We start from the raw sequence: 72,089 nt of genomic DNA on the forward strand, positions 1-72,089 counted from the left end.
CATGGGTAATAAAGGCTGCTGCTTGCCAGCCTTTGCCAGGGTTCAGCACCAGTGTTAGCTCATGTGGGCTGAGGTGCCGCAGGCACACTCTTTCCCAAGGTTGGACATCTGTGCCCCAGCCCAGCTCCCTCCACGCCCCCAGCCCCCACTCTCTCTCAGTTCCAAGTGAAAGCAGCCCTTGCTCATGTTAATGAGGAAGGTGGAGTGTTCCATTTTCTGTCTTATTTCCTTCAGGGTTGATTATATATTTAGTCAATTTTTTTCTCGATCATACCTTCGTGTTCAGTGTGTGGGACTTCTAGATGTTACATCCCAAGAGACAGACCACAGCAAACCCAAAGTGAATTTTATAAGTTTTATTGCAAACCTGCGCAGGGACTGCAGGCAACTCACGCAAGGGAACACTGCAGCCCCGAGCTTCTAAAATGGCTCCTTTTTATAGGGTGGCTATCTAGGCTGAGCAAGCAAGCAATGTTTACAAGGGTGGGAGAGGTGCAATTAGCTGACCTTGTTCTTAGCTAAGTCTCTAGGATAGGGTTTCCTTGATGTTGGGTACATAGAGTTCTGTGGAAAATATTACTACATTTCTAATGGGTTTTTTTTGTTTTTTGTTTTCCTCCAGCCATGTACTGGATGTACTCAGTTTTCATGGCTGGTGGCCTGCACTGCTTGTCCTAAGATGTTGCATTCCCCCATTTTCTTCTTACTAGTTCAAATCATTGAACTTTGGTATTGCTCATCTGAACCAGGTATAATAACAAATGCCGTGGCGCAACCACAACAAACTGGAACTGGACCCTATACTGATGTAATCAATTTGGGTTTTATACACTGGCTAGTGATTAGCCTACTATGCCTCTCACAATGGTCAGCAATGAGCTCAGGGGAGAGTGGTATTTATAGGTGAAACCTACAAGATTAAAATGTTGTCAGCATGTTTGTACAATGTCTTTGCAAAAGTACAAAAGCACACACTGTTCTAAGATAATAAACTACTTTCCTGCAATATCTTCAGGGCTGATACACAAAGAACATGTCCTGCCTTTGCTAGCAAGATTAGATTTGCTGAGGTTCATGAGAATTTTCTACTTTAGCTGTAGCTATAAGTTAATTGGGTCAAGGGTCCTCCCTAGTATGGGCTGGCACACTGATAGTGTGCCCTTAGTACTACAAGCTTTATGGCTTGAATTCTCTTTTGTACATACTGTGTGAGGCAGTTGATAATATATGGTGACCCCCCTACTATAAGCAAAATGAGGGGTCTGGTAAGAGCAGTAAGTAACGTAGTGAGCTAAAGGGATTAAGAGAATAAATCCTTATACTAATTTCTTTCTGCCTTGTATTTTTCTTCTCTGTACTAACTTCTTACAACTTGCACAAACCTTCTGAAACTTACATAAACCTTCAACTTTCCCTTTCCTTTCAAAAGTACCTCTACACCTCATATCTTTTATCATTAAAACCATACAATTCCTTTCCAACTAATCAGAATTCTTAATTCCTAAAAACCTTAACCTTCAGTGAGGACTAAGTTAGTAATAAGTAATCCTCTTTTAAAGATTGCTTTTTGGAGGTGTCCTTTTCCTAAGTAGCCTATTGGACACATGACTAATATTCGTAGGTTATTCTATACTGGTAGCTATGAGTACATATATAATTTTCATTTACCTTGTATCTTCTCTCTCAGCCAAGGGACCTACACCCCCTTTCTGTATGACTCATAGCAGTACATGCATCAAACCTTAAGATGACTTACTTGGCTTTCCTTTACCTTAGTTTCCCTCCCTCCCCAAAGTCTAATTAAAAGGAAGTCCCTAGTGAGTTTCTCTAGGCATTAGCCATGGGTGGACCAGTTAACTTCTGGTTTGTGGTTGAACCTGGGCATGCTGTCCTTCTCAGGTTCAGCTTACAAGGGTTGGTGGGGTCAGTCTTCACTGTCCAGAAAGGTGTCTCTGCTGGGGCTGCAAGCTTCAGCCGGCTGCGGTGGACCCAGGCAGGTATGCCTTCTACCTTGGCAGTAGTGGGAGTGGTCAGGATCATGGTGTGTGGACCCGTCTACATGGGAGCCAGTCCTTGGGTGGTGTACTGCTAGAAGTGCCTCTTGGACAGTCTTTGAACAGTTCACTGAGTAACCTATAAAACCTGCAAGTGCTTAGGAAAAGGGTATTACATTTCTACACTTTGCAGTTAGAGTTTAAGTCCTAGTGACCACTGCTTCTAGCTGAAATTAGCAGCAGATCCCAGCCTATAATAGGCATGAGGCATTGAGATAAGAGAAATAAAGGAGATACTAAACATTAAATAAAACAATAAAATCAGACTATCAATACTCACAATAGAGATCTTTGAGGGATAAATAAAACTTAAATATCCAAGCAAGGCATACTAGATGGCCCTTGTGTTTACAAGAAATGAGATTAGCTTATCTGCTACTTGGAAGAAATACCTTAGGCTCATGAATGATGTCCTTGGGCCTTCAGTGGCAATTCCCAGCATGCTGGGCAAGGTCAGGTCACAAGTAGCTGGAGCAGGGCTAGAAGAGACTGAACCCTCCCTCCATGGAGTTAAAGGGCAGCTTACCTTCTCATATCCCCCGTTCTACAGCACAGACGTGTCAACCAGTGGGGCTGGGAAGCCTGGCAGGCTTCAGTTTAATGACCTTTCTTTCCACTCTGGAGCAGGGCCTTGATGAAATGCTATGAAGCCCCTTAGGGCACTGGAGCCAAAAGTTGGTATTTCCTGACTTCTTTTGGGCCTTATTTACCTTTTCTGTTACTTCCTTGGTCATTATAGACCTTAAAAGCCATGCTCAGAAGATCTCACTGAGGGGCTTGACTAAGAGAACAAAATTGGGAATCCTGTGTTTAAAGAAGCCTATTAGACTGAGGAAAGAAAAGATTTGATCTGTGGTGGTAGGTGGTTGGAGACTGTGGAGGGTCTGAAATCAGGTGGAAGTTCAGGATTATGTCTCTAGAGTTCCCCTTTCTACCTACTATGTTAAGAATTCTTCTATTAAGCCAATCAATAGTAATATTTGTTACTCTGCGTTTTGTGACCTAACATTGAACAATTAACAATTACTGAATTATTATATATCCCCTAATATTTAAACTAAAATTTTAACATCACAGGCTATGAAATAACAAATGAAAAGGAGAATTAACAAAAGACTGTTGAAATAACATATACAATTCTAACATAGAAAATGTTTTGTTTTGTTTTTTACAACAACAGATCCTTGGTACAAAAAGGAAATCTTTGTATTTGACAGACTATACAATTCCATATGCTTTACTATTAGTACAAATTTAGTACAATTTACAATAAGAGATTATAAACTACTATTCCTAATGAACTACTGATTTTCAGAGAAAAATAAGGAATGGCCAAAATGTAGTTACTATTTTGTGGCTTCCCAGCTGGCAAAGAGATGCTAACCCTCTTTTTGACATATAGAGCTTTACAACATTAAGTCATTATAAGGGTCAGGGTAGTAAACTAAAAAAAAACAAAACAATTTTATAAACTTATTTTCTTAACAGTGGGGTATTCTAGTTTACATAAGGTCCTCAATTTTCTCAGGGACATAGTAACCCTATAATTCCCTAAATCTTCTCCTATAGTCTGGCTCCACATGGAGGTGGAGATTTTCCAGAGCCAAAGCAGAGGAGGGCAGGGGCTGTAGCAAGGTGATGATAACCTCTAGCCTACTTACTGCACTGTTATCTTTTGCCTGACTAAGCAGTGGTGCAGCTCCTTAGCTAAGAAAGAAGTTTCTTTGTTATACAAAAAAGGGAATCAGGGTGCCTGGGATTCCCAGTGCCCAAGGGGGAGGGGCAAGTGCCTGAAACTGTGAGGGGAGCCTGCCGCTTCTTTTTTTTTTCTTCCTTTTCTCTGCCACTTCTCCTGCAGCCAGCTGCAGCCTGGCTGCCTTTTCTTTCTCTACCTCTGCTGCTATACTGGGCTGCATACTGACCGTGCCACCTGCCTGCAGGTGGGTGCTGGTGATAGTACGCTAAACTCTCTATGTTTTCTATGGGTCTAGCAATCTTGGTTTGGCCAGTCTGCTCTTAAGTTGGCCATTCTAGTTCACAAAGGGTCCGCACATGGCGGAATCAACAGGAGTCCCATAGTCTCGTGCCCTGCAAGAGAAATCAGAAAAATTATCAAGCAAGTACTGAAGAGGCGTTAGGGCAGCAGATTGCCCCTGACCCCTGGCCCTTGACTCTCGAAGGAATCCTGTGAGGAAGCAATGGTCGAAGCAGACAAACAAACCAAATATGCACACAAAACAAACAAAACTTCTAAACCAAAACCAAAGGGAGAAGGCAGCGTCCTGCGTTCCCCGACCGACCAGGTGGGGAGAAATCAGGTGGCGTCCTGCCTGCTCCACTACACCCTTTTCTAACTAGAGCTCTGTTTCCAAATATTCAAAGAGGAAGCTTTTTTACCAGTCTCGAGACTCCAAATGTTTCAAATCAGCCAAATTCAGTTTCCAAATGGCAACTGCCAGAGGCTGGCCAGCTACCAACATCTGCTGCAACCCACTCTGTGAGGAGGGGTCTTACACGGCCTATCTCGCTGGGGGCCTCCATGTGTTACATCCCAGGAGACAGACCACAGCAAACCAAAGTGAATTTTATAAGTTTTATTGCAAACCTGCACAGGGACTGCAGGCAACCCACGCAAGGAAACACTGCAGTCCCGAGCTTCTAAAATGGCTCCTTTTTATAGGGTGGCTATATAGGCTGAGCAAGCAAGCAACGTTTACAAGGGTGGGAGAGGTGCGATTAGCTGACCTTGTTTTTAGCTAAGTCTCTAGGGTAGGGCTTCCTTGATGTTGGATACATAGAGTTCTGTGGAAAATATTGCTACATTTCTAATGGTTGTTTTTTGGGGGGTTTTTTCCTCCAGCCATGTACTGGATGTACTCAGTTTTCATGGCTGGTGGCCTGCACCGCTTGTCCTAAGATGTCACACTAGATACTCCAAGGATAGATTTTTCTGCCACTGGTTGTAGAACTTGTTGAAATTTTGGGGAGAGATATCGGGAGCACTCCTCACGGTGCCATTTCTCTGATGTCACTCAGCCCCCTCTAAAGACCATTTTAAAAAGCTGAACAACAACCAAGAAATTTTTTAAAATCTTCTTGAAAGTATCAATCCACTAACAAGACTGTGACTGTTACTCAGTGATGAACCAATAAAGTGCTGGAACCTTAGGAGCTGAGCTCAGTGCTCAAGGTTGCTTTAGTTATGGGCCGTTTGCTAGTCAAGCTGGGGTACCAACCACTGAGCTTCACTTCTGAGGTTTTGTGGAACTAGGTGTGAAAAATTATAATCTGGTGCTTTCCCAGGGAGAAAATCCAGGTAAATTGCCTGCACTTTGAGCAGGAGAGAGGGGAGCAGGAAAATGCTGTTACCTTGTCTTGAGAGTAAAATGGATGTTAACCAAGCTTTTTCACAGACAATGGTCTGGTTTCACATCACATGATGGCCCAGAAAATCTAAATTTAGATTAAATGAATTTAGATTAAGATAGCTCAGAATAAGTCATGCCTCTTTGTGTTTGGTGAAAACAATGGAATTGGTCTGTTGATGTCGAGACAACCATGCTGGACTTTAAGTTATTTCAATAAATACATCTTCATGACAATGGCTAGGATGCCACCAAAGATAACAAGAGATGTATGAAGACAAACCCCATGAGCTAGCAGAAAAAGGTACAAACTTGACCTGATAGAAACAGACATACAAAACACAACACCTAATAACTGAAAAATACTCCACATTGAAAAAGAAAACAATAATAATAAAAGGCAAGCTTGATATGGAAATGTTTCATTTGGAAGAGTAAAGCACTGCTTATTAGAATGTCTCAAGAGGGACCAACCTGGTGATGGCTGATCACACATTGGAAGGATGTTGCTGCTAGAAGCTATAATTCTGAGATGTGTGCTATCCCTCAGTACATCATTAGCTGAAGACATGTAAAGTGGCATGGATGGCACGCTTTCACCCCGAACACTTGCTGATTTATAAGGAAGCTGGTAACATATTTCTGCAGCAGAAAGAATAGAAGCCTGAGAAGATGGAAGAACTGTGCACCTGGCTCCAAGGTCAGGCACTCTCTCCAAGATTCACAGGCCCTCCGCAGTGTGGGCACTGGGGAGTCAGGGCTACAATGACACCTGAACCCTGGGAAGCCCCACCAGTGGAGAAAGAAAGGATAAAACTGGTCTGTCCACACTATTTAACAGACACCATGGAGGGTCTAATGGTAGAGACTAGGGAGATTACCGTGCCTGAGAAGTGAAGGGCCACTATATCTTTGAAGGTCAGAGCAGCCCTGCTTTTCATAAAGGGAAGTTGCAAAGATCACCATGGCAGAAATAATAGTAAACAATAATATAAACAAACCTTGACAGGTTGGCTCAGCAGTAGAGTGTCGACCTGGTGTGTGGATGTCCCGGGTTCAATTCCCAGTCAGGGCACACAGGAGAAGCACCCATCTGTTTCTCCACCCCTCCATTCTGCCCCCTCCCTTTCTCTCTCTCTCTCCCTCTCTCTCTCCCTCTCTCTCTCTCTCTCTCTCTCTCTCTTTCTCTCTCCCCTAGCTCTAATGGTTTGAGCAAATTGGCCCCAGGCACTGACAATAGCTCCTTGGCCTCCACCAAAGGCACTGAAATAGCTCAGTTGCTGGGCAACAGAGCAGCTGCCACAGATTGACAGAGTATTGCCCCATAGGGGGCTTGCTGGTGGATCCCAGTTGGGGTGCACACGGGAATCTGTATCTGCCTCCCTACCTCTCATTTAACAATAATATAAATATAACCACTTTTTTTATAATTTTATTTTTTTAATGGGGTGACATCAATAAGTCAGGATACATATATTCAAAGAAAACATGTCCAGGTTATCTTGTCGTTTAATTATGTTGCATACCCATCACCCAAAGTCAGATTGTCCTCTGTCACCTTCTATCTAGTTTTCTTTGAGCCCCTCCTCCTTCCCTTTTCTTCTCCCTCTCCCCCTTCCCCTCATAAACACCACACTTTTATCAATGTCTCTTAGTCTCACTTTTATGTCCCACCTACGTATGGAATAATGCAGTTCCTGTTTTTTTGTCATTTACTTATTTCACTTCATATAATGAATATAACCACTTTTAAATGGAGCTGGAGTTGCCTTCCCAGAGGGAACTGCCTCCCACAGGTCTTATGCCTCAAACCTTTGAAACGTTATAACAGGGCAAAGTAAACTTTGGACTAAGTCTCTTAAAGTAGCATGTGTCCCACAGAACTGTTTATAAAGGTAACAGGAAAAGCAGCTATTATGACCACCTTGCTGAAAATTACAGACTGAAAATTAAGCATACTGTCTAGAATTAGCATATCTGTGTTTGTTTATCTGCATGAACAGAAATGCCTTTCTTCTGATGTAATTGTTTCCCTTCTCTTTCTCATAAATACCCATTGTCATGGTCTACTAATTGGAACTCAATTTGGACTTCTGCCTTAGTCCATGCTTCACAAATAGGGTTTTTTGTTTTGTTTTGTTTTGTTTTTATTTCAAATAAATAATTGTTGCTTCTCACTCTGGCTTCTTACTCTCAGGGGGACATGTCTTATGTACAAAACTTGTTCTATAAACAGTGTTATCACTATTCATTTTTCTGGTCTTGACTTCACAAAATTAAATGGCTTAGAGTGCAAGAGAACTGAAACTGGAAGCCAACACCTCAGTTTGAAAATTTTAAAAAATAAAAAACGCAAGATTTGGGGAGGTCAAAATCCTAAGGTAAGAATAAGGAACTAGACCTATGCCAGCTCTAAATTCTAAGATCTTCAGCTTTTTATTAACATTCAGGTTAATGACTCCGGCATTAACCTGTAGCCTACATAATCCAGCCCTGCCTCCATCTATGTAACCCTAATGTTATTTACAAAGAGTCTGCAATAATGTGGACTAAGTGGAAAATATTACAATGTATTCTATGCTATATAATCTCAGCTGTGTATGTGTGTGTGTGTGTGTGCGCGCGTGCGCGTGCATGCACACATGTGCAACATATGGTTTTAAAGGAAGACAACATGACTGGAGAAAATAAAGACCCTGTCAGAGGGAGCAGGTGCCCGGGGTCAGGGCAGATCTAAGACATAGCCAGATATGTGTTTGAAGCCCAGCTGTCATTCCACCTGGGATAAATTCTAACAGGTGACTCTCACTGACTCATTGATTTCTTCAGCAGATATTTACCATATACCTACTATGAGGAAAAAAGAGTAATAAACTCTACAGAATTACCTGTTTCATCACTAATCAAAATAAAGACAATAATATCTACTTTGCAGGGTTACTGCACAAATTTAGCTCAGGTGCCTAGGATGTGATCTATTACACATGATTGATAAAAGCTGAAAACCCAAGGTTGGGATCCAAGATAAGAATTCTTATTCAAGAGTTAGAGTGTATTCCTACAACTCAGAAAATGATCAGTAATAAAAACAGGAGTGAGGTGAGTCTCTCCCAACTAACTTGCTGTCCCCCAGGGCCACCCTCATCACTTACACTGGTCACGATCTTATAGCAAATGATCTTCAGGAAATAGTGGGCAGCCAGCAGCTTCCTATAGCTCTAAGCCTCACCGCAGCTGTTCGTGGCAGCAAATTCTCCACGCCAAGCAGCCATTAGCATTCTCTAGATAAACAGCCTTTATTTAGTTTTAAAAAATGAAGGAGAGCCAGGACTTTTTAAAAAGAAAATAAATTGTCAGCAAGAAATATGAGCCTCACCAATGACCAACAATGTCTTGGTGCTAAAACCCAGATTTAGAAGAATATTGCCTTTTGTTTCAAAAATAGGATGTAATCATGTCCTACACAAAGCAAAAGGGAAGGTCCCCAGGAGGAAGGATGTGTGACATCGTTCCTGCACACCCAGGGGTATAAGGCAGCTTGTCTAAACTCTGAGAACCAGCCAGTTGGGATGTCAGAAGTTTGGTTTATGGTGAACAAGGAAAAAAAAGATGTCCCCAGGAAGGAAGAAGCATTCAAGTAGAACTGTAGGCTTTCAGGGCTGGAAAGGTCTTTGACAATCAATCGTCTTCAAAGAGTCAAGACAATTGGGAAAGAGCAGAAAAGTGAAGCTGTTTCCCTAAGGAACCCAGTCAGAGAAGACAGTGTCTTAGCTGGGTCCCCAGAGAGCAGTGCCTGAGACAGAGACTTGGTTGCAGGCTTTGCGAGCAGTGAGCTCAAGAAACAGGGCTTAGGGAGTCTGAGACAGGGAAGGAAGAAAGCCAACCCAAGAGGGCATTGCCAAGGCCACACCAATGGGCAACAGGAGCTCAGATTTCAATAGGACCCCTGAGCAGTGCACAGAATGCCCTTCAGGATTATCTGCTAGAAGGATGAGAGGCAGGAGCATTTGTCTGCCAGAGCCTGTCCCCCTGTGGTAGAGGATTGTCCCTGGAGCTTTTAACTACCCTGTATCTCACACATTACCAAGCAAGGTCCTTCTAACTCTACTATTGAAAAAAACCCAGAGCAGAAAGCCAAGACAAAGGACACCAATGAAAGGCAGACACCATCAGCAGAAAGGGAATCTAAGCTTACTTAAAACTGTCCATGCTGCCGCCTGACCTGTGGTGGCACAGTGGGTAAAAGCATTGACCTGGAACACTGAAGTTGCCGGTTCAAAACCCCAGGCTTCCCTGGTCAAGGCAGGGAGTTGATGCTTTCTGCTCCTCCCTCCCTTCTCTCTCTGTCTCTCTCTCTGTCTCTAAAATGAATAAATAAATAAATAAATCTAAAGAGTACTTGAAAATTAAAAACAAAAACGAAAACAAAAAAAAAACTGTCCATGCTGCCTGACCAGGCAGTGGCGCAGAGGATAGAAAATCAGACTGGGATGCGGAGGACTCAGGTTTGAGACCCCGAGGTCGCCAGCTTGAGCATGGGCTCATCTGGCTTGAGCAAAAAAAAAAAAAAAAAAAAAAAAAAGAAGCTCACCACCTTGGACCCAAGGTCACTGGCTTGAGCAAGGGGTTACTTGGTCTGCTGTAGGCCCCCAGTCAAGGCACATATGAGAAAGCAATCAATGAACTACTAAGGTGTCACAACAAAAAAATGATGATTGATATTTCTCATCTCTCTCCGTTCCTGTCTGTCTGTCCTTATCTGTCCCTCTCTCTGACTCTCTCTCTGTCCCTGTAAATAAAAAGAAAAAACTGTCCATACTGGTCTTGCTGAACTCAGAGAAGAGCTCAGAAGAATGCCCATTGGGCACCAGAGAGATCTATTGCAAACAGCAGAGTCCGAGCTGCTCCAGTCCAAGCTGCTCCCCTGATGCTAAAACATATTCTGTATGTCACATGAGGTGACAATAACCTAGATCTTTACTGAAAAAACTTAGGGAGCCCATGCTCCTATCATCACCATCTAAAGAGAGACTCATTTATATCAATATATTGATATATTGTCTTGAAGGCCAAAAATGTAAAGTTCTGCTTTGTAATATTCCAACACTACCTTGAGGTTGCAAAGCGACCTTGAACCTTGATGTTAAGGGGAAATCTAGGCTCCTTGAAGGCACAGACAATACCATGGCCTAAAAGTATGTTGAGTTAGGAAACTTTCACCTCTAAACAGGCTTGCAGCCAGCTTTGATGTCAATATGTGAGAGAGGTCTGACAATAAATGGAGCAAGTCTAAAAACACATTGAGCGACACCCCCAGAAATCCAGAATCCACACTACCCTGTCCCAGTGAGGCTGCTCCTTACATTCTCAGAGCAAACTTGGTTTAAAAATTAAATGTAGGACCAGTGAAGTGTCCTGGGAATGTGAGAAAGTGACAACATGCCCAAAATCTGTCATACTCATTTGCAAGGTGCACACTAATGACCAAACAAATCCAGTCAGCCAGTGTTCTTGTTCCAGGAAGGCTGCCCAGGGCATCACCATGCCCCGCGCTCTGAGCAGGCAAGTTTCCCAGGGAGCTCAGCTGTGTTCCAGGGCTGCTGCGACACACTCGGTCAGTACGTGAAATCCAGGAGCCTCTGCCCTACTTAAAGGTATCAGGGGAGATATTTTACATGACATGTCATAGAGTAGGATGCCAAGCTGATATTGATTCTTAAAATGAAACCTGTAACAATTTTTATGCTGATATGAGCAATTTAAGCAGTAGCCCTCTGGCCTCCCTGAGAGGGTGAATTTACCCTCCTCTGCCTGTGAGGGGTTCTGAGGGGAAGGTTTAAAAAGCACTGGTGAGGGGGAAAGCTTTCTGGAGTTCAACAGAACCAGGTTCAAAATATGCCCTTAACAGAGTCATTTTGTATGAGTTACTTAACTCTGGAGCTTCCGCTTCCTTCCCTGTTAAAGGTGGGTAATGATGCCTATTTCTTAGGGTTGTTGAAAGAATTAAGTGGTGTGCTATAGTACAATGTCTAAAGTACAGCCTGTACATGATAAACACTTGTTCTCTTCCTCACTTTGTAAGATGAAAGCAAGCAGAAATTCAAGATTCAAGAACAGCTTCCTTCTGTGAGCAAAGGGTCTGTGGAGACTGCACAGTGACCACAGTGTCTGCCTCCTGCCCGCACAGCTCCCCATTGCCATGTGACTCAGCCGTACATGCCTCCTCTCACTCTGGGATGGCCATGCAGCTGGTGTCTCGGTGTGTTCCAGTTTCTGTCACAGAATGGTGTGGAAACAACAGACAATGTTTCTCACAATTCTAAAGGTAGGGAAGTCCAGACACAGGCAGGCTCAGTGTCTTGTGAGAGTCTGCTTTCTTTTTCTTTCTTTTCTTTTCCAAGTGAGAGGAGGGGAGATAGAGAAATAGACTCCCACATGCACTCTGACTGGGATCCACCCAGCGACCCTTCTCTGGGACCGATGCTCTGCCCATCTGGGGCCAAGCTTACAACCAAATTATTTTTAGTACCTGAGGCAGAGGCTCCACAGAGCCATCCTCAGCACCCAGGACAATGCACTTGAACCAATCAAATAATGGCTATAGGAGGGGAAGAGAGAGAAGGGAGAGAAGGAGGGAGGAGGAAAGGTAGAGAAATAGATGGTCACTTCTGTGTGCCTGACTGGGAATTGAACCTGGGACATCCACATGCCAGACTGAAGCTCTACCACTGAGCCAACTGGCCAGGGCTAGGACTACCTTCTTTTTATAGATGGCCATCTCCTCTCTGTGTCCTTGCAAGGCAAAAGGGATGCAGGAGCTCTCCATGGTCTCCTTTATCAGGACGCTGATCCCATGCCTGAGGGCTCCATTCTGGGATTTAATAGCCCCCCTAAAGCTTCATCTCTTAAGACTATGACATTGGGGTTAGGATTTCAATGCATGGACTCAGCATATGGACGTGAGCACTCAGCCCACAGCAACCGGCTTTAAGCAGCAGGATGCCAAGGGCAGTGAGAAACAGAGGCTCAGTGGGTGTCTTCACTATTGACTTGTGCTGCATGTGCCTTCTGCCATCACCTTGAAGAGAACATGGTCAGCCCATTGGCTGGAAAAGACAGCATAGGGCAGTAGAGCCCAGCCTTCTCAGTTGTCCCAGCTGAGGCCACTCCAGATAAACCCACAGCCAACCGACCCCTGAAAATGTGGGCAAGCCAAGTCAGGATCACCTGACCAGCCTGCCGCTGACCTTTGACACAAAAGCAAACTCCAGCAGTGAGCTACCTGTTTATGGATGACTACCACTGTATGGTTTCAGGTGTTTGCTACCCACAGTGTTGTGGTCCTCAACAGCTGACCCAGTGTTACAGGCTATACTTTGTTCCCCCCAAATCCACATGTTGAAATTCTAACCCCCTGTACCTCAAAATGCAACTGTATTTGGATAGAGGACCTTTAAGGAGGTAATTATTTTATAATGAGATCATTAGGGTTGACACTAATCCAACCTGACTGGTGTCCTTATAAAACGGGGAAATTTGGACACATAAAGGGGCACCAACACATGTGTGCATAGTGCAGAGACCATGTACAGTCACAGAGAGACACTGGTTATGCACAAACCAGGCCAAAGAGAAAGGCCTGAAACAGATGCTTCACAATTTCCCCCAGGCCACACCAACGCTGCCAGCACCTTCACTGGTCAGCCTCCAAAACAGTTAGAAAATAAACTTTTGGCTGTTTGAACTAACTAATCTAAGGTATTTTGTTATGGAAGCCCAAGCTGTGTGGTACACAGGATTCCTGAAGCTTAGACAAGATGTTGACACCCTGCTGGACACTCTACACATGTGGCTTATGGAGTCCTGATAATGGTTGTGTGTGATTGGCCTCAGTCCCATGTGTATGTAAGACAGTACAGCATGTATGGTTGGACAGGCACAGTGTTGCAGCTAGAGTATCATTTCCTACGTGCTCACAGGGTCTCCACGGCTGACGTTCATTTCAATGTGCAGAGTCAGGAAGTAAGGAGTAGACAGCACAACCAACATTCTACCCTTGTCCTTTGTCAAAAGGAAATTCTTGTATTTTTGAAATTATAATTTTTATGCCAATAAGTTTTATTTAACTGATCAATGAAGAATCCAGCAGAGAGAGGCAATCCAAAGAGCTTGGTGAATGTGAATTATAGTTATCAGTATTTGCTGTAATAAAGATTAAAACTTACCCTGGTCAGTTGGCTCAGTGCTAGAGCATCAACTCAGCATGTGGATGTTCTGGGTTCGATTCTCAGGGTACACAGAAGTGACCACCTACTTCTCCATCGCTCCCCCTTCTCTGTCTTTCTCTCTTTCTCTTCCCGCAGCCATGGTTCAACTTGTTCAAGCACATAGGCCCCGGGCACTAAGGATGGCTCTGTAGAGCTTCAGGCACTAAAAATAGCTCAGTTGTGAGCATGGCCTCAGATGGGCAGAGCATCAACCCCAGAAGGAGGATACCAGGTGGATCCTGGTGAGGGCACATATGGGAGTCTGTCTCTCTATCTCCCCTGTTCTCACTTGGAAAAGAAAAAAAAAAGTTAGATGTCCAGACTCAGCTATGAAAACTGAAGCTCTAGAGCCTAAGACTTCCTGAGCATGACAGAGAGGGACATCAAAGTTGAGTGGCAGGTTGAGGTAGTTGTCATATGACATTTTGTCCAGGGCACAGGGAGCAAGCACCCCCAATAACTCTGTGTAAATGATACATCAATTTTCATTGTTATGTGAAGGAGATACTGAAATGTAAGGGCTTCACCTATTCTGCCTCTGAAGAAAATAGGTAAACAGCAGGTGCCATTTGAATCTAAGCCTCAATCATTACCACTAATGTCTATGGCAAGTGATCTCTGCATCCCTACCCACAACTCGTCACTTGGAACGACCAGGACAACCCAGGTAATAGAGGCCACAGAGGTACCTAGAAAAATTCTTAGCCCCTATCCTGCTCAGATAAAGACCAGCCTTCATCTGCTCTCCCTGTTCCCAGGAAGTGCCCATGCTGCTCAACCTTGGTCCATAAGGGAGAAGGCGTGCTCTAGGGCAGAAGGCTCAGGCTGAAGCCCACCATCACCATCACCATGGTCTGTGTAGGGGTTTATATTTGTAAAGGACTGGAGGAGGACTGATTCTTAATACTTGAACATCCTATGAAATTCTCCTTTGGTGTCTATAGATAAAGGTTTATTAAAATACAGCCATACTTATATATTATCTATGGGTGCTTTTGGACTCCAAGGGCAGAGCTGAGTAATTGCAACCAAGACTCTATAGTGCATAAATATTTATTATGTGTTTTCTTTAACAGAAAGTCCTTACTCTACCAGGGTAAGCAATGGCCTCACAAAATACCTGAGGAGAAAGAGTTATGCCCAGCACTCCAGCTTCAGTTGAAGTTGGGCACTCTACAGAAAATAACTTCTTTAATGTTCAGGTATTAATAAAATAAAAAAACTTTTTTAGAATTACATTTAATCTTTCTCCTGCTTGCATTTAAGTGAGAGCAATTATAGGCCAGAGGCATCATAAGAACTGTGACTATTCATACCAAATTAATGTCACCAGAGCCAGAAGCAGCTGCATTTATGAAAGTGACCCACAGAGACAGATAGCAGCCCATAGGGAAGGGGAAAACCCAGGACATGTGAGTCCTGGCCAGTATTTCATTTAAATATCACACCTTATGGCAAATTACTTTATACTTTTTCTATCAGGAAAAAAAAGAAAAGAAATTAACTCATTCACAGAAAGGTCTGCTAGAGACAAAAAGTGACAAACTCCCCGAGCAGCCAAGGAAACAGAATTTTAATGAATTATGCTGCCTAATCCAATGGCTAATGAAGGCAAAGCCTTTGTCAATTGTGGTGACTGGGAACTGACTCTCTCACTTTCAAAATCAATAAGAGAATTCAGGGCTCTGTACTACCCAAAAGTGAGACTCCAGGAGAAAGAAAGTTGTCAGAGGTGCCACCCCCACAAAGCTCAACAGCAAAGCCACTAACTGCTTTGTGCACACCCACCCCCCTATTTAAATCCTGACTTTAGACCTAAAACAAGGAGCCAAAGACATTTGGGAGATCAAATGGCACAGTTTCCTAGGCAATGCCAATACAAGAAGACAACAAAAAGGCTCAAATGACTCTAACAATAGCTCTCAATATTTCAGAAGCTGTTTCAAGCTCAATGGTCAGCATGAACCTCTGAGAGATGAATCAAGCCCTTGACATTCATTGTTGCTGATTTATAAAGATAATGGGCTGCTCAGGGACTGCCCTCTGACCTGACACCCCCTGAAATGCTGCTTTTCACAATACCTCTTTTGTCTGCTGGGTTCATCACTCTGGCTCCAAATACATACATTCTTGTTCTGGAAATGCAATTTCATATTATCCATCTCCATTCCTTAGATTTGTCACTGGGCAGATGTAGTTGTTGCTATGGTCCAGAGGCTATGGAACATAAGACATCTCAGGTGGAAAAGCCCCATCTTTTAACAGCAGGTTAACAACATGCATTGAGCTCCTCTACCAGGAGACAATAGAAAGACTTGGGGAGGTGTAAATAAATGCGACCTCAAACCACACCCTTAATTTGCTCTAAGACTACTGGAGGAAATAGATAGTCAGGTCCACTCAATAAATTATTGGGTTATATATATTTTTGTTTGGCCTCACCCTCTCCTGTTCAGGACTCAATTACTATGTTTCAATTAAATGACAAGAAACAATTAAAGATGGCAATGAAGTAGGTGGACAAAACAACTTCCACCTCCCAGAACCAAAGTAGATTACAACCTAATTTTAGGAACAGTCATCTGAAAAAAACAACTTTGGACTAAACTAAAAGGACTCTTTAACCAAGAAACACTGAAGAAGCCACACTGACACTGGGAGGAAAAGCAGAAATGCGGAGAGGGCTGCCCAGCTCCTGGGAGCAAATGGCAGCCCGGAGAGACTCACTTGGTGGGAAGTGAGTTTAGCAGAAAGAGGAGGATCCTGGGCCCCAGGATCAGAGCCTCAATCTGCTGCCCCAGAGACTAGAAGAGGCATATGGACAGTATTTAGTTGAAAAACAAGTCAGGATACTGTTTGTAAGAAAGAGACAAATTTCTCAGATCCAGGATTCTTCTTAAAGGGACCACGCAGAAAACCTCTCTCACAACCACCCACCTGGGGCTCCAGGGGACAGGAGAGAGGAGAGGACAAGAGCAGCAGGAAGAGGGTGTAATCTAGAAGGCACAGGGAGAAACACTTTGAGGGACAGCCACCCTAACCCCTGGACTGAGTCAACCCCCAAATCTAAAGTGAATATTTCCACTGAAACCAGCAATACCAGCAAAGAGAAGCAGGACACAAAACAAACAATTTCTCTTGCGGGACTCTAAGCAGAGTCACTTAGAAGAAGGGAGCCTTCAGGAATATAGTATTGAGTGCTTAGGTCTGAGCTGCAGCACCCCGTCCACACAGCTGAGGGCTCAATGAAGAGCAGTTGGTAGTGGGAAGTGAAGGGCAGTTCCGTCGGCAGGGGTGGAAGCTGGGTGGGCCACAACTGAGGTCCGGCATGAGCTCAGTCTCTCCTGGCGGGAGTGGAAGGGGTGTACAAAAGTGGGCAAGCCAGCTGCAGGGCCGGGTGAGTAAGAGCAGTCCCACCTGCAATCCTACCATCATGGGAAAGGCAAAAGCCAGGAATGGGCAGAGACACACAGCTGAGCATAGGTTCTCAGCCCTGCCCTCAGTGCCAAGGCTTGCAGCCCCAGGCTCAACACACAGCCCCAACCATGGTGGCACGGTGAAGGCTGAGGCCAGACAAGGCTTGTAGACCGGACATGTGAACAGAGCTGCTCGCATGGAGAAGAGGTGAAAACCGTAGCAAAAGCTGCAGCCAGCCAGCACCAGAAACACCCATACACAAACACCCAAGGCAGCAGCAGATGTTTTGGAGGGCCTGCAGACAGACCACACCTAGGAAACACAGAGGTCACAACCAATGGACTTCAGTAGCCACACTTTTTGTATACACAGACAAAATGTGAAGGAAGAGAAATGCAACCCAAATGAATCAAGAAAAATTACCAGAAAAAAACTTGAATGAGTCAGATATAAACAAATTACTGGATGCAGAGTTTAAAATAATGATTGTTAGGATGCTCGAAGATCTTAGAACAATTGATGGACATAACAAAAACATAAATAAAGAGATAGCAAGTATAAGAAAACACATTGAAATAATAAAAAGGAATCAGCCAGAAATAACAAATACAATATTAGAAAGAAGACCACATTGGAAGGAATTAAAAGCATGCTTGATGAAGCAGAAGATCAAATCAGTGAGTTGGATGACAAGATAAATGAAGGCATGGAAACAGAGCAGCAAAAAGAAGAGACTCAAAACATCTGAGGAAACTCTAAGAGAGCTCTGTGACAACATGAAGAAAAATAAAATCCTCATCATAGGTGTTCCTGAAGGAAAAAAGAAAGAACAAGGAATAGAGACTTTGTTCAATCATATCATGGCTAAAAACTTTCCTAAATTAATGCAGGAGAAATTCCCAGAAGTTCAAGAAGCACAGAGAATTCCATTAAAGAGAAACCTAAAAAGACCTATACCAAGAAACATCATAATTAAAATATCAAAGCAAATAGATTAAGAGAACATATTAAAAGGTTCTAGAGAAAAAAAAAAAAGGTTATCACCTACAAAGGAGCCCCCATAAGGATGACACCAGACTTCTAAACCAAAACAGTTGAGGCCAGAAGGGAATGGCAAGAAATATTCAAAGTAATGCAGAACAAGACCCTACAACCAAGACTACTTTATCCAAAAAAGCTATCATTTAAAATTGAAGAACAGAAGCTTCATCTCCACACATGCTGCAGATGGCTTTTCCAGTCTACCTGAATAATTACCAGCTAGAAGCAGCGGTCATTGGGTCTTGGACGTGAGCTGCAAAGTATAGAATTGTGACAACAATTTCAGTACCATGCGGAGTTTTCCTGGAGGTGGATATTTCCTGGACTCCTGCTCCTTGTGACAGCTCCTAACAGACTGAACTGGGGTTGGGTTGCATTTTTCAGGGATTTGGCATGGTGTTGGAGCCAACTTGAACTTGGTGAACATGTTAAGGACACTACTCTTTTATAGATTCTTGCTGTATTGGCCAAGAGTTTGCTTAAAGGCTTTAATCACTGTAAAAAAAAATAGAAGACTGGATAAAGAAGATGTGGCACATATACACCATGGTATACTATTCAGCTATAAGAAATGATGACATCAGATCACTTACAACAAAATGGTGGGATCTTGATAACATTATACAGGGTGAAATAAGCAAATCAGAAAAAAAAAAGAACTGCAGGATTCCATACATTGGTGGGATATAAAAACGAGACTAAGAGACATGGACAAGAGAGTGGTGGTTATAGGGGGTGGGGGGAAGGCAAGGAGGAAAAGAGGGAGGGGAAGGGGAGGGGCACAAAGAAAACTAGATAGAAGGTGACGGAGGACAATCTGACTTTGGGTGATGGGTATGCAACAGAATTGAATGACAAGATAACCTGGACATGTTTTCTTTGAATATATGCACCCTGATTTATTGATTTCACCCCATTAAAATTAATAAAAATTTATTTATTAAAAAAAAACAGGAAAAAAATAACACTATGACTTTGTTTAATAAAATTCTTTAGATGAACGAAAAAAAATTGAAGGAGAAATAAAAAGCTTCCAAAAAAAAAAAAAAAAGGAATTCAATACAACCAAACCAATGCTGCAAGAAATGTTAAGGGGACTATTGTAAATAGATTAAAGGTGGAAAAAATATAGCAAAAGAGAAATACAGCTTTGAAGAATAAAATAGCAATAAACAACTACATATCAATAATAACCATAAATGTAAATGGATTAAATGATCCAATCAAAAGACATAGGTAGTTGCATGGATAAGAAAACAGGACCTATACATATGCTGTCTACAAGAGACACACCTTAAAACAAAAGATGTACATAGACTAAAGGTAAAAGGATGAAAAAATTATTTCATGCAAAAGGAAATGAAAATAAAGCTGGGGGAGCAATACTTATATCAGACAAAATGGACTTTAAAATAAAGGCTATAGTAAGAGATAAAAAATGTTACTACATAACAAAGGTAGCAATCCAACTGGAAGATATAACCATTATAAATATTTATGCACCTAATATAGGAAAACATAAATATATAAAGCAGACTTTGATAGATATAAAGGCGAGATCAACAGCAATACTATAACAGTAGGAGATTTCAATACCCCACTAAGATCATTAGAAAGATCTTCAAGAAAAAAAATTAACAATGAAACAGAAGACTTAAAGGACACACTAGATCAACAGGATTTAATAGATATCTTCAGAACCTTTCACTCTAAAGCAGCAGAATATACATTCTTTTCAAGTGCTCAAGTGCTCAGGGTACATTCTTTAGGATAGGCCACATATTAGGGCATAAAAGCAGTCTCAACAAATGTAAGAAGATTGAAATCATATTAAGCTTTTTCTCTGATCACCATGGCATGAAACTAGAAATCAACAACAACAGAAAAATTTAATGACATGTTATTTAGTTTTCAAATTCAAACACTTGAAAACTAAATAACATGTTATTAAATAACAAATTGATTAACAATGAGAGCAAAGAAAAACTAAAAACATTTCTAGGAACGAATAATAATGAGCATACAACAACTCAAAATTTATGGGACACAGCAAAGGCAGTATCAGAGGGAAGTTCACATCACTACAGGCACACTTTAAGAAGCTAGAAAGAGCTCAAATAAACAACTTAACCCTGCATCTAAAAGAAGTAGAAAAAAACAACAAGTAAAGCCCAGAGGTAGTAGAAGAAAGGAAATAATAAATATCAGAGCAAAAATAAATGACATGGAGGCTAAAGAAACAATACAGAGGATCAATGAAACCAAGAGCTGGTTTTTTGAAAAAGTAAACAAAATCTATGAACCTTTAACAAGAATCACCAAGAAAAAAAAAAAGGACTCAAATAAATAAAATTAGAAATGAAAGTGGAGCAATAACAACTGACACAACAGAAATGCAAAGGATTGTAAGAAAGTACTATGAAGAACTGTATGCCAAAAAACTAGACAACCTAGATGAAATGGACAAATTTCTTGAAACATATAATATTTTAAAATCAATCAGGAAGAATCAGAAAACCTAAACATACTGATTACAACAAATGAGATCGAAATAGATATCAAAAAACTCTCAACAAACAAAAGCCCTGGGCCTGATGGCTTCACAAGTGAATTCTACCAAATATGCATAGAAGAACCAACTCCTATCCTTCTCAAGTTATTTCAAAAAATTCAAGAGGAAAGAAGACTTCCAAGTTCCATTTATGAGGCAAGAATAATTCTGATTCCAAAACCTGGCAAAGACAACACAGAGAAAGAAAATTATAGGCCAATATCCCTGATGCATTTAGATGCTAAAATCCTCATCAAAATATTAGCAAAAAAAATCCAGCAATATATGAAAACAATCATACACCATGATGAAGTGGGATTTATTCTGGGGAGGCAAGGCTGCTACAATATTCGCAAATCAATCAATGTAATTCATCACATTAAGAAAAAAAAAAGGAGACAAATCACATGATAATTTCAATAGATGCAGGAAAAGCATTTGATAAAATCCAGCACCCATTTATAATTAAAACTCTCAGCAAAGTGGGAATACAGGGAACACACCTCAACATGATAAAGGCCATCTATTACAAACCCAAAGCCAACATCATACTCAATGGGAAAAAATTAAAAGCAATCCCCTTAAGATCAGGAACTAGGCAGGGTTGCCCCTTTCACCACTCTTATTCAACATAGTTCTGGAAGTCCTAGCCAGAGCAATTAGACAAAAAGAAGAAATAAAATGCATCCAATTGGAAAAGAAGAAGTAAAACTATCATTATTTGCAGATGATATGATATTATATATAGAAAACCCTAAAGTCTCAGTCAAAAAATTACTGGACCTGATAAATGAATCTAGCAAAGTGGCAGGATATAAAATTAATACTCAGAAATCAAAGGCATTTTTATTTTTTTTTCAGAGACAGAGCGAGAGCCAGAAAGAGGGATAGATAGGGACAGACAGGAACGGAGAGAGATGAGAAGCATCAATTATCAGTTTTTTGTTGCAACACCTTTCTTGTTCATTGATTGCTTTCTCATATGTGCCTTGACCATGGGCCTTCAGCAGACCAAGTAACCCCTTGCTCAAGCCAGCAACCTTGGATCCAAGCTGGTGAACTTTTTTCCTCACACCAGATGAGCCCGTGCTCAAACTGGTCACCTCGGGGTCTCGAACCTGGGTCTTCTGCATCCCAGTCTGATGCTCTATCCACTGCGTCAAAGGCATTTTTATACACCAACAATGAACTGTCAAAAAGAGAAATTAAGAAAATGATCCCCTTCATTATTGCAACCAAAAAAATAAAGTACCCATGAGTAAATTTAATGAAGGAGATTAAAGACTTGCACTAAAAAAATTATAAAACATTGATAAAAGAAATCAAGGAAGATACAAATACATGGAAGTATATATAGTGTTCATGGTTAGGAAGAATAAACATCATTAAAATGTCTATATTACCCAAAGCAATTTATAAATTTCATGCAATACCAATTAAAATACCATTGACATACTTCAAAGATATAGAACACATATTCCAAAAATTTATATGGAACCAAAAAAGAACACAAATAGCCTCAGCAATCTTGAAAAGGAAGAATAAAGTGGGAGTTATCACACTTCCTGATATCAAGTTATGCTACAAGTCCATTGTACTCAAAACAGCTTGGTATTCACAGGAGAACAGGCATATAGATCAATAAAACAGAACAGAGAACCCAGAAATAAACCCACACCTTTATGGACAACTGATATTTGACAAAGAAGGTAAGAGCATACAATGGCATAAAGACAGCCTCTTTAATAAATGCTGTTGGAAAAATTGGACAGCTACCTGCATAAAAATGAAATTAGACAATCAACTTACACCATTCACAAAAATAAACTCAAAATGAATAAAAGACTTAATTGTAAGCCGTGAAACCATAAACATTTAGAAGAAAACATAGGCAGTTAGCTCTCTGACATCTCTCGCAGCAATATATTTGCTGATTTACCTCCATGGGCAAGGGAAATAAAAGAGAGGATAAGCAAATGGAACTATATCAAACTAAAAAGCTTTTGCACAGCCAAAGACAATAAGAACAGAATAAAAAGACAAACTACACAATGAGAGAACATATTTGACAATATGTCTGATAAGGGTTAATAACCAAAATTTATAAAGAACTTCTAAAACTCAGCACCAGGACAATAAACAATCCAATCAAAAAATGGGAAAAAGAAATGAATAAACACTTATCCATAGAGGACATACAGATAGCCAATAGGCCTATGAAAAAATGCTCAACATCAGTATCGTTAGAGAAATGCAAATTAAAACCCCGATGAGATATCACCTCACACCAATCAGAATGGCGCTCATCACCAAAACAACACAGAATAAGTGCTGGTGAGAATGTGGAGAAAAGGGAATCCTCCTGCATTGCTGGTGGGAATGCAGACTGGTGCCACCAATGTGGAAAACAGTATGGAGATTCCTCAAAAAATTAAAAATTGAGCTGCCTTTAGACCCAGCTATCCCACTTTTAGGAATTTAATCCAAGAACACCATAGCTCTGTTTCAAAAGGAGAAATGCACCCCTATATTTATGGCAGCATTATTCACAATAGCGAAGATCTGGAAACAGCACAAGTGTCCGTCAGTGGATGAATTAATTTAAAAGCTGTGGTACATATATACAATGAAATACTATGGGGCCATAAAAAAGAAGGAAATCTTACCTTTTGTGACAACATGGATGGACCTGGAAACTATTATGTTAAGTGAAATAAGACAGGCAGAGAAAGAAAAATATATATGACCTCACTTATTTCAGGAATCCAATGAAGAATATGAACTGAGGAACAGAATTGAGACAGAGGAGAGATCAAAGGGACCAGAGAGAAAGAGGACAGAGGGAAGGGGGATGATAGGATGGGGTAAACCTGAAGAGAAGGGGATGAGGGCACAAGGGCACAAGAAGGGGAAGGGGGACAAGGGAGATGTTAAGGGGAATATGGAGGAGGGAGGATGCATTCAGGGCAATATCAGAATCTATGTAAACACAATAAATTAAAATCAATAAATTAAAAAATAAATGACAAGAAACGTTGTGGTCCTTTGACAGTCACACCAAACTCAGGGGTGCTGCATCCTCCGGAGCCATCCTCCCACCCTTCCGAACTCACTCAGAGACAACTCCACTGCCCTCTTGTTCCCATCCATGAGGGCCTCTCTCTGGCACTGAGGTAGGCTATGCAACCATTACCAAAAGCCACAGGAGAACAATTGTCTGGTTGGGGGATCTTATAAAACGTGAAAAGTTAAAGTGACAACGAATTTCACATTGAGGAAATTGCCACGGGCAATCCTATTCTGTCAACAGAATGTCCCGCTTGGTGCTATCCAGACTCAGGTAAATGGTAATCAGGCTGTGATGCAGAGGGGAGGACAGTGGGGACTCCAAGGCATTCAGGCTTCTCAGAACACCCAGCCTTACAGGTAGGAAACTTTGTTGGACTAGGAGGAGATGAAGAGGTGTAGCTGCTCTTCAAGGGAAGTTTCTTGGCCAAAGTGGCATGCTTGCACACTGGTATCCATACTAGAATGAATGGGCAGTAATGCAGTCACTATGAGCAGTATATGGTTGAAGACCAGAGAGAGACCCTGAATGCAGTCACCGCCTTCCTGGGGAGGGGGACACAGCACTTCAGGAATGGCCATGGTTGGGGGAGAGGGGGCTTTGAACTGAACAACCCAGTTTTGTCCTTCAGTTGTTATCTTCTCCTGGACTTGGGGACAGGGGACAGGGGCTTTGTTAATGAGGCCCAAAAGGTGATGTGCGACATTCCTGTCAGATGCCAGTGCATTCAGATATGACAACCCAAGTAAATGTCAAGAGTAAGGGGTAAACCTGACCAGGCTGTGGCGCAGTGGATAGAGCATCGCACTGGGATGCAGAGGACCCAGGTTCAAAACTCCGAGGTGGCCAGCTTGAATGCGAGCTCATCTGGTTCAAGCAAGGCTCACCAGCTTGAGACCAAGATAACCAGCTTGAGCAAAGGGTCACTCGGTCTGCTGTAGCCCCCTGGTCAAGGCACATATGAGAAAGCAATCGATGAACAAGTAAGGAGCTGCAACGAAGAATTAATGCTTCTTATCTCTCTCCCTTCCTGTCTGTGCCTATCTGTCCCTCTCTCTGTCACACAAAAAGAAGAGTAAGGGGTAAAAATGAACTAGTTCTGAAGACAGAGAGTCCCAGATTGCTGAGTGTGACAACTTTCTCTTTAGCTCCCAGCCCTCCCTTCCTCTCCCAGGAGCCCCTGTCTCCAAGCCCCGCCTCACATGCTTGTGGTGGTACCATGTTGGCATCACCATGAAGACGCCCACACCAGGACAAGTCTATCCTTTGATCCTGAACCAGAGTGGTAGATATTTTCAGAAAGGGGCATTTCCTGCCTATAACTCAGCTCTGGCTTCTTCTCCAAAGAGCCACCCTGGAGGACCCCAAAGTAGCCTCCCTCCGAAACAAAGTCCCATCTACTCACAAGATCACTAGGTGCATTAGGCACACCCACACACAACACAGCAGACAGACAAGAAAGTGCAAACAGACACACAAGGCTGGAGGTGAGCACATGTAGGCAGATGTGTTCATTCTCCTTCACCACCTGTACTGGAACCAGGGGAGTGTCTGTAAAGGACACTGACCAAACCACAGAGTAGGATGTGCTGCCATTTTGTTATCTTTCAAGGTGAAAATGTAACAGCTCTTGATCACTCTACCTCAGATCCCCTCTACTTCTCAAAACCAATGATGGTATCTCTTCTGCCTTAGACCACATCTAGTCTGGACTGACCCAGCTAACTGTTCACAAGCTCTTTAGCCCAGCAGATTTCATGAACAGATATCTGGCAGTGCTTGTATGGTCAGGTGCACTCCCCAAAGCTGCAGGGGCAATGCGAAGGGGGCCTGCCTGTCTTCAGAGAGCTCCCTAGCAATGAGGTTGGGGCGCAAGAGCACCAGGAAGAAAGGAATGATGGGCAGTGATCTCGTGCTCAGTAGAGTCCTCCTTCTTCCCCAAGGAAAGTAGCATCCAAGCAAAGGGTGTGACATCACAGAAGGAAATGTAGAGCCCATTCAAGGAGCTGCAGCTCCCTCGGAGTCACAGAAGCCACAGTTCTAGGCTGGGTCAGAGAAAGATAGTGTCATAGTGATACATGGCAGCCAGCCCACAAAAAGTCTGGTGGGCTGTGCAGAGGAGGAAGTTTGCCTTTGTTCTGAGTCAAATAAAACCCCCAAAATGGTTCAGCTTTGGGGAGGCTGACTGGAGAGAGAGAGACAAACAACAGGACAATTCTGGGACAACCACACGTCCTGGTGAGATGCTGAGGCCAGCAGGAGGGCAGGGCTACCGCTCTGGGGAAGGGGTGGTGTACATGAGCAGCATTCTAGAATAAATATGCCGTATTTGGCAACAGACCAAACTGAGTTTTGAACTCATTCTTTGCCCTGGGGCTCCCCAGCTTGAAATGCTCTCTCCAATCCCACATCCTCCAGGAATAAGCACATCTCATTTCTCCCAAGAGCAGCCATCCCACCTGCTCCTGCCTTGCTGCTGACTTTCTCAAGCACATGTGGCCATGACCACCTGGTTGGAACCTGACCAAGGCTCTGTGTACTTTTCCTCATTGCTTCTTGGGCTGGAGCATTACGGGCTCCAGGGGTGGACAGAGAATCTCTCACCCTACCGTGCATCTCACATGTTTTTCACTCCTTTAATGTTACCCTGTCTTTGTGTGCATAGACAAAAGCCACACAGCAGTTTTGGCAGACGCAGTAACAACTGGTTACCAATCATCATCATTCTTTGAAAGCCAGGTAAAGAAGCATTATATGAGGGTGAGGATCTAACTGTCTGTCTACTTACATATAATATTTTATACATGATATAATATAGTCCTAGCAATTCTCCTTCTGGGTAAGAAAAACTACCTGTTTTTCAAAGACCTGGCACCAAATATTAAAGTGTTAAACATACTTAATTTCACCTTGAGGTCTCACCCGACTTGGAAGCTAACAAGTAGACTGCCCCCAGGGGCATATGCTAACAGAAGACATGAGACATCTGGGGCAAAGACAGCAGCCATAGCAATATCTTGTGCCACAGGGCAACATAGTGAGAACCAGGAGGTATCTGCACAGCGGTGGGTGCATCACAGCATAGGGACCTCAACTGCCCACTTGAGAGAAAGAGAAAAAGAGAGAGAGAGAGAGTTCTCACTTGGCACAGAGTCACTATTATCTCTAGGGAGAGGAGTGGGGGGTTACTCTCCTGGGACATCTCCAGAGAGGTGGGCATCTCTAAGCTTCCTTATTCCCAACATCCATGATTGTTTGCTACTCCAACATGCTTGAACAGATGGTCTGGAAAATGTGGAAACAGCATGGAAAATTGCCTCCCAACACCAGATCATTTAGAGTTGTTCCCTGCCTTGTTCCCAGATGTGTCTGTGGGAGTTCTCGGTGCCCAGTTACATATTCTAGGACCCAGGCCCTACTCGCTATGGGCTGACCCCTGTGGAACCAGGACCAGTTAGTAATGGCTACCAGCTCTCTAGCCCTCAGTGTGTGCTGGGTACCATGCAGGGTGCTTTGGAAACAGTATTTTTCCATCCCTACAACAACCTAGTAAGGTAAGTGTTCCCATTCTGACTTCAGAGATAAGAAACTCACAACTTGGAGGTGAATAACATGCTCATTTCTGTAGTAGAAGTGGGGCAGGTGTAGTTCCAGTCCAGGTCAGTCTCACCGCTTTCCTTCCATGCCTTAAGCCTTGTGAGTCAGGCTGGGTCCCTAAAGGAGCCAGCTTCTTCCTGATTAGGTGGTGGAAGTCAAGTGGCTGCCTTGCTTACTATTAATTAAGAAGAAAATCATTACTTATTTACCCAGACCTTTCCTAGAGAGATGGCCTTTAAGAATAGAAATTTAAAAGGTGTGACATCACGGAAATGGCGCCGTGAGCAGCGCGTCCGACAGCTCTCCCCTAAATCACAACAAATTTATCAACTACAAACAGAAAAATTTATCCTCGGAGCATTCCGGAGTTCCACACAAACTGATAGCGAAAGGACTGTTATCACTTGAATCTGAGAGACGAGGGTGTGGAGGAATCGACCACAGGGACGTTCTTTCAAACCGCAAGGAAGTGCGCCTGTGGTGAGTCAGCCCATATACTTGGGAACCGAGAGCCGCCGCGAGCCGCCGAAAGCCACCGCCGCGAGCAGCCGCCGCGAACCACCATCGCGAGCGGCCACCACGAGCAGCCGCCGTGAGCCGCCGCGAGCAGCCGCGCGCGTGCCCGGTCCGGTTGAGCACCGCTGACGTTCCCAGCAGCCCGCACACTGCGAGTGGGGGTCGCCGGCCACCGGTGCCCGGAGCGCCCCATTCGCGTGCGTGCCTTGGGCATTCCACGCGCCCAGGGTGCCCTGCTGGCCCCACACCCAGGGTGCTCCATTATCCTGCACCTGGTGCGGTCCAGCCGCCAGCGGCGGGGCGAGCGGGAGAGGCTTGGGAGATTCTCACCGTGGGCGGGGCACCTCACCCAGCCATTCAAGCTAACAATCAAGCGTTGGGGGAGGGGCGCGCGCAGGCAGCCTAAATTACCTTCGGAAGCACAGCTGCGGCCCAATCACTGAAATTAGCTTAACCCATAAAATCTGCGCACCCTCGGTTCTAATTGATAAGATCTCTCTCAGTTCAGCGATCCAAGACAAGAGGCGTGATATTTTTTAGTGCCTCTCGCTAAAGGGGTGGGGGCAACTTCTGATTGATAGAGCCTCCATATTCAGGGATAAACGCTAACAAGAAGGACTTGGCAGATAATAAGGTCTATACTACACTAGTCGTAAGCAGAGACTAGTGTCTCTTCTTCCCTGCAAAAACAGGCTACAAAGTGTGGAAAGCCTGGGTTGAGAGGTCCAACTAAATGATAGGCGCTGAACAGTCACCTTGACAACAATTGACTCCCACCCCCTCCTGATTACACTGGAGGCCCTGACTCTCAGAGCCTTTCCCAAAGCCTTGCACTGAGTGGGGATAGAGTGGGGATTTCCCAGCTCTTTGAGCCTCTTACTCCCCAGGCAGAAGCAGTTGCAGCCTTATAGCTGGATCACCAGGCTGCTACTTCAGAAAGGGGGGACTAGGAGAGAGAATCCAGGAAAGCAAACTCTCTCATCGTTGGACCCTGCAAACGCCAACAAGCCTTTACTTCCAGCAAGACTAAAGCCAATTATATGACATTGCCATAGAATCCCATCAACTGCAAATCCCTACCTAAGAGTGACACAGGGGCAGAGCCTGGGGTACAGAGTCACCAACCAGGAAGAGGGAGAGAAAAGAAAAAGGAAGAAGTTAACCTCTCAAAATCAAGAAAAACCCACAGACTTTACAACTTGATCCACTAATTTTTTTTTGTTGTTGTTGTTGTTTGTTTCTTCTATCTTTTTGCCTTTATTTCCTCCACCTCGGTCCTTCTATTCTCTGCCCATCTTATGCTTCCCCTTTCTTGAACTACACTACCCATGAGTGTTGCATTTTATTTTTCTTCTTCATCCTCACCCTCCTTTAAGGTTATACTCCAAAACACTTAACTCTCACTCTCTCCTCTTTTTTTTTTTTTGTCTTGCTTTATTTTGTTTTTTTCTCTTCCTATTTTATTTCTTCCTTCGTTTTTCTCTTTTTCTTATTTTTTCCTTTCTATTCGTTTTTTCTTTTCTCATTTTACTTTCCTCCTAGATAATCCTCAATCACGAACAAATTAGTTAATTTGGGACTCAGGGCTTTTTTTTGGCTTTATTTCTCTTTTTTGCTTTTGTTTTTATGTTTTTTTCTTGTTTGTTTATTTTTGTGGCATTTTGGGTCCTCCCAACCCAAGGTCTCCATTGTATTTAGTCTTCGCTCCACGTAATACAACAGATTTTTACTTATTATTTTTATTTTTTCTTCTTTATTATTCTTTTTTGGTCCTTTTTTCTGGTTCCCTCTTATCCCTCTCATTATATCTCTTAGTTGAACATCACTTACAAGCAAATCATCTTATGCTTGTCTAAGATTTTCTTCCCTTTATTTTTTTTTTTTTTTTTGCATTTAGTAGGTCCCTACTCCCTTTTTTTGCCCCTTGAACTCTTCACCCCAAATCAGGCCCTCCATTATAGGCACAATATTTCCCTGAGGAGGGGAGAGGAGGGAAAGAGAAGAGAGAAAAAAAGGGGGAAATAATAAATTATTACTGTTTTTTTTTTTGTGGGGTGTTTTACATTTTTTTTTTTTTACTTTTTACTCTTTATTAATTCTAATTAGTGCTATCAATAAGACCACCCTCAGATGCCGATAAGAAAGAGGAAATCAAATATTATGGATACAAAAGAAAGAGAGGTAACACAAATAGATGTGGAAAAATCTATGGAGAAAAGACTTAACATATTGGAAGCCTTGGAGCTAAATGACAGAGAATTTAAAATAGAAATCTTAAAAATACTCAGAGATATACAAGAAAACACAGAAAGGCAATATAGGGAGATCAGAAAACAACTCAATGAACACAAAGAATATATTACCAAGGAAATTGAAACTATAAAAACAAATCAAACAGAAATGAAAAACTCAATTCACGAGCTGAAAAATGAGGTAACAAGCTTAGCTAACAGAACAGCCCAGATTGAAGATAGGATTAGTGAAATAGAAGACAAACAACTTGAGGCACAACAGAGAGAAGAAGAAAGAGACTCAAAAATAATAAAAAATGAGAAAGCCCTACAGGAATTGTCTGACTCCATCAGAAAGAATAACATAAGAATAATAGGTATATCAGAGGGAGAAGAGAAAGAAAATGGAATGGAGAATATACTCAAACAAATAATAGACGAGAACTTCCCAAGCCTGTGGAAGGAACTAAAGCCTCAAATTCAAGAAGCAAACAGAACACCAAGTTTTCTTAACCCCAACAAACCCACTCCAAGGCACATCATAATAAAGATGACACAAACCAATGACAAAGAAAAAATTCTCAAGGCAGCCAGGGAAAAGAAGAGTACAACATATAAAGGAAGGCCTATTAGATTATCATCAGATTTCTCAGCAGAAACTCTACAAGCTAGAAGAGAGTGGACCCCAATATTTAAAGCCCTGAAAGAGAGGAACTTTCAGCCAAGAATACTATACCCATCAAAGCTATCCTTCAAGTATGAAGGAGATATAAAAACATTCACAAATACAGAAAAGATGAGAGAATTTATCAACAGAAAGCCCCCACTCCAGGAAATACTAAAGGGGGTTTTCCAACCAGATTCAAAGAACAAAAGAAAACAACACCACAAGTAACAGCTCCACCAAGAACACAATAAAACCAAACTTAAACTGTGACAACAAAGGAAAAAAAGGGGGGAGAGGATGGAGATTAACAGTAGCAAAGGATGATGAAGTGCAGAAATACTTATAAGATAGGGTACTACAATGAATATGGTAGGTACCCTTTTCATTACTTAATGAAAAAACCCTTAAAAAAACCACCACAAAAACACTTGATTTAAAAAAGGTAGCAACAGAGAAAAGAAGTATGGAACACAAACAAACAAAAACAAATGATAGAAAAACAAAAGAGAAGAATCAAACAAGATACAAAACTAACAGGAAGCAATTTATAAAATGGCAATAGAGAACCCACAAGTGTCAATAATTACACTAAATGTAAATGGATTAAACTTACCAATAAAAAGACACAGAGTAGCAGAATGGATTAAAAAAGAAAATCCAACTATATGCTGCCTACAAGAAACACATCTAAGCAACAAGGATAAAAACAAATTCAAAGTGAAAGGCTGGAAAACAATACTTCAAGCAAACAACACCCAAAAAAAAGCAGGCGTAGCAATACTCATATCTAATAATGCTGACTACAAGACAGAAAAAGTACTCAGAGACAAAAATGGTCATTTCATAATGATTAAGGGGAAGTTGAATCAAGAAGACATAACAATCCTTAATATATATGCACCAAACCAAGGAGCACCAAAATATATAAGACAGCTACTTATTGACCTTAAAACAAAAACTAACAAAAATACAATCATACTTGGAGACCTCAATGCACCGCTGACGGCTCTAGATCGGTCATCCAAACAGAGAATCAATAAAGATATAGTGGCCTTAAACGAAATACTACAACACCTGGATATGATAGACATCTACAGGACACTTCATCCCAAAGCGACAGAGTATACATTTTTCTCTAGTGTACATGGAATATTCTCAAGAATTGACCATATGTTGGGCCACAAAGACAATATCAGCAAATTTAGAAAAATTGAAATTGTACCAAGCCTATTTTCTGATCATAAAGCCTTGAAACTAGAATTCAACTTCAAAAAAGAGGGGAAAAAACCCACAAAAATGTGGAAACTAAACAACATACTTCTAAAAAATGAATGGGTCAAAGAAGAAATAAGCGCAGAAATCAAAAGATATATACAGACAAATGAAAATGAAAATACGACATATCAGAATCTTTGGGATGCAGCAAAAGCAGTAATAAGAGGAAAGTTCATATCACTTCAGGCCTATATGAACAAACAAGAGAGAGCTGAAGTAAACCACTTAACTTCACACCTTAAGGAACTAGAAAAAGAAGAACAAAGACAACCCAAAACCAGCCGAAGAAAGGAGATAATAAAAATCAGAGCAGAAATAAATGAAATAGAGAACATAAAAACTATAGAAAAAATCAATAAAACAAGGAGCTGGTTCTTTGAAAAGATCAACAAAATTGACAAACCCTTGGCAAGACTCACCAAGGAAAAAAGACACAGGACTCAAATAAATAAAATCCAAAATGAAAGAGGAGAGATCACCACAGACATCATAGATATACAAAGAATTATTGTAGAATACTATGAAAAATTATATGCCACCAAATACAACAATCTAGAAGAAATGGATAAATTCCTACAACAATACAACCTTCCTAGACTGAGTCATGAAGAAGCAGAAAGCCTAAACAGACCAATCAGCAGGGAGGAAATAGAAAAAACTATTAAAAATCTCCCCAAAAATAAAAGTCCAGGCCCAGACGGTTATACTAGTGAATTCTATCAAACATTCAAAGACTTGGTTCCTATTCTACTCAAAGTCTTCCAAAAAATTGAAGAAGAAGCAATACTTCCAAACACATTTTATGAGGCCAACATAATCCTCATACCAAAACCTGGCAAGGATGGCACAAAGAAAGAAAACTACAGACCAATATCTCTAATGAATACAGATGCTAAAATACTAAACAAAATACTGGCAAACCGAATACAACAACATATTAAAAAAATAATACATCATGATCAAGTGGGATTCATCCCAGAATCTCAAGGATGGTTCAACATACGCAAAACGGTTAACGTAATACACCATATCAACAAAACAAAGAACAAAAACCACATGATCTTATCAATAGATGCAGAAAAGGCTTTTGATAAAATACAACACAATTTTATGTTTAAGACTCTCAACAAAATGGGTATAGAAGGAAAATATCTCAACATGATAAAGGCCATATATGATAAACCATCAGCCAACATCCTATTAAACGGCATAAAACTGAGGACTTTCTACCTTAAATCAGGAACAAGACAGGGTTGTCCACTCTCTCCACTCTTATTCAACATGGTGCTAAAAGTTCTGGCCAGAGCAATCAGACAAGACAAAGAAATAAAAGGCATCCATATCAGAAAAGAAGAAGTAAAGCTATCACTTTTTGCTGATGATATGATCCTATACATCGAAAACCCGAAGGACTCCACAAAAAGATTATTAGAAACAATAAACCAATACAGTAAGGTCGCAGGATACAAAATTAACATACAAAAGTCCATAGCCTTTCTATATGCCAACAATGAAATATTAGAAAACGAACTCAAAAAAATAATCCCCTTCACGATTGCAACAAAAAAAATAAAATACCTAGGAATAAACATAACAAAGAACGTAAAGGACCTATATAATGAAAATTACAAAGCATTGTTAAGGGAAATCAAAAAAGATACAATGAGATGGAAAAATATTCCTTTTTCTTGGATAGGAAGAATAAATATAATCAAAATGGCCATATTACCCAAAGCAATATACAAATTTAATGCAATTCCCATCAAAATCCCTATGAGATTTTTTAAAGAAATGGAACAAAAAATCATCAGATTTATATGGAACTATAAAAAACCCCGAATAGCCAAAACAATCCTAAGGAAAAAGAATGAAGCTGGGGGCATTACAATACCTGACTTTAAACTATATTATAGGGCCACGATAATCAAAACAGCATGGTATTGGCAGAAAAATAGACACTCAGACCAATGGAACAGAATAGAAAGCCCAGAAATAAAACCACATATATATGGTCAAATAATCTTTGATAAAGGGGCCAACAACACACAATGGAGAAAAGAAAGCCTCTTCAACAAATGGTGTTGGGAAAACTGGAAAGCCACATGCAAAAGAATGAAACTCACTACAGCCTGTCCCCGTGTACTAAAATTAATTCAAAATGGATCAAAGACCTAAATATAAGACCTGAAACAATAAAGTACATAGAAGAAGACATAGGTACTAAAATCATGGACCTGGGTTTTAAAGAACATTTTATGAACTTGACTCCAATGGCAAGAGAAGTGAAGGCAAAGATAAATGAATGGGACTACATGAGAATTAAAAGTTTTTGCTCAGCAAGAGAAACTGATATCAAAATAAACAGACAGCCAACTATATGGGAACTGATATTTTCAAACGACAGCTCAGATAAGGGCCTAATATCCAAAATTTACAAAGAACTCATAAAACTCAACAACAAACAAACAAACAATCCAATAAAAAAATGGGAAGAGGACATGAACAGACACTTCTCCCAGGAAGAGATACAAATGGCCAACAGATATATGAAAAGATGCTCAGCTTCATTAGTTATTAGAGAAATGCAAATCAAAACTATAATGAGATACCACCTCACTCCTGTTAGATTAGCTATTATCAACAAGATGGGTAATAGCAAATGTTGGAGAGGCTGTGGAGAAAAAGGAACCCTCATTCACTGTTGGTGGGACTGTAAAGTAGTACAACCATTATGGAGGAAAGTATGGTGGTTCCTCAAAAAACTGCAAATAGAACTACCTTATGACCCAGCAATCCCTCTACTGGGTATATACCCCAAAACCTCAGAAACATTGATACGTGAAGACACATGTAGCCCCATGTTCATTGCAGCACTGTTCACAGTGGCCAAGACATGGAAACAACCAAAAAGCCCTTCAATAGAAGACTGGATAAAGAAGATGTGGCACATATACACTATGGAATACTACTCAGCCATAAGAAATGATGACATCAGATCATTTACAGCAAAATGGTGGGATCTTGATAACATTATAAGGTGTGAAATAAGTAAATCAGAAAAAAAACAAGAACTACATGATTCCATACATTGGTGGAACATAAAAATGAGACTAAGAGACATGGACAAGAGTGTGGTGGTTACCAAGGGTGGGGGGGAGGGAGGACATGGAAGGGAGGGAGGGAGGGAGAGAGTTAGGGGGAGGGGGAGGGGCACAGAGAACTAGATGGAGGGTGACGGAGGACAATCTGACTTTGGGCGAGGGGTTTGCAAAATAATTTGATGACAAAATAACCTAGACATGTTTACATGTTTTCTTTGAATATATGTACCCTGATTTATTAATGTCATCCCATTTCCATTAATAAAAATTTATTAAAAAAAAAAAAGAATAGAAATTTAAAGTCTACATTTTATAAGCAGATCTAATTTAGATCCTTAGAACAGGACAAGATAAAAGGAATAAGCTCATTAGCTTAAAATGCCAAGCTATATCTGCTACAGAAAAAATAATGTTTTTAAATCCAAGTGCCCTAAGAAAATAATACAATGTCCAGGCAGCTTCCTACCTGCATATGAAGCATAACCACGGCATATAGCCACATATGCCAGAGCTACATGCAATAATGTCATTACCTTTCCAGGTACCAAGTCTATGAATGAGGCACAAAGCAGCAGCTGTTGGTGCAGAGGCCCCTCAGACCTACAGACATGTCACCTGCCCCAGACACATCACAGCCCACAGAACCTCAGACCACACCAAACTGGCATGCAAGGAAAAACCCGGACATACTTATGTTATGAATATTGTTTTTTAAATACTTTACTTATTTATTTTAAAGAAAGGATAGAAAGAGAGAGAGAGAGAGAGAGAGAGAGAGAGAGAGAGAAGGTGGGAGGAGCAGGAAGCATCAACTCCCATATGTGCCTTGACCAGGCAAGACCAGGGGTTTGAACCAGTGACCTTTATCCACTGCACCACCACAGGTCAGGCAATTATTGCTTTTAAATCCTTACTACCAACTAACAGTTCTTTCTCGGGGTCAAAGCCATCAGTGGCACCTGCTGGGTGTTTCATTACAGCTTACTTGAAGAAGTTGGGCATCTGTGGTGGGGGTTGGGGGGAGACAAAGCTGCCTATGTACAAAGGACCATAGTCATGCCCCAGCCCTTGAGGTTAGTCCAGCTCACACCAAGTGACTGCTGTCACAGGAGCCATCAATTTTTGGCTGCTTCTCTGAGGCTCAAAGTTAAGCAATGAGCCTGTCATTGTATTGTCCCACTCTGAGGAAAAAATCCTTGAAGACTTGCTGCTTTCTGCCTTCATCTCCCTCTTTTTCCTTCTGCCTATAAAGTACCAAAAACTGTGCTAGCACTTGCTAGGTGCTCTATAATTGGATGTTTTTATTCACTGAATAGCATTTTTATATCAACGAGTGACCCATGCACATGTTGAAACCTCCGCGGCAACCCTTCTCAGAGTGCAGTCATTGGGCCAGCAGCAGCAGTCCCTGTATCCTTGTTGAAAGTGCACAGTCAGGCCTCATCCCAGACCTCCTGGATCAGAACACCTAATGCAGAGAGGCAACAATTCACATTATAACAAGCCTCCCGTGTGATGCTGGAGCACATTAATCCTTGTGTGCCTCTGCTTTAAGCAACTTGGAAACAGTCAATCCCAAATTCCCTTAGGGCCTTAGCTATTCAATGTCAGGAGTCAAATCAGATGCTCCTAGAGCAGGGAGGGCCCCAGCCCTCTGACTTGCTGATTGACTGTGTACCTGTCAGAGGTTCTGAATATGCAATGATTCTCTACAAGACTAAAGTTTAGTAACAAAGGCAGTTACTTTGTTTTTTGCTTGTACAGAAAAAAAATGTAAGGAACTTGGAAGCATCATCATACCAACATTGATCCTGCCCATTCTAAAGAGAAATGTCAATGGCACCAAAAGAAAACATATGTTTCCTTCATAGTCATTTGGCATTCTGTTGATATCCCCTAAATTTAAAAACTTCTTAAAATAAAAACTTTGATCCCATCTGTGTCTTGAAAAGAAAAACTCATAATTGCTTATAATCATGTCATTTACCATTTTCTTAAATGTTTAACAGCTGGCAGGGGGATGTGAAAGATGGAAGAGTGTAAAGAGACATGGATAATTAATTAAAGTTCATTACCTTGCCTTGATTTTAAATGGTATCTGTACTTAAAATGTCAAAACTGTGTCCCCCATTCTTCATGTGGCTTGCTTCCAATGTGTTTCACTGAGCCTACTCATCCAGCTTACAGACTTACTGTCAGAAAATTGAAATGGAGAACTGAGCTCAGCCTGGAAGCCTCCTATAAAGGACTCTCTGGAGCAGGCGTCCCCAAACTATGGCCCGCAGGCCGCATGCGGCCCCCTGAGGCCATTTATCCGGCCCCCCACCGCACTTCCGGAAGGGGCACCTCTTTCATTGGTGGTCAGTGAGAGGAGCACTGTATGTGGTGGCCCTCCAATGGTCTGAGGGACAGCGAACTGGCCCCCTGTGTAAAAAGTTTGGGGACCCCTGCTCTGGAGGCTCTCACTAAGGGGGGCAACCGGCATGGACAGTTTGACTGATGAAGAACAATAGACAGCAAAGAGTAATGTCTCACCATTCACATTGAACTTTTCATGGCCAGGCGTAAAACCAACAGGAAGTTGGACCTGGTCTATATCTGTTTCTGTCAGGAATACGACTGACATGCACCTTCACTTATGTAAACTCTCTGTAATCATGGCTTAATGCACTTTTGTTTGATTTTACTCTAAAATACCTGTGCACTGTCAGCTGTTGTTGCCTTCATCGTACTGCTGCTATTTGTTGCTGCCACCGCACAATAAAGCATGTCCTACCTGCCTACAGCATTGCATCTTCTTTCAGCTCCTAGCTCCTTGCAGCCTTACATCCCTTGCCTTCAAACTCAGACTGGCACTCTGTAATGCAAGAGGAGGAATTACAGTAGTAGTTAAGATTCAGACCCAGTGCAAAGGCTTTGCATGTACCTCTCACTTAGTCCTCACAAAATCCCTCTGAGGGATTACTGTGGCACCTATTTTGTAGTGAACAAATGGAGGCACAGAGGGATTAGAAAACTGGCCTGAGAACGCAAGATTGGTCACACTAATATAACAAAGTGGTTTACTTTGGAGCAGGGGTTGAGAGTCTGTATCCCTGGGGCCCAAATCTTGATTCTACCTTTAATTATTGCTTTAAGACTTATTTCTGTCACCTAAGAAATAAAAACAATAATAGAATTGCTGTGGGGCTAGATAAGCTAATTTACAAAATGCTTAGAATATTGCCAGAGCATAACAAGCAGTCAGTAAATACTGTTGCTATTAATGGACACTTTTCCCAAGGGGATGTATCCCCTCCAGCACTCTCTCTAACATGTCTGAGTGAGCAGCCCACAACTCAGGGAGCAGCAGGCCCTCTCCCAGTGAGCTCAGATTGTCCCCCATCTTCTCCCCTTTCTGCTGCCTTTGCCCCAGGGACAATGACAAAGGGATACCTGCCAGCTTGGTGGGAAGAGTATCTTCTCGGTGGAAGCCTTTACTAAAATAGAGTTCCCTCAGTTGCACAGTAATAAAGTTGTTGTGGCATCCCCTGCTTACCTCCTCCATGTATCTTGCCAACCCCGCCTGCCCTGCAATGACAGCTTCACTGTCCAGTCCTGTCTGTCTGACACCTTGCCCTCAGCCCTGCTGCTGTAAACAGCAGTGTTGGAAGGAGACATTTCCCTTGGGAACTACTGATGAACACTGACTTCCCTTCCTGATTCACTGGGAATTGGGCAGCAGCTGGGCTGCAAGGAAGACAGAGACCAGTTCCTACTTCATCCACAGTGATTATCCTCTCTTCTCTCAACCCCACTTAGTTTTCCAGCCCGGACCAAGCCCTCCCCCTCTACAGAGACTCTCTGCTACTCCAACTAAACAGAGCCCCCCCCCCTTCACTGAATTCTGTGATGCTGCTTCCCTTTGGCACTCAACTGCCCTCAATTACTTTGACTTCTCAACTAGTCTTTGCCTTTTCGTCTCCACTGAGCAGGTAAGGCTGAGGATCATATTCACCAAAGAGGATGGGTTAGATTAGGTGTGAATGGAAAAAATTTCCCCAATCCAGACATTGAAGGCAATATATTTCTTCTTAATTGTTTGTTTCAATGATTTTAATTTGTGTTTACATAGATTCAAGAGACCCACCAAATATATCTCCCCCCGACCTATTCTACCTCGGTCACCCCTTATACCCTCTTCCCCCAATGCCGTCCCCCCTTCCCTCCAGGATTTGCTGTCCTGTTCTCTATAATGCTTTGTTATATATATCATATATATATTTCATTAACCTCTTTCCCTTCTCAAATCCCATCTTCTCTTCTATTTTCCCTCTGACCGCTTACCATCTGGTCACTTCGATCCCGCTTCAGCCTCTATTCTGTTCTCCAATTCACATTGTTCATTAAATTCCCCAAATGAGTAAGGTCATATGGTATTTTTCTTTCTCTGCCTGGCTTATTTCACTTAGCATGATAGTTTTCAGGTCCATCCATGTTGTCATGAAAGGTAAAATTTCCTTCTTTCTATGACTGTGTAATATTCCATTGTGTATTTATACCACTGCTTTTTAATCCATTTGTCCACTGACAGACACTTGGGCTGTTTCCAGATATTGGCTATTGTAAACAATGCTGCAATGAGCAAGGGGATGCATTTCTCCTTTTGAATCAGTGATTTGGTATTCTTAGGATATATTCCTAAAAGTGAGATGGCTGGGTCAAAGGGTAGTTTCGTTTTTAATATTTTCAGGAATCTCCATACTGTTTTCCACAGTGACTGCACCACTCTGCATTCCCACCAGCAGAGCAGGAGGGTTCCATTTTCTCCACATTCTCACCAGCACTTATACTGTGTTGTTTTGTTAGTGAGTGCCATTCTGACTGGTGTGAGGTGGTATCTCATTGTGGTTTTAATTTGTATTTCTCTAATGATTAGTGATGGTTGAACATTTTTTCATATGCCTATTGACCATCTGTATGTCTTCTTTGGAGAAGTGTCTATTCATTTATTTTGCTCATTTTTTAATTGGATTGTTTATCTTCTGGTGTTGAGTTTTACAAGTTCTTTATAAATTTTTGTTATTAACCCTTTATCAGATGCATTGGCAAATATTATCTCCCATTGTATGGGTTGTCTTTTTATTTTGTTAATGGTGTTTTTTGCTGTTCAAAAGCTTTACAGTTTCATATAGTCCCATTTGTGCAGCCTGTCCTTTGTTTCACTTGCCTGTGGAAATAAATCAGAGAAAGTATTGCTACAAGACATATCAGAGAGTTTTCTGCCTATATTTTCTTCCAAGATGTTTATGGTTTCATGAACTTACATTTAAGACTTTTATCCATTTTGAGTTTATTTTTGTGAATGATGTAAGTTAGTGATTCAATTTCATTGTTTTACAAGTACCAGTCCAATTTCCCAACACCATTTGTTGAAGAGGCTGTCTTTACTCCATTGTATACTCTTACCTCCTTTGTCAAATATCAATTGTCCATATAGGTGTGGGTTGATTTCTGGGTTCTCTGTTCTGTCCATTGATCTGTATGCCTGTTCTTATGCCAGTAGCAAGCTGTTTTGAGTACGATGGCCTTGCAGTATAACTTAATATCGGAAAGTGTGATACCCCCCAATTTGTTCTTTATTTTCAACATTGCTGAGGCTATTCATGTTCTTTTTTGGTTTCATATAAATTTTTGGAATATTTGTTCTATATCTTTGAAGTATGTCATTGGTATTTTAATAAAAACAGCATTAAATTTATAGATTACTTTGGGTAATATAGACATTTTAATGATGTTTATTCTTCCTATCCATGAACACGGTATATGCTTCCATTTGTTTGTATCTTCCTTGATTTCTTTTATCAATGTTTTATAATTTTATGAATAAAAGTCTTTAACCTCTTTGGTTAAATTTACTCATAGGTACTTTATTTTTTGTTGTTACAATAGTGAAGAAAATTGTTTTCTTAATTTCTATTTCTGACAGTTCATTCTTGATATTAAAAAATGCCACTCATTTCTGAATATTGATTTTATATTCTGCCACCTTGCTGAATTGTTTTATCAGGTCCAGTAGTTTTTGACTGAGTCATTAGGGTTTTCTATGTAAAGTATCATATCATCAACAAATGATAGTGTTATTTCATCTTTTCCAATCTGGATGCCCTTTATCTTTTCTTCTTATCTCATTGCTGTGTCTCGGACCTCCAGACCTATGTTGAATAAGAGTGGTAAAAGAGGGCACCCCTGCCTTGTTCCTGATCTTAAGGGAATTTCTTTTCATTTTTGTCCACTGATTATGATATTGGCTTTGGGATTGTTATAGATGGCCTTTATCATGTTAAGGTATGATTTCTGTATCCCCACTGTGGTAAGAGGTTTGATCATAAATGGGTGCTGGATTTTATCAAATGCTTTTTCTGCATCTATTGATATTATCATGTGATTTTTATCCTTTTTTTTTGTTCATGTGTTTAATCACATTGATTGCTTTGCGGACATTGTCCAGCCTTGTCTCCCTAAAATAAATCCCACTTGATCATGATGTTTGATTTTTTTTTAATGAATCGCTGAAGCCAGTTTGCTAAAATTTTCTTGAGAATTTTAGCATCTGAGTTCATCAAGGTTATTGGTCTATATATATTTTTCTTTGTTGTGTCTTTGCCTGCTTTAGAAATCAGTATTGTGCTTGCCTCATAAAAGTAGTTGAAAGTCTTCCTTCCTCTCAAATTTTTTGAAATAGCTTGAGAAAGATAGGAGTTAGTTCTTCTTTAAATATTTGGTAAAATTCACCTATAAAGCCATCAGGCCCAGGACTTTTGTTTTTTGGGAATTTTTTAATAACTGTTTCAATCTCATTCATGAAATTGGTATGTTTATGTTTTCTGATTCTTCCAGATTAATTCATGAAATATTATATGTTTAATGAATTTGTCCATTTCACCTAGGTTGTCTAATTTTATGGCATACAGTTCTTCAGAGTATTTTCTTATAATCCTTTGTATTTCTTCTGTGTCAGTTGTTACTTCTCCTCTCTCATTTCTAATTTTATTTATTTCAGTCCTCTCTCTTTTTTTCTTGGTGAATCTTGTTAAAGGTTTATGGATCTTGTTTACCTTTTCAAAGAACCAGCTCTTGGTTTTATTGATCCTCTGTATTGTGTTTTTAGCCTATATGTCATTTATTTCCTCTCTGATCTTTACTATTTCCTTCCATTTCCTCTCATCTTTACTTGCTATTCTTTTCCTACTTCTTTTAGATGCAGAGTAAAATTGTTTATTTGAGCTTTTTCCAGCTTCTTAAGGTATGCCGGTAGTGCTATGAACTTCCCTCTTAGGACTGTTTTTGCTCTGTCCCATAAATTTTGAGTTGTATGTTTGTTATTTGTTTCAAGGAAATTTTTAATTTATTCCTTGATCTCATTGTTAACCCATTCATTATTTAATAACATGCTACTTAGTTTCCAAGTGTTTGGGTGTTTTTCAGTTTTTCTATTGTAGTTGATTTCTAATTTCTTGCCATTGTGATCTGAGAAGATGCTTGATATGATTTCAATCTCCTTAAATTTGTTGAAAACACATTTTGTGTCCTAGAATGGGGTCTATCCTAGATAATGTACCATGAGCACTTGAAAACAATGTATATTCTGCTGCTTTAGGCTAAAAGGTTCTGAAGATATCTATTAAATCCAGTTGATCTAGTGTGTTCTTTAAGTCTGCTGTTTCTTTGTTAATTTTCTTTCTAGAGAATCTATCCAGTGATGTTAGTGGGTATTAAAATTCCCTACTATTTATAGTATTGCTGTTTATCTCACCCTTTATGCCCATCAAAATCTGCTTTATATATTTAGATGCTCTGATATTAGGGGCATAGATATTTATAATGGTTATATCTTCCTGTTGGATTGAATCCTTTATCATTATGTAGTGAACATCTTTATACCTTATGGTAGCCTTTGTTTTAAAGTCTATTTTGTCTGATATAACTATTGCTATCTCAGGTTTTTTTTTTCATTTCCATTTGCATGAAATATTTTTTCTCATCCCTTTATTTTCAGTCTATGTGTATCTTGTTTTGAGATGTGTCTCTTGTAGACAACATATGTACAAATCCTGTTTTCTTATCCATGCAGCTACCCTATGTCTTTTGACTGGAGCATTTATTCCAATTTCATTTAAGGTTATTATTGATATGTGATTCTTTATTGCTACTTTTTTCTTTAAATCTACAATACTCTTTTACTAAATTTTTTCCTCCTTTGTTTTGTTTACAGCAAGTCTCATAACATTTTTTGTTACATTGGTTTGGTTGTAATGAATTTCATGAGTTTATTTTCTGGGAAACTTTATTTCTCCTTCAATTTTAAATGATAGCCTTGCTTGATAGAGAAGTCTGGATTGTAGGCTCTTATTTTGCATTACTTTAAATATTTCTTCCTATTCCCTTCTGGCCTAATATTTCTGTTGAGAGGTCACATGTCATCTATATGGGTGCTCTTCTGAAGTTAATAGACTGCTTTTCTCTTACAGCTTTTAGTATTTTTTATTTCTTAATTTTTATGTTCTAATTATGATGTCTTTTTTTAGTCTTATTTTTATTAATTTTAATTCAGTGACATTGATAAATCAGGGTATATATGTTCCTAGAGAACATCTCCAGATTATTTTGACATTTGATAATGCTGCATACCTCTCACTCAAAGTCAAATTGTCTTCCATCACCATCTATCTGGGTTTTTTGTGCCCCCCACTCCCTCTATCTCCTTCCTAACCCCCTACCCACCCTACAACCCCCCATTACCATCACATTCTTGTCCATGTCTCTGAGTCCCATTTGTATGTCCATCTATGTATGGGTTCATATAGTTCTTAGTTTTTTCTGGTTTACTTATTTCACTCCGTATAATGTTATCAAGGTCCATCCATGTTATTGTAAATGATTGATGTCATCATTTCTTATGGCTAAGTACTATTCCATAGTATATATGTACCAAAGCTTTTTAATCTACTCATCCTCTGACAAACACTTGGGCTGTTTCCAGATCTTCGCTATTGTAATAATATTGCCATAAACATGGGGGTGCATTTCTCCTTCTGGAACAGTTCTATGGTGTTCTTGGGGTATATTCCTAAAAGTGGATAGCTGGGTCAAAAGGCAGTTCAATTTTCAATTTTTTGAGGAATCTCCATACTGTTTTCCAGAGAGGCTGCACCAGTCTGCATTCCCACCAACAGTGCAGGAGGGTTTCCTTTTCTCCGCATCCTCGCCAGCACTTATTCTGTGTTGTTTTGTTGATGAGTGCCATTCTGACTGGTGTGAGGTGATGATTCATTGTGGTTTTAATTTGCATGTCTCTAAAGATTTTATATGCCTATTGGCCATCTGTATGTCCTCTTCGGAGAAGTGTCAATTTATTTTTTTACCCATTCTTTGATTGGACTGTCTTCCTGGTGTTGAGTTTTACAAGTTCTTTATAAATTTTGGTTATTAATCCCTTATCAGACGTACTGTCAAATATGTTCTCCCATTGTGTAGTTTGTCTTTTTATTCTGTTCTTATTGTCTTTAGCTGTGCAAAAGCTTTTTAGTTTGATATAGTCCTGTTTGTTTGTCCTGTCTTTTATTTCACTTGCCCGTAGAGATAAATCAGCAAATATATTGCTTCGAGAGATGTCCCAGAGCTTACTGCCTATGTTTTCTTCTAAGATGCTTAAGATTTCACGGCTTACATTTAATTCTTTTCTCCATTTTGAGTTTTTTTGTGTGTGAATGGTGTAAGTTGGTGGTCTAGTTTCATTGTTTTGTAGGTAGCTGTCCAATTTTCCCAAAACCATTTATTAGAGAAGCTGGTATTTACTCGATTTTATGCCCTTACCTCCTTTGTCAAATATCAGTTGCCCATAAAGCTGTGGGTTTATTTCTGAGTTCTCTGTTCTGTTCCATTGATCTATGTGCCTGTTTTTATGACAGTACCAGGCTGTTTTGTGTACAATGGCCTTGTAGTATAGTTTGATATCAGGAAGTGTGATACCTCCCCCTTTATTCTTCTTTTTTAAGATTGCTGAGGCTATCCGTGTTCTCTTTTGGTTCCATATAAATTTTTGGAATTTTTTTTTTTGTATTTTTCTGAAGCTGGAAATGGGGAGAGACAGTCAGACTCCCGCATGCGCCCGACTGGGATCCACCCGGCACGCCCACCAGGGGCAACACTCTGCCCACCAGGGGGCAATGCTCTGCCCCTCCGGGGCATCGCTCTGCTGCGAACAAAGCCACTCTAGTGCCTGGGACAGAGGCCAAGGAGTCATCCCCAGTGCCCGGGCCATCTTTGCTCCAATGGAGCCTTGGCTGTGGGAGGGGAAGAGAGAGACAGAGAGGAAGGAGGGGGTGGGGTGGAGAAGCAAATGGGCGCTTCTCCTATGTGCCCTGGCCGGGAATCAAACCAGGGTCCCCCGCACTCCAGGCCAATGCTCTACCGCTGAGCCAACCGGCCAGGGCCAATTTTTGGAATATTTGATCTATATCTTTAAAGTATGTCACTGGTATTTTAATTGGTATTGCATTGAATTTTAAATTGCTTTGGGTAATATAGACATTTTAATGACGTTATTCTTCCTAACCATGAGCACAGTATATGCTTCCACTTGTTCTTTTTCTAGTTCTTTTAGATGCAGGGTTAAGTTGTTTATTTGAGCTTTCTCTAGTTTCTTAAACTGTGCCTGTAGTGATATGAACTTCCCTCTCAGTACTGCTTTTGCTGTGTCCCATAAATTTTGAGTTGTTGAATGCTCATTATCATTCGTTTCTAGGAATTTTTTTATTTTTTCTTTCATCTCATTCTTAATCTATTGATTATTTAACAACCTGCTATTTGGTTTCCTTGTGTTTGAGAATTTTTAAACTTTTCTGTTGTGGTTGATTTCTAGTTTCATGCCATTCTGATCTGAGAAAGTGCTTGATATGATTTTAATCTTCTTAAATTTGTTGAGACCACTTTTGTGCCCTAACATTATTTAATAACATTCTACTTAGTTTCCAAGTGTTTGGGTGTTTTCCAGTTTTTCTATTGTAGTTGATTTCTAATTTCTTGCCATTGTGATCCCAGAAGATGCTTGATATGATTTCAATCTCCTTCAATTTGTTGAAACACATTTTGTGTCCTAGAATGGGGTCTATCCTAGATAATGTACCATGAGCACTTGAAAAGAATGTATATTCTGCTGCTTTAGGGTGAAAGGTCCTGAAGATGTCTCTTAAATCAAGTTGATCTAGTGTGTCCTCTAAGTCTGCTGTTTCTTTGTTAATTTTCTTTCTTGAGAATCTATCTAGTGATGTTCATGGGGTATTAAAATCCCCTACTATTATAGTATTGCTGTTGATCTCACCCTTTATATCCATCAAAGTCTGCTTTATATATTTAGGTGCTCCTATATTAGGTACGTAGATATTTATAATAGTTATATCTTTCTGTTGGACTGCTCCCTTTATCATTATGTAGTGGCCTTCTTTATCTCTTGCTATATTCTTTGTTTTAAAGTCTATTTTGTCTGATATAAGTATTGCTACCCCAGCTTTTTTTTTCATTTTCATTTCCATGAAATGTTTTTTTCCATCCTTTTACCTTCGGTCTATGTGCATCTTTTTGTTTTAAGGTGTTTTAATATTCTTTTCCCACTTTGATCTGTTTACACCAGGCCTCTTAACATTTCTTGCAGCATTGGTTTGGTTGTAATGAGTTCCTAGAGGTTTTTTTTTCTGGGAAGCTTTTTATTTCTTCTTCAATTTTAAATGATAGCTTTGCTGGATAAAGTAATCTTGGTTGTAGTTTCTTGTTCTGAATTATTTTGAATATTTCTTGCCATTCCCTTCTGGCCTCAAGTGTTCTGTTGAGAAGTCTGATGTCATCCTTATGGGGGCTCCTTTGTAGGTGATAACCTTTTTTTCTCTCGCAGCTTTTAATATTTTCTCTTTATCACTGAGCTTTGTTATTTTAATTATGATGTGTCTTGGTGTAGGTTTCTTTGGGTTTCTCTTTAATGGAGTTCTCTGTGCTTCTTGAACTTGTAGAGTTTCTCCTGCATTAATTTAGGGAAGTTTTCAACTATGATATGATTGAGCAAAGTCTTTATCTCTTGTTCTTTCTCTTCTTCTTCAGGAACCCCTATAATGTGGTTGTTATTTCTCTTTATGTTGTCACAGAGCTCTCTAAGTGTTTCCTCAGACTTTTTGTGTTTCTTTTCTTTTTTCTTTTCTGCTTTCATGCCTTCATTCCAGTTGTCCTGGATCTTCAGCTCTATCCATCCTGTTTTTAATTTCTTCCATTGTGGTCTTCATTTCTGATATTATATTTGTCATCTCCAACTGATTCTTTTTTTAATATTTCAATATGTTTTTTCATACTTGCTGTTTCTTTATTTAGGTGTTCGTAATGACCATCCATTGTTGTTCTAAGATCCTTAAGCATCCTTTCAATGATTATTTTGAACTCCACATCCAGAAGTTGGGTTAAGTCTAGGCTTGGTGTTGTTTGCTTTCGGTTTTCAATTGCTTTATTTCTAGGTCTTCTTGGGTTGGCATCAGCTTTTTTTTTTTTTCATTTTTCCAAAGCTGGAAACGGGAAGGCAGTCACACAGACTCCCGCATGCGCCCCACCAGGATCCACCCTGCATGTCCACCAGGGGGCGATGCTCTGCCCCTCTGGGGCGTCGCTCTGTTACATCCAGAGCCATTCCAGCGCCTGAGGTAGAGATCATAGAGCCATCCCCAGCGCCCGGGCCATCTTTGCTCCAATGGAGCCTCGGCTACAGGAGGGGAAGAGAGAGACAGAGGAAGGAGAGGGGGAGGGTTGGAGGGGTGGAGAAGCAGATGGGTGTTTCTCCTGTGTGCCCTGGCTGAGAATCAAACCTGGGACTCCTGCACACCAGGCCTACGCTCTACCGCTGAGCCAACTAGCCAGGGCTAATCAGCTATTATTTTTAATCCACTTTCAGATTTAGGCCCTTTTGAAGTCTTGATTTGTTTGTTTTCTTAACAGGTGATTGTCTTGTTTGTTGATCTCAGCAGGGGGCTCATTTGAAACTGTATTTAGAAATGTGGTGGGTGTAACCTGAGCTCTGCCAGTTAATCTCTCTGGGGGTGGGTTGTTTTTGCAGCTTCAATAGGGGGAGGTGTATCTCAGATCTCCATTACTGCCCCTTAGAAGACCTGAGTTACTGGCCCCCCCTCCCCACTTCTTGTTTTCAGCTGTGCCTGGTTGCACTGATTGGAGCTGGATAGATGTCTGGAGATCTGTGACCTTGAAGCACTTTGTATTCTCTTTTATGGAGTGATCAGAATCTCCCCTAGCTATGGCTGCCTCCAGCACTGAATGAGTCAGCTTTTCAGGTCATCTCCTGCATTCCTCTGCCCCTCACCATCTGTCTCTTTCTCTCTTCTTTCTTTTTGGAAGACAAGCGGGCCCTTTCAACACCCCTTGTTCCCTGGTTGCCAGGCAAGTGGCTATAAGCAGTGTTTATGGCTCTTTTCCTTAGAGTGAGATCCCTTCTGGGCTCTCAGCTTCAGCCCCCCTCTGTTCCTGTAAGCAGGGGAGATTCAGGCACTCTCTACCAGGTTTGTTGTGGCTTCTTTTTTGCTCCTTGGTTTTTGAGAGCTGTTCTTGTAGTCCAGATTTGGTTATTCATGCTGATTATTCATCAATTAGTTTATAATCCAGTTCGGTGGTGTGAGCTGGGAGTCTGTGCGTCTGCATACTCCACTGCAATCTGCAGGTCTTTTTCACTGAAACTTCTTTACCTCCTTTATTTCTCTGCCGAATAGTCCAAATTGTCAAATTTGGGAACCAGAGATGCCTACCAGAGAACTATCCGAACCCCACAGGAAGACCAGGGGCCCTGGAACTCTCAGATGGCACACTTCTCCTCAGCTCTCAAGCAGGCCCCGGACTCCCCATAGAGTCCATCTGATTCGGGGTGCCTCTACAGAGTGATGCAAAACACTGTAGGCCTGACGTGGGTGCCAAATATTGTAAAGTAACTAAATCCACAAATCCGTGGGTGTTTGTAGAGGCACATAGTCCAAGTAAGTTTTTGAAAAGTTTATTAAAAGAGGAAATTTATTAAATATATCAGCCACATATGGCTAACACAGGGCAACATACCCAAATTGTGCAGCTTAATTATGATGTGTCTTAGTGTTGGCCTTTTTAGGTTCATCCTTAATGGAATTCTCTGTGCTTCTTGAACTTGTGTGACTTTTTCCTTCATCAGTTTAGGGAAGTTTTCAGCTATCAGTTCTTCAATCAGATTCTCTATCCCTTGTTCTTTCTCTTTTCCTTCAGGAACCCCTGTGATGTGGATGTTATTTCTCTTCATGTTGTCACAGAGCTCTCTTAGAATTTCCTCAGACGATTTGAGCCTCTATTCTTTCTGCTGCTCTGCTTCTGTGCCTTCATTTATCTTGACCTATAACTTGCTGATTCGAGCCTCAGCTTCATCCATCTGCTTTTAATCCCTTCCAATGTGGTCTTCATTTCTGATATTATATTTGTCATTTCTGACTGATTCCTTTTTATTATTTCAATGTCCTTTTTTATACTCACTGTCTCTTTATTTAGGTGCTCTTTATGTCTATCCATTGTTGCTCTAAGATTTTTGAGCATCCTAACAATCATTATTTTAAACTCTGCATTTGGTAATTTAGTTATTTCCAACTCATTCAAATCTTTTTCTGGGGATTTCTCTTGTTGATTCATTTAGATTGCATTTCTCTGCCTTCCCATTTTGTATGTGTATAAGAAGGGTGTGGCCATAAGAGTCCAATGGGTATGACCTCTGTGTTCCCTAGGTGTGGTCTGTCTGCAGGACTGCCACCCCATCTCCACCACCTCAGGCATTTGGGCACAGGTGTGCTGGCCTGCTGCCATGGTCACTGTTGTTTTCACCTTGCCTCCACAAATGGGACTGTGTTCACATGCCCATGAAGCATATTTTGGCTGACCCAGCTTTTGCTCCTCCCTTGAGGGTGGGATTGTGAAAGCAATATTTTTTCTTAATTTGTAAAATTTTACCCTTTTGTCTCCTATTGGCAAATGTGTAAATAGGCATAGCCTTTTTTGGAAGGCAACTCATCTCTATCCAAATCTAAAACAGATTGGTCCTTTCCCTCTACAATGCCCCTCCAGGTAATTTTAGGGAATCCTGCCTGTGTGCGCAAAAAGTCACATTTAGAGCCATCCATTGCAGTAATTGTTTCCAACATAAAAAAAAAGTTGAAAGCTATCCAAAATGCATTCCAGGGGAATGGCCAAATTATTCTGCACATGAAACTGAAGTTAAAGAAAACATTGTTGATCTGGATATACTCACACACAAAAAAAATCTGAAAGCAAATTAAGTTAAAACAGGGATTAGCAAAACTTTTCTATAAAGGGCCAAAGAGTAAATATTTTAGCCTTTGTGGGACACATGATCCCTATTATGGCTCCTTCATCCCACTCTTTGAGTGCCCAAGCAGCCATGGACACACAGAAAACAGAAAAAGAAGTGAGCTGTATTCCAACAAAACTTTATTTACAAAAATAAGTGTGAAGCAGAACATAGCCCAAAGGCCATAGTTTGCCAACACTTCAATTAAAGAAAAAACTAAGGCACAAAGTCCAGGTCAATTTTCACAAGTTGAAAAACAAAATTATCCCACTCATATAAACAAAATGATACAGAATGTATATATTCATTATGTATTTACATGAAATTAAGAAGCCTCAAAGGATTATATATATATATATATATATATATATATATATATATATATATATAACATTAATTGGCCACCTTCAAATAACAATTTGAGGAATTTTGACAACTCTTTCTGTTACGCACTTCCTCTGTTCCCCTACAACCTTCTTTTAGACAGCAGCTCTATCATGTTAGTCCTCTGAGAAGGAGTTCGGTGTGTTTTCAGCATGCATACAGAAGATCATCAGGGCTTGGGACTCACTGCCAGCCCCACAATAGCTAGCCATCCCAAACAGGGGCCAAAGGCACCCACTGCTTACAGAACCAGGGACATTCAGACCTGGCTTTTCTTTTGAAGGATTCCTAAAGACAAAAACAGGAATATTTAAGAATTTATTTGACATATTAGTTAAAATGCAGATTAATCCCTGGCTTGGATCTTGCATATTGGCCCTGGCATTCCCATGCATATAAAGCATGTGACAGATTTTAGCTGAAAATGATCCACACACATGCTCAAAGCTGAAAAACTGCTAGGTGTGAACATACTCAAGAAGCAGTGGAGGCCAGTCAAGGAAACAACATCATTCAGCAAGGCCTGCTCTGCTCCTGGCAAATGAGAGAAGCGAGAGGCTGAGGACCAACACTTTGCTAGGATTCAATCTCCAGCAGAGTCCTCCGAGGGGATGGGATGTGCCACCTGGCAGGAAGGCAGACAAGTTGTCACAGCAACCACCAGCCTTATGCAGTCAGACCTTCTACAGTATACCAGTGAGCATCTGACTTATTTATTCTTGAGTCCAGGGAAGCTCTGGACCAACCAGAGGCATGGGAGGCATGGAGCCCCTCACAACTTTCAAGGACAGAGGGACATTCAGGCTGCTCCAAAGCCTTCTTTGCATCAGAGGCCAAGCAAAGAATCTTGACATCCCCATCCCTGTTACCACCACCTCCACAATACCAGGAGGGTAGAAATAAAATAGAAAGGTTAAACAATTTAGTTCATGGTCATAAAATTGAGGGGAAAGGAAGAGAATGGAAAAGAAGAAATAAATCAGCAGGAACAGCAGCCACAGTTACCCTGCTGACACACTGAGCAGTCACCAGGTCCACCACTTTGTGTCACTTACGTGTCTCCTAAGTAACAAGACTCAGAGGAGGAGCTGCATCTGTAACTCCACAGGTGGGGTTGCTGGGCCATCTCCAGCTCAGGTCTACATGACTGGACCCGGGCCAAGATGCTTGTTCTATGGAACAGGCTACAGCTCTCTTGGAAGGGGCAGCTGAAGCAGCTTTGTTAATCAGAGTCTCATCATCTAAGTAACTTTCCCCACCAGGACGTTTGGCACACATCTGTGCCAAAGAGCCCCTAATAATCCCAAGGTCTACAAATCAGTTAACAGTAGCTCAACTCAGTGCTGAAGGCAGACCTTCTGTTTCAATATTCAAGCCTGATCACCACCACCTCAGGCCATTTCATTTAAACTTTTGTTTTCCTTAGCAACTCAGAATCATCATTGTATGGCCAATGGCCACCACCGTCATGACCATTCACATGCAGGTTCTCATTGGATTTGGGCAGATTGTAAAGAAACAGTGGAGCCAAAAAATGGTGGGCCATTCCTTTATTCAAGTCTTGTACTGGCCGACGAGCAACACACAGGGAGTACTTCCCTTAGTTCAGGGCTCCCAAAGCCACTGACATATTCTCCAGTTCCACAACCAGGAGAATCTTCTCTGGTTCCTCTTAGAATCAAAGGCCCCCACAAACCTCAGTAGAACTCCCAAAGCCCCTCAGCTCTGGTTCCCCACCTGCACTTTTTCTCTTTCCCTGCCAACATGGTTTCTCCTTCAGCACTCTGCATTCTCTTTATTCTCCCTCTGAAAACATGTCATCTTTTCTGCCTCTTCTCCTTCTTCTCTGCTCTTTTCAAAACTTTCTGGGGTGAAAACCCCAGCAAACATTAGCAAAACAATGACCCTTCACAAAGCAGGAAAATCATTTGTAATTTCATAGACCACATATACCTGGTGCTACCCAACCCCCAATGCAAACATAAAAATCATATTTTACAAACTTATTTAACCAACAATCAGGTTGTGAACTTTCTTTCTCCTTATATACTATCATTGTCTTCTGTTCCTACACTTACATTTGCTTTTCTGGGCTCCATCTATAAGGAACCAGATGTTCCCCATTGGGAACCACTGGAAAGCAACTAGTCAGCTAGTGTATGGAGACTTCCTAAAAATCCTGAAGGGAGATGATGGACAGAGTGTGCATAACACTTTCCATAGAAGGAACTTTAAGTCCTTCATTCATTGTTTTACTTCTCAAAGTCCCTCTCAGGCCACCCTTTCCCCTGGTGGAGGCTGCTTGTCTTCCCCTGGGTGAACCCCAGATTCCCTGGTTCCTCCCTCCTGGATCTCTTGCTCCCCCCCATTTCAAACTTCTCTACCCTGTATTGTTCAGAGAATCCTACTCTTCCCAATTACTACCACTGCCCTTGTGCACCATGTGCATCCAAACAAGACTCCCCCATTACAGAAGGGAGACAGTTAACTAACCATCTTTTACTAACTATATCTTATACCCAATACCCACCCCAAGCTGCTCATTAGAGCAGGTTAGAAACACAAATGGTGCTTGCCCAGGAGGGATTTAGGTGACAGAAGTGCTCCCCTTACTCTCCATTACCCTCAGCACACCTGCAGAGACAGGGAGAAAGAAGGAATGAGGACCACACAGCCATCCTCTCATTACACTTGGCTCCTGAAGGACCTTGTCCACTTTGGTCCCTATTGAAAGGTTCAACTGACCTCTGACTGGCCCCTGCAACTTTCTGAAGAGCTCTTTTGTGCTTGAGGGAAAAGGCTTGATGTGTGTGGCAAAGGATGATGGGATGGGCACTGTAGCTCAATGAAGGACAGATCTTTCCCACCTTAGACCAGACATCTCAGAATGGTGTACACCACAGTATTCCAGGGTGTGGGTAAGGACCCCATGACTGCATGGCAAGGCCTTGCCTTGGGCAAAGTTAAGATTGTGTGAACCATCAATTTCTCCCACAAAAGATCTGACTATGCTCCGTGTTCAAAACAAACAGACTGGCTTGGCTATGGACCATGTGAAACTGTGCAAAATTACCCCACATGCCCACATGAACTCCCAACCTCATCACTCACTCTGTCTCCATGACCAGACATTGGATGATATGGCTTCAATGAGTGCAAACATATCTCACATTAGTAGCATTAATTTGATGAAAAAAAAAGCAAAAACACTTTATCATTTTAAATAGGGTAAATACAACACTAAAATCTTGTGTACACTCTTAATTTGTTTAACAGTTTAAAAATATATACAAAGATGAGTTTTGGCTCTGCCTTTTGAGAATGCCATGTTTGGTTCTGAATTAGAAAAAATCTAAATGAATAAGCTTTTCTTAACTCTGAAAACTTTCATCAGGGATTGACTCTACTCTACCCGTTTTATGATGTAACAAATGTACTTAAGCAAAATAGAAAACCCAAGCCAAACTCAAAACCTCTAGGCACACAAGCCAACCCACCTGGGTCTCAATACCCTTTTCTCAGGCTACTGCATCCAGCAGTGTAGTTATGAGTGATTACATGTAGTTTGGTTAAATTTTGCTTGGCTTTGTTTTACTTCTCATTTGGGGGCAGGTGGCCAAGTGGGGCAGTGCAAATGTTAAAAAAAGATTAACGTTTTAAGAATGTACATTATGCCTGTCTTGTGCACAGTGGATAGGGCATCAAACTGGAATGCTGAGGTTGCAGGTTTGAAACTCTGGGCTTGCCTGGTCAAGGCACATACAGAAAGCAACTACTATGAGTTGATGCTTCCTGCTTCTCCACCCTCTTTCTCACTCACCCCTCTCTTAAAACCAATAAAAAAATACAGAAGATCAATAAAGCCAAAAGCTGGTTCTTTGAAAAGGTAAACAAGATTGATGAACCATTAACCGGACTCATCAAGAAAAATTAGAGGACTCAAATAAATAAAATTAAAAAGGAAAGTGGAGAAGTAACAACTGACAGAGCAGAAATACAATAATTGTAAGAAAACACTATGAAGATCTGTATGCCAAAATATTGGACAACCTAGGCAAGAATGATAAATTTCTAGAAACATATAATCTTACAAAACTCAATCTGAAAGAATCAGAAAACCTAAACAGACCGATTACAACAAAGGAAATTGAAACAGTTATCAATAAACAAAAGCCCTGGGCCTGATGGCTTCACAGGTGAATTCCACCAAATATTGAAAGAAGAACTAACACCTATCCTTCTCAAGCTATTTCAAAAAATTCAAGAGGAAGGAAGACTTCCAAGCTCATTTTATGAGGTAAGCACAATTCTGTTTCCAAAACCAGGCAAAGACAACACAAAGAAAGAAAATTATAGGCCAATATCCCTGATGAACATAGATGATAAAATTCTCAGCACAATATTAGAAAACTGGATCCTGCAGTAGTACATTAAAAAAATCATACATCATGATCAAGTGGCATTTATTCTAGGGAGACAGGGCCTATACAATAGTCACAAATAATTAAATGTGGTTCATCACATAAACAAAAGGAAGGATAAAAATCATATGATAATATCAATAAATGCAGAAAAAATATTTGATAAAATCCAGCACCCATATATGATCAAAACTCTCAGCAAAGTGGAAATACAGGTAACATACCTCAACATGATAAAGGCCATCTATGACAAAACCCAAAGCCAACATCATATTCAATGGGCAAAAATTAAAAGCAATCCTCTTAAGATCAGAAACAAGGCAGGGGTGCCCCCTTTCACCTCTTATTCAACATAGTTCTGGAAGTCCTAGCCACAGCAATCAGACAAGAAAAAGAAATAAAAGGCATCCAAATTGGAAAAGAAGAAGTAAAACTATCATTATTTGCAGATAATACTGTATGTAGAAAACCCTAAAGTCTCAATCAAAAAACCACTGGACCTGATAAATGAATTCAGCAAGGTGGCAGGATACAAAATTAATACTCAGAAATCAGAGGCATTTTTATATACCAACAATGAACTGTCAAAAAGAGAAATTAAGGAAACAATCCCCTTCACTATTGCAACAAAAAAAAAATAAAGTACCTAGGAGTAAACTTAATCAAGGAGATTAAAGACTTGTACTCAGAAAATTATAAAACATTCATAAAAGAAATCAAGGAAGATACAAATACGTGGAAGCATATACCGTGTTCATGAATAGGAAGAATAAACATCATTAAAATGTCTATATTACCCAAAGCAATTTATAAATTCAATGCAATACCAATTAAAATACCAATGTCTTATTTCAAAGATATAGAACACATATTCCAAAAATTTATATGGAACCAAAAAAGAACACAAATAGCCTCAGCAATCTTGAAAAAGAAGAATAAAGTGTCTGGTATCACATTTCCTGATATCAAGTTATACTACAAGGTCATTGTACTCAAAACAGCTTGGTACTAGAATAGGAACAGGCATATAGATCAATGAAATAGAACAGAGAACCCAGAAATAAACTCACACCTTTATGGACAATTGATATTTGACAAAGGAGGTAAGAGCATACAATGGAGTAAAGACAGCCTCTTCAACAAATGGTGTTGGGAAAATTGAACAGCTACCTGCAAAAAAAATGAAACTAGACCACCAAGTTACACCATTCACAAAAATAAACTCAAAATGGATAAAAGACTGAAATGTAAGCCGTGAAACCATAAGCTTCTTAGAAGAAGACATAGGCAGTAAGCTCTTCGACATCTCTCGCAGCAATATATTTGCCAATTTATCTCCATGGGCAAGTGAAATAAAGGACAGTATGAACAAATGGGACTATATCAAACTAAAAAGCTTTTGCACAGCTAAAGACAGTATAAACAGAAAAAAAGACAAACCACACAATGGGAGAACATATTTGACAATATATCTGATAAGGGCTTAATAACCAAAATTTATAAAGAACTTGTAAAACTCAACACCAGGAGGATAAACAATCCAATCAAAAAATGGGCTAATGAAATAGACACTTCTCCAAAGAGGACATACAGATGGACAATAGGCATATGTTGAAAATGGTGTTCAACATCACTAATCATTAGGAAAATGTAAATTAAATCCACAATGAGATATCACCTCACACCAGTCAAAATTGCGCTCATCAACAAAACAACGCAGAATAAGTGCTGGTGAGGATGTGGAGAAAAGGGAACCCTTCTGCACTGCTGGCGGAAACGCAGACTGGTGCAGCCACTGTGAAAAACAGTATGGAGATTCCTAAAAAATTAAAAATTGAACTGCCCTTTTTTTTTTTTTTTCTGAAGCTGGAAATGGGGAGAGACAGTCAGACAGACTCCCGCATGTGCCCCACCGGGATCCACCCGGCACGCCCACCGGGGCGAAGCTCTGCCCACCAGGGGGCGATGCTCTGCCCCTCCGGGGCGTCGCTCTACCAGAGCCACTCTAGCGCCTAGGGCAGAGGCCAAGGAGCCATCCCCAGCGCCCGGGCCATCTTTGCTCCAATGGAGCCTTGGCTGCAGGAGGGGAAGAGAGAGACAGAGAGGAAGGAGGGGAGAGGGGTGGAGAAGCAAATGGGCGCTTCTCCTATGTGCCCTGGCTGGGAATCAAACCCGGGTCCCCCGCACTCCAGGCCAATGCTCTACCGCTGAGCCAACCGGCCAGGGCCTGAACTGCCTTTTGACCCAGCCATCCCACTTTAGGAATATATCTCAAAAACACCATATCACTGATTCAAAAGAAGAAATGCACCCCCATGTTTATGACAGCATTGTTCATGATAGCGAAGATCTGGAAACATCCCAAGTGTCTGTCAGTAGATGAGTGGATTAAAAAGCAGTGGTACATATCTATAATGGAATACTATAGGGCCATGAAAAAGAAGGAAATCTTACCTTTTGCTACAACATGGATGGACCTGGAGATTATTATGCTAAGTGAAATAAGCCAGGCAGAGAAAGACAAATGTCATATGATCTCACTTATATGTGGAATCTAATGAACAAACTTGACTGAGGAACAGAGTAGAGGTAGAGGTAGTGTCATAGGGAGCAGAGGGACAGCAGTCGGAGGAAAAGGGGATGAGATGGGATCAGAGAAGGTAAAGGGATTTTTGAAACTACATATACATAATGCAGAGATAAGGATAACAGGAAAGCAAATTTTAGAGGGAAGGGGGAAGGACTAGGGGGAGGAGGAAAAGGGGGTATAAAAAGGGACACAGGGGTGGGCGGTGAAGGAGTTATATTCAGTGGGACACTTGAATCCATGTAAACACAATAAAGTAAAAATTAATAAAAAAATTAATTTTTTTTTAAAAAGAACTCAAATTATTTTTGAAATGACAAGAATAAAAAGTAAATAAATAAATAAGAATACAGCCCCCACCAATGTCCCTGTCGCTGGAGAGGCTGTGACATGTTGAAATACTTTGCTCAAAATACCTGCCCTTCTTTATTTATAATTCACCCACTAAGAAGGTTCTATGACTTTGACCTTAGGTTCCCATTTCTTTGTCATTATCTGCTTTTGTTTGCACATGAAACAGGAGGTAAAATGTCATAAAAACACAAATGCATGTGTAAGAAAGGACCTTTCCTTTTCTCAAGTCCCACCAGCACAGACATAGTTTGTGGATAAATCACCTGTCAGTCATTTGAAACATTCATGGAAGTTGGTTTGTTGAACATCTAGGAGCAAGCTCTTTATGCAAGGAAATGGGATATAAACAGAAAATGCATGACGGGAAAATCAAGGCAGGGATGGAAGGACATCATTTCAAAAAACGGCTCAGACATATGTGCTGGGCATTCCCTGTTCTCGCCAACATCCTTCACAGGATGCATACGGTCCATCAACAACTTTCATCAGTGCTCCTCTTTAGTCCCTTCTGTCCACTCTCTCCATCTCCCTGCTTTGGTCCCCATCACCTATCACCTAGTATTGTTGTCACCTCCTGACAAACCTGCTCACTTCCAGTCTTGTCCTACTATCTATAGCAGGGAATACTATGAACTCCAAACCCAAGTCAGATAAACTCACGCTCCCTGCTGTAAGTCTCTGGAAGCTCTTGTACCTGCCATAAGGTCAAAGCTCTCGGTGCTGATTTTCAAATCAAAGGCCCTGTCCTTGCCCTTCTCTCTGACCTCATCTTCCCCTCTTTCTCCCTGGTACCGGTTCTCCCACAAATAGCCTTCTTTCCTCTCACAACCCACTCACTCCTGTCTCTGTCAAAAGTGCTCCTGGCTGACTCTGCCTTACCCTTAGGTCATAGGTAAAATGTCACTTCCTTGCAGAGGACCTTGCAAATGCCCTGTTTAAAAACAGCCCCATCCCTCAACCTGCTCCTTGACACTCTCAGAGCTCTCTCTTTACTCTCTGAAGGGCCTCGGTGAGGTGGGGAAATTGCATTATATGTATGTCAATGTGTTTATTATGTTTCCCCCTTCAGGAGAGCAGCAACCCTGTCTGTCTCAGGACCTGAAGCATGGTGTGTTTGACCTGATGTTGGTGCTCAGGTATTTGCTGAATGAGAACAAATATGCCTAGAGGGTACCAAGAAGGGTAACTCGACTCCAGCATAGAATCCCAAAACATACCAGGACTGCTTGAGTGTTAATTCATCCTAATATTTTTAGTTTCTGCATGGACAGAGCGCCCTGCTGCCGAGATCCGATTACACTGGTGACCTGTGGCTTCAGCTGCTGGGGTGCTGTCAGCAGGCCAAACAGTTCTCAGCCCTCCTTGGGTGTTCCTCGGCCACTGAGAGCCCACTCCCTAAGGTGACATGTTTCTCAGGGCAACCCATGTACAATGGCTAATTCAAGTAAGGGTACAAGGCCCAGGCTGCATGAGCTTAAGGAGTCACATGGCTGATGTGCTGGGCTAGATCAGCGTTCCCGTGGGCTGTGCTGAGCTACTGTCAGGCCTGTACCCAACCCACTCCTCCTCTGCCCTTCCCTGTTTTTACCTCCCCACCTAGTCCACAGGTATGGTTCCCAAAGGGACCTCCAACACACCTCCTTCCAGCTAAACTAAGTCCCAGAGTCTGCTTCCTGGGAAGCCCAGCCTGGAGACACAAGTACAGATAATGAAGCCTAGTGAGAGAAGTAACAGGTGAGCCAACAGCTCAGTGCAGTCAGGGCAGTGCTGAGACAGAGGGAGGCATGGGCCCTCTGAGGTTCAGAGGGGTTCTAGCCCAGCTTGGAGTTTCCCAGGCCGGTAGAAGCACCACAGAAACTTTCTGAAGAAAGTGCCGCTTAAGCTCAGGTCTGAGGAACAAGTGAGAGTCAGCGAGGAAGACAGTGGGGCAGGATGTGAGGCACAGATATAGAGGTGTGGCAGAGAAGGCCAGAAGTTGTGGGGTGAGCAGACATGGGAGGCTGGGCCAGGCCAGAGACCCCACTAAGGGGAGAGGAGATACTGCTACAGCCCTAATTTGACAGGTGTCCTAAATCCACATCCTTATAAGGTCCCAGAGGGCGCTGGTCTGCACACCCCTGCCCTCATCCTGCCCCTTCCTCACTGAGGGGTTCAAACGTCCTGGTGTCCTGGTGTCCTGGTGTCCTGGTGTCCTGGTGTCCTGGTGCTTCTGTGTAAGCCTTTGTCCCTCAAAGCTGAGCAGAGCCATGGGGGTGGGGACAGCCTGGACATCTGACTGAAGGCTCTTTGATGGCACCGTCCTCTGTGTCTACTCCTGTGTCCCTCACATCACGTCACTCGCTGCTCTTCTGGCCCCTGCTCTTTTCAAGTTTATCCATCATGAGCCCTCCTCAGCACTTGGTATTTATCACCTAGTGAAGGCCTGTACCTTTCACATCCAAGTGCGGCCATCTTACTGGAGCCAGCTCCCTGCATTTCCTATTGCTGTCAAACTTACATTCTCCACCCTTGACCAGAGAGCCTGGTAACCACTCCGTTAATGTTAAAGATATTCCACAGTGATTAAAACTTCCTTCAGTCTTGATAGCTGCAAGTATCAGCAGTGGCTTTTTATAGCACACACTTCATAAACTGCCAGGAAAAGTCCATTATGCAGGAGAACTTTCTTTTAACCCTGACTTGATTTTTTTCTTTATTCTTTTTATTTTAGAAAAGTAGGTGGTGTTGGACAGATAAAATATATTATGCTCACTTTATTAAAGATGGCACTGCCCACGTGGAAGCCCATCACCCAGGTGATAATATTGATTGCCCTTCTTGCCTGGGATAAGCTACTCTAATTTTTAGCATTTGTGCTTGTACAGAAGAAAAAAAGAATTTAAAAAAGGAAGAATAAAGTTATATCTATATGCATATTTTACAAATGAAATTTTGGAGGTAATTAATGTAGCATTTCAAATTGATGATAAAAATAAAATGGTAGTTTACAGCTATCCAGCAATCAGCAAAAATATATCAGTAGCTGATTTTAATTCTGACATAATAAATTTTAGATAAATCAATTGAAGTGTAAGAAATAAAACCATGGTCACCAGGAAAATAAAAAATATATATTTATAGTCTCAGAGGAGAGAAAATTTTTATGAGCATGACATGAAATTGAGAAGCTATTAAGAGAAATATTAATATATCTGACCACATAAATATTTTAAAACATCTAAATATAGCTAAAAGACAACATTGGAGAAATATTTATAACTTTTGGTAGGTGGAAAGGCTCATTTTCTTAATATACAAAGAGCTTGTATAAATAGAAGAAAATGAACCCAGGAGAAAAATAAAAGTTGTCAAGGCAAATTGAAGCAAATGAAATTCATTTAGTCATCACGTGAAAACAAATGACCAATCTCATTTGAAAGTAAATAAATGTGAACCATAGCAACATGAGTTATCCTCTCAGAGCAAACACAACAATCTCTCCAGATGACAACTCTAATTGTGCTTCTCCTTGTTTAAACTGCTTCAAAGGTCCCCACACTTAGGAAAGGGTCTAATGGGCACTATGCAGTCTGGCCCTACTCCTGCCTCTCCTGTCCAACTTCTCCCCATCTAGATTTTCTTGTACTACCTTTCTCAAGGTTTATTCCCTCTTCTTTCAATGTTGTTTCCCTCTTCTTTCTTCCTTCGCTTCATGAGTTTCTACTCACTCTTCAGGTTGCAGCTCCCCTGTCCCTTCCTAGAGAAAGCTTTCCCTGGCCACCCAGCCCATGCCCTAATTAAAGCAGCTCTCTCTTTTCTGTTTCGCTAACTGTCATGTATTTCCCTTTTATAGTACTTGTAAAAGTGGTAATTCTCAGTTACTTATGTGATCTTTTCATCAGTGTTTGTCTCCCCATCTGTACCATGAGCTCAGGGAGACAGGATCCTGCCATTTGACTCTGTTTCTCCATTGTATTTCCAGAACCTCAGACACACGCTTGGCATAGAGTGTTATGGTAGGCAGTTGGTTATATAGTAATGGAAGAAAAGGGAGGCAGACAGTAAGTCAAATTAACTAGGAAGAAGCAGTTTTAGAGTCACTCCAGGGAACAGCCACTATCACTAGCCAAACGGAGTAACATCTGAGTGAGCAAGAAAAACCTGCTTTCCACTCACCCCAGGAAACAACCTGCACCATCCCTGGGTTAACGGAGTAGGGGGGGAGGGGGCAGGTAGAAGTCAGCACTGGGGGAAGTCCTTTTGCTGGGTGCATGCACAAAATGGAAGCCAAAATGGTGACTACAAAAGGGAGGTGACAAACTTGGGGAAATCTGGGGAAAGATCTGATAGGATAAGGATGCAAGTCCCAGGAAAAGGCAGGAAAGAGGCTGGATAGGCCTCCTCTTCCAAGGCAAGAAAATACAGGGAAACTTAACAAAGGCCCCAGTCTCTTTTGAGGCAGCTGTGTGGGCCTGAGCACAGCTGGAAGCAGAGACTGCACTGGACCACTGGAGCCTTGGGTGCTGGTGATGATGTCCCTGCAGCTCTGGGATCTGGCCCTACTGGTCCTGGTGGGCAGGGTGTGGGTATATGGTCCTGGAAGCTGAATTTCTCCTACAGTGAGATGGAGCTAAACCATCTGGTCATGGATGAGGCATCTGGCATGGTGTACCTGGGGCAGACTGACAACATCAACCAGTTTCTGCTGCTGGACCCATTGGGGAAGTGGTTCGTGGAGTGAAGCAGACTTTTCCAGGGCATCTGTGTCCTGTGCACCCTTCTAATAAATCTTGCCACTATTAGTCAAATGCTCTTTTACCAGTGTTCCTAAAATTCCTTTCCCGTGACACTGAAAGAAACTATTCCCAGACTCACCCACATCTGGTAACAGTGGGCGCTCATTAATATTTTTCACTGACTGAACAAATGAAAGAATTGTTTTTCTCCTATGATATTTGGCATATATTGGAAAAGTTCAGAGAGAATCAGGCGTTTTCATACACTACTGGTAAGAAACACTGTTGGAGGCCAATTTAAATTGTGACAACTAGGAGGTGACGTCAAAGAAATGGCATCATGAGGGGAGCTCCAGACACATCTCCCTGAAATTTCAACAAATTCAACAACTAGAGACAGAAAAACAATCACAGGAGCATCTGAAATACTCATACATCAAACAAAGGACGGCGAGCGCAGTGAGCGCAGGCAGTGTGCGAGTGGATCCACCTGGCATTTCAGACATGGGTTCCTGCATTCCCAGAGAGAGGAGCTGGGTCAGAGACTGTCAAGTAGTGGTCCTCTGCGTGGGCTGAAACCAGAGTTCCTGTATAATCTCAGCTTCCTGAATAACAGCGCGCAGAAAGTGCACCAGAGCCAGATTCCCTATGCCAGGACCTGTCCAGGCATAGCACCTCCACCAGCCATACAGGCTAACAAAGCACATTCCCTGGAAGGAGAACTGTGGAAGCACTGGGGGGAAGGGCGCACAGGCAGCTTGCAGGAAGCCTCTGTAAAGCAGAGCCATGGAATGCCGAAAGGAGCCTAACCCGCAGTCTGCTCACTTCCCAGCTGGCTTAAGCTAGCAGCTCTGGATGACAAAGCCTTCTTTTCCAGGACTGTGATTTACACAGACCCAGAGTAGGAGCTTGATAGTTCTTAGAGCTTCTTGCTGTCCAGGCAGTGGCTGGGGCAACTTCACAACTGGGTTCAAGGCTGCTGGTTCAAGAAGGAGAGATTTGGGGAGAGGCTCCGGCAAAACGGACTCTCCCACTGTCAGAGCCTGCAAACATTAACAAGCCCCGCCTACCAACAGGACTGAGGCCTAGTTATCTCATCACCATAGCAAAACAACAGCAAATCTCTGCCTAAGAGTGCCACAGGGGCAGAACATGGGGAACAACACCAACTGACATAAAAAGAGAGAAGAAAGAAAAAGAAAGAAGATAACCTCTCAAAACCAGGAAAACTCCACACTCTTTATGATGTTTTCCATTTTTTTCCTGTATTTTTTATCTTTTTTATATTTTTTTTCTTCTACCTTGGTCATTTTATTTTTTCAGTTTTATTCTTTTCTTTTCATTTTGAACATTATTACCCATAGGTGTTACATTTTTTATTCTTTTTTTTTTCTATAAGTGTTACATTTCAAAAAAATGAACAATTATTTTTTCCTCTCTCTCTTTTTGTTTCTTCTTTTCTATTTCACTTTTTCTCTCATTTGAATCTCACACACAAACAAATTATTTTATTGTGAATTCAAATTTTTTCTTTGTGGCATTTTTGTGTGCTTTTTACTTCACTTTTTAGCGCTTTACAATCTGCCCCAACTCTGGCTCTCCATTCTATGTAGTTTTTGTTCCACTTAATACAATAAAATTTTCATTTTTTACTGTATTTTTTTCTTTTTTCTCTTTTTCTTTCTTTATTATTTTCTCATACACTATTTCTCTCAGTCGGCCATCATTTACAAACAAATTAATTTATTCTTGATCCACAATTTTTTCTTGTGGCATTTTGTGTTCTTGCCTTGTTTTTTGCCTCTTTGTCACTTCCCCCATCTCAGGACCTCCATTCTACATATTTTTGTTCCACTTAGCACAATAAAATATTCAGTTTTACACTGCATTTTCCTCCCCCAAAATTTTTTTTGTTATCAACTCTTATTAGTGATATTAACAATATCACTCTCAAATGCTACTAAAGAGAAGAAATAAAATATAATGGATACAATAGACAGAGAAGTAGCTCAGATAGATGAGAAAAAATCTACAGAAAAAAATTTTAATTGCTTGGAAACATTGAATTTAAATAACAGAGAATTTAAAATTGAAGTCCTAAAAATGCTCAGGGATACACAAGAAAGAACAGAAAGACAATTTAGGGAGCTCAAAAAACAATTCAATGAACAGAAAGAATACGTCACCAAGGAAATTGAAACTATGAAAATGAATTAAACAGAGATGAAAAATGTAATTCATGAACTGAAAACTGAGGTAACAAGCTTAGCCAATAGAACAGGCCAGATAGAGGAAAGAATTAGTGATATAGAAGACAGGCAAACAGAGGCACTACAGAGAGAAGAGGAGAGAAACTCACAAATTTAAAAAAAAATAAGAGAGCCCTACAGGAATTGTCTGACTCCATCAGAAAGAGCAACATAAGAATAATGGGCATATCAGAAGGAGAAGAAAGAAAAAATGGAATGGAGAACATATTCAAACAAATAATAAACGAGAACTTCCTAAGCCTGTGGAAAAATCTAAAGCCTTGAATTCAAGAAGCAAACAGAACACCGAGTTATCTTAACCCTAACAAACCTACTCCAAGGCACATCATAATGAAATTGGCACAAACCAATGACAAATAAAAAATTCTCAAGGCAGCCAGGGAAAAGAAGATAATCTAAGGCCCATTAGATTATCAAGAGATTTCTCAGCAGAAACTATACAAGCTAGAAGAGAGTGGACCTCAATATTTAAAGTTCTGAAAGAGAGGAACTTCCAGCCAAGAATACTATACCCATCAAAGCTATTCTTCAAATACAAAGGAGAAATAAAAACATTCACAGGTACCAAAAAAGATGAAGGAATTTATCACCAGAAAGCACCCACTTCAGGAAATACTAAAGGGGGGTTTTCAGAACAGATACAAAGAACAAAACAAAACAAAACTACAAGTAAAAGTTCCATCAAGATTGCAATAAAAACAACATTAATCTGTGACAACAAAAACAAAAAAGGGGAAAGGACAAAGATTAACAGTAGCAAAGGAGGATGAAGTGCAGAAGTACTCATGAGATAATGTACCACAATGAACATGATATGTATCCTTCCCATTACTTAATGGTAACCAACCCTGAAAAAACCACCACAGAAGCACATGGCTTAAAAAAAGAAGTAACAGAGAAAAGAAGTATGGATTACAACCAAACAAAAACAAATGATAGAAAATCAAATGAGAAGAGCCTAACAAGATACAAAACTATCAAAAAGCAATATATAAAATGGCAATAAAAAACCCTCAAGTATCAATAATTACACTAAACATAAATGGATTGAATGCACCAAAAAAAGACACAGAGTAGCAGAATGGATTTTTAAAAAATTCATCTCTATGCTGCCTACAAGGAACACATCTAGTCTACAAGGATAAAAACAAATTCAGAGTGAAAGGTTGGAAAACAATACTCCAAGCAAATAACATCCAAAAAAAAGCAGGTGTAGCAATACTCATATCTAACAATACTGACTACAAGATGGCAAAGGTAATCAGAGAAAATAACAGTCATTTCATAATGATAAAGGAGACATTGAATCAAGAAGACACAACATTTCTTAATATATATGCACCAAACCAAGGAGCACCAAAATATATAAGACAGCTACAGACTGACCTAAAAACAAAAACTGACAAAAATAAAATCATACTGGTAGACCTCAATACACCATTGAAAGCTTTAGATTGTTCAATCAAACAGAAAATAAATAAAAAAAATTGGCCTTAAATGAAACACTAGAACTATTGAATGAGATGAATATCTACAGGACATTTCATCCAAAAGTGCCAGAGTATACATTTTTCTCTAGTGTACATGGAACATTCTCAAGAATCGACCATATCTTGGGCCACAAAAGTAACATCAACAAATTCAGAAAGATTAAAATTATACCAAGCATATTTTCTGATCATAAAGCCTTGAAACTAGAATTCAACTGCAAAAAAGAGGTAAACAAACCCATACAAATGTGGAAACTAAATATACTTTGAAAAAATGAATGGGTCAAAGAAGAAATAAAAGCAAAGATCAAAAGATATATACAGGCAAACAAAAATAACAATATGACATATCAGAATCTCTCGGATGCAGCAAAAGCAGTAATAAGCAGGAAGTTCATATCACTACAGGCCTATATGAACAAACAACAGAGAGTCCAAGTAAACCACTTAACCTTACATCTTAAGAAACTAGAAAAAGAAAAACAAAGACAACCAGCAGGAGAAAGGAAATAATAAAAATCAGAGCAGAAATAAACAAAATAGAGAACAGAAAAACTATAGAAAAAATTAATAAAACAAGGAGCTGGTTCTTTGAAAAGATCAACAAAATTGAAAAACTGTTGGCAAAATTCACTAAGGAAAAAAAAGAAAGGACTCATATAAACAAAATCAAAAATGAAAGAGAAGAAATCACTACAGATATCATAGATATATAAAGAATTATTGTAGAATATTATGAGAAACTATATGCCACCAAATTTAACAATCTAGAAGAAATGGATAAATTTCTAGAAAAATACAACCTTCCTAGACTGAGTCATGAAGAAGCAATGATCAAGTGGGATTCATCCCAGAATCAGAAGGATGGTTCAACATACAAAAATGGTTAATGTAATACACCATATCAACAAAACAAAGAACAAAAAACATATGATCTTATTAATAGATGCAAAAAAGTCATTTGATAAAATATAACATTATTTTATGTTTAAAACACTTAACAAAATGAGTATAGAAGAAAAATATCTCAACGAAATAATAAAGGCTATTTATGATAAACCGTCAGTTAACATTATATTAAATGGCATAAAACTAAGGATTTCTCCCCTAAAATCAGGATCAAGATTGTCCACTCTCTCCACTCCTATTCAACATAGTGCTGGAAGTTCTAGCCAGAGGAACCAGACAAGAGAAAGAAATAAAAAGCATTCATATTGGGAAAGAAGAAGTAAAGTTTTCACTTTTTGCAAATGATATAATACTATACATCGAAAACTTCAAAGACTCCAGAAAAAGACTACTAGAAACAATAAACAAATACAGTAAGGGCTCAGGATACAAAATTAATATACAAAAGTCTATTGCCTTCCTATATGACAACAATGAAACATCAGAAAATTAACTCAGAAAAATAATCCCCTTCATGGTTGCAATAAAAAAATAAAATACCTAGGAATAAACATAACAAAGAATGTAAAAGACCTATATAATAAAATATACAAAGCATTGTTAAGGGAAATCAAAAAAGATATAAAAAATGGAAAAATATCTCTTGTTCTTGGATAGGAAGAATAAATATAGTCAAAATGACTATATTCCCCAGAGCAATATACAAATCTAATGCAATTTTCATCAAAATCCAATGTCATTTTTTAAGAAAATGGAACAAAAAAACATCAAGTGTATATGGAACTATAAAAAACCCCAAATAGGGGGACCTGAAGATGGTAGCAGAGTAGGCAGACACACAGACTCTCAGTTCACATCACCAAACTGGATTACAAACTAATTTATGAATAATCAGCGTGAACTACAAAAACAGCTCTCAAAAACCAAGAAGCAAAGAAAAAGCCACAATAAACCTGGTAGGGAGCACATGAATCTCCCTTGCTTACAGGAACAGAGTGGGGCTGAGGCTGAGAGCCCAGAAAGGATCTCACTCTAAGGAAAGAGCAGTAAATACTGCTCAGAGCCACTTGCCTGCCTGGCAACCAGGGAATGAGGTGTGTTGAAAGGGCCAGCTCGTCTTCCAAAAAGAAACAGGAAAGAGAGAGACAGATGGTAAGGAGCAGAGGAATGCAGGGGATGACCTGAAAAGCTGACTCATCCAGTGCTGAAGGTGGCCATAGCTGGGGGAGGAGCTGATCCTTGCACAAAACAAAAGTCAAAGTGCTTCCAGGGCACAGATCTCCAGAAATCTGTCCAGCTCCAATCAGCACAACAAGGCACAGCTGAAAACAAGAAGTGGGGAGGAGGGGCAGTAACTCAGGTCTCCATTGAGATCTGAGATATACCTCACCCTACTGAAGCTGAGAAAGCAAGCTGCCCCCAGAGAGATTAACTGGAAAGCTCAGGTTACACCCACCATATTCCTAGATACAGTTTCAAATGAGCCCCCTGCTGAGATCAGCAAACAAGAAAATCACCTGTTAAGAAAAAAAAAACAAATCAAGACTTCAAAGCGGCCCAAATTGGAAAGTGGATGACAAATCATAGCTGATGCCAACTCAAGAAGACCTAGAAATAACACAATTGAAAACTGGAGGCAGACAACACCAAGCCTAGACTCAACCACCTCTATAAACAAAACACTCAAACACACGGATATAATGAGAAGACAGAGAAGTGCAATCCAAATAAAACCACAGAGAAAAATCAAGAAATGAACTGAGTAATATGGAAATAACCAAACTTCCAGATGCATAGTTCAAAATATTGATTGTAAGGATGCTTAGGGATCTTTTTCTTTTTTTTTTCTTTTTCTGAAGCTGGAAACGGGGAGAGACAGTCAGACAGGCTCCCGCATGCGCCCGACCGGGATCCACCCGGCACGCCCACCAGGGGCGACACTCTGCCCACCAGGGGGCGATGCTCTGCCCCTCCGGGGCATCACTCTGCTGCGACCAGAGCCACTCTAACTCCTGGGGCAGAGGCCAAGGAGCCATCCCCAGCGCCCGGGTCACCTTTGCTCCAATGGAGCCTTGGCTGCAGGAGGGGAAGAGAGAGACAGAGAGGAAGGAGGGGGTGGGGGTGGAGAAGCAAATGGGCGATTCTCCTATGTGCCCTGGCCAGGAATCGAACCCGGGTCCCCCGCACACCAGGCCGACGCTCTACTGCTGAGCCAACTGGCCATGGCCAGGATGCTTAGGGATCTTAGAACAAAAATAGATGGTCATTAAAAAAAGCTAAATAAAGAAATAGCAAGTATAAAAAAGGATATTGAAATATTTAAAAAAAATCAGTCAGAGATAACAAATACAATATCAGAAGTGAAGACCACAATGAAAGGAATTAAAAACAGGATGGATAGAGCTGAGGATCGAAACAGCGAGTTGGAGGACAACTGGAATGAAGGAATAAAATCAGAGAAGAAAAAAGAAAAGAGACTCAAAAAGTCTGAGGAAACTCTTAGAGAGCTCTGTGACAACATAAAGAGAAATAACAACCATATTATAGGGGTTCCTGAAGAAGAAGAGAAAGAACAAAGATAAAGACTTTGTTCAATCATATCATAGCTGAAAACTTCCTAAAATTAATGCAGGAGAAACTCTACAAGTTCAAGAAGTACAGAGAACTTCATTAAAGAGAAACCCAAAAAAACCTAAACCAAGAAACATCATAATTAAAATAATAAAGCTAAGTTATAAAGAGAAAATATTAAAAGGCTATCACCTACAAAGAAGCCCCCATAAAAATGACATCAGACTTCTCAACAGAAACACTTGAGGCCAGAAGAAAATGACAAGAAATATTCAAAGTAATGCAGAATAAGAACGTACAACCGAGACTATTTTCTCCAGAAAGGCTATCATTTAAAATTGAAGGAGAAATAAAAAGCTTCCCAGACAAAAAAAACTCTCAAGGAATTCATTACAATCAAACCAATGCTGCAGGAAATGTTAAGGGGCATGGTGTAAACAGATCAAAGTATGAAAAGAATACAGCAAAAGTGAAATACAGCTTTAAAGAATAAAATGGAAATAAACAACTACATATCAATAATAACCTTAAATGTAAATGGATTAAATGGTCCAATCAAAAGATATAGGGTAGCTGTATGGATAAGAAAGCAGGACCTCTACATATGCTGTCTACAAGAGACACACCATAAAACAAAAGATGCATATAGACTGAAGGTAAAAAAAAATACAAAAAAGACATTTCATGCAAATGGAAATGAAAAAAAAGCTGAGGTAGCAATACTTATATCAGACAAAATGGACTTAAAAACAAAGAATATAGTAAGAGATAACGATGGCCACTACATAATGATAAAGGGAGCAATCCAACAGGAAGATATAACCATTATAAATATCTACACACCTAACATAGGAGCACCTAAATATATAAAGCAGACTTTGATGGATATAAAAGGAGAGATCAACAGCAATACTATAATAGTAGGGAATTTTAATACCCCACAAACATTGCTAGATAGATTCTCAAGAAAGAAAATTAACAAAGAAACAGCAGACATAAAGAACACACTAGATCAAGTCTATTTAATAAATGCCTTCAGAACCTTTCACCCTAAAACAGCAGAATATACATTCTTTTCAAGTGCTTATGGTACATTCTCTAGGATGGACCAGATGTTAGGGCACAAAAGTGGTCTCAACAAATTTGAGAAGATTAAAATCATATCAAACACTTTCTCTGATCACAATGGCATGAAACTAGAAATCAACCACAATAGAAAAGCTCAAAAATTTTAAAAGACATGAAAACTGAATAGCAGGTTGTTAAATAATGAATGGATTAACAATGAGATCAAAGAAGAAATAAAAAAAATTTTAGAAATGAATAAAAATGAGCATGCAACAACTCAAATTTATGAAACACAGCCCTGGCCAGTTGGCTCAGTGTTAGAACATTGGCCTGGCATGAAGGAGTCCCGGGTTTGATTCCCAGACAAAGCACACAGAAGAAGCACCCATCTACTTCTCCACCCCTCCCCCTTTCCTTCCTCTTTGCATCTCTCTCTTCCCCTCCTGCAGCCAAGACTCCATTGAAGCAAAGTTAGCCCATGCGCTGAGAATGGTTCCATGGCCTCTGCCTCAGGTGCTAGAATGGCTCTGGTTGCAACAGAGCAACACCTCAGATGGGCAGAGCATCATCCCCTGGTGGGAATGCCAGGTGGATCCCAGCACATGTGGGAGTCTATCTGACTGCTTCTATGCTTCCAACTTCAGAAGGAGAAAAAAATTATGGGACACAGCAAAAGCAGTACTGAGAGGGAAGTTCATAGCACTACAGGCACACTTTAAGAAGCTAGAAAAAGCTCAAATAAACAACTTAACCCTGCATCTAAAAGAACTA

Source organism: Saccopteryx bilineata, chromosome 5 (genome assembly GCF_036850765.1).
Source record: "Saccopteryx bilineata isolate mSacBil1 chromosome 5, mSacBil1_pri_phased_curated, whole genome shotgun sequence".
Taxonomy (NCBI): Eukaryota; Metazoa; Chordata; class Mammalia; order Chiroptera; family Emballonuridae; genus Saccopteryx; species Saccopteryx bilineata.